Source organism: Dermacentor variabilis, chromosome 10, assembly GCF_050947875.1.
Source record: "Dermacentor variabilis isolate Ectoservices chromosome 10, ASM5094787v1, whole genome shotgun sequence".
Taxonomy (NCBI): Eukaryota; Metazoa; Arthropoda; class Arachnida; order Ixodida; family Ixodidae; genus Dermacentor; species Dermacentor variabilis.
In genome coordinates this window covers 15,055,000-15,116,446 of record NC_134577.1, presented here as the reverse complement: position 1 = coordinate 15,116,446, position 61,447 = coordinate 15,055,000, and the positions used below count along the sequence as shown (strand labels likewise).

Here is a 61,447-nt window from a genome sequence, read left to right as displayed (position 1 = left end):
AGGGCATTTGTCTTGCATAGGCTCCACTTCGTAACGTCGGGAAATTTCCAAAAATATGTTCCACTTAGTGGAACCTATGTCGAACGAGATTAATAGTCTGTGTGCAACTTCCACGGGGTATTGTTATGGCATGCGTGACAGCAGTCCCTACATCATTTTCATCTGCCGACCTGCGAAGCTAATGAGTCCACATTGCCGGTGAAACGGCACGCGCGCATTTTCAAAACACCCGTGAACGTTAACGCTTTTCTATATTCGTTCGAGGGAGGAACGCTAGATGGCAGCACGCACGCCACTATTCCCTAAGCATCAAGATTGAAGATCCCGGTGGGCAGCCGCGCAACACCTCTGTAAATAGAGCCAAATAAAGTTTTATAACAACAACTACTAAGGAGAAAAATATATACAGCAGTAAACATTCCCAGTTAGATGAGGCATGTGTAAGCTGCAGAAAAAATCCGGAGACAACTGGGCACATCTTAATGGAATGCGAAGGGATTCACCTGCAGCGAGACCAGCACGCAACGTACGCCTTCCAGAAGCACTTGGATTTAATGTGGACAGAAGCTTCAACCGATCAGCAGTCGAGATAAGCAAGAGACGCTTAGAGTATTGGTGGGGAAAGGAAGGCACGGAAGAGATTGATGCGGCCGGATCATGTGCCGGCATAGGTAGCAGTACAAGGTAGACTGAGAAGTTCTGAGAAAAGAGAGAGAGAGAATAAGGGAGATGCATACAAAAATTCTAGGATGAAAAGCATGTGTAGCATACCTGATTAAATCAGGCAGGCTAGTAGAGTATTGATCAACGCCCCGATTCAAATAGGATGCCTATGAATCATCATCGTCATCATCATCAGTCCCTATTGAATGACTGCGGTTTGACAAAACCACTTTATTAAAAGTGTGTCGCGATGGCCGGAAGAAATTTGTATGAACTCGGCCATGTTATCATATTACTTGATGTTGTATGGTAGTGGGCTTCGCATGTTACCTTAGCAGAAATTTGCCTCTACGAATGTGTCTTTGCAGGGGTAATGCCACGGGCTCGATGACAAAAGACTAGGTCACACAGGCACCGTGCGCTTCTATTTAAATCGTCTCACCGTACAAGATGTAAACGCCCACAGCTTTTTGTGGTTTAGACGCCACGAGTCTTTCGTTATGTGATTGTGCTTGATGAGTTCAGCACGGCTGGCTCAAGGGAACTTGCCGGTTATAGAGCCCTGGTACTACTAGCACAGTGCGAAAAAAATATGTGATAAAGAAAACACGGGATATTTTTACTACATAAAATTTCTTACAACAGAAAAAAAATATATTCCTTGATTTTGAAAATTATTTTTTTTCTTCTTGTATATGCTGCAAGTTTCTCTTGAGTTTAACGGAGGTTGTTCCTATACTGCAAAGCGAAAAAATTATGCAGCTCCACCAGCGATTCACTAAAGCGCCGGCGAGTCAATCTCATTTGCGCGAGCTAATTGATCCTAATTTCTGGAAAAAGATGCAGCTGCTCTCCGGACGAGTCATGCCCCTCACAGCGTGGCTATATAATTATACTAATAGCTAGGGTTGATGGTTGGAAGAGTTTCGTAGTGCCGGGTGTCCTGTTGCCGGGCGTCTTAATTGCCGCATCTCATATGTTCTACGTAGCGTTGTTACCTGTACTTGTATGATCTGTTACAACCGCGTCGCTGCATTTTACTATTTCGTACTCCATGAAAGACTCAGTCATCAGGGGAGTAAAAGTTAGTCCCATCAGCAAGCAAACTACGTAAAAATATTTGTTTGATGTTAGACCACGGATAAATCCGTCACAGAAAATGCTAGCGAAACTAAAGAAAGCGTGAGAAACGGAAAATAGAAAACAAAGAAAGATATGACATTAAAATTTCCATACTTCTTTTTCTGGTTTTCGCAGAAAAAAACAATTACGACGTAACACAGTCGACCTGCGCTGAAGCACTACATTTTGGCTTGAGATTCTCAGGAAGGCTCGAAGAGAGTTCATTCCGTATACGAATAGCCTGAAACCGTGAGATGTAGATCCATCCTTCTAAAGTCCGTCCAGTAGGTCTGAAAAATGGCTGGGGGTGCACGACTTTGGTGACCAGCGTATGCCCAGGACGTCTCGCAAGGCTTTGGCGAGTCCAGTGCTGATATATATATATATATATATATATATATATATATATATATATATATATATATATATATATATATATATATATATATATATATATATATGTGTGTGTGTGTGTGTGTGTGTGTGTGTGTGTGTGTGTGTGTGTGTGTGTGTGTGTGTGTGTGTGTGTGTGTGTGTGTGTGTGTGTGTGTGTTCTTTTTTTAGCATATCGGTAAACTGAGGCAAGTAAGTTGCTATATTTTCACTTAATATCGCTCCAAAGTCGCTAAAATTGTCGCTAAAACTATGGAGTGATTGTAATGCAATGTAAGCTTCCTAGAACACTTAGAATATAGAATATGGGCTAACATCGCACTTGGAATATAGGAATCTAGGAATATAGGCTAAACTCATCTAAAAAAACGCACCAACATTCGTCTAGCATCTGTGCAGGTGAGGAATAGAGACTGAATTTATTAGGAAGTTGTAGAGGACTTCATTTATTGTTGAATTTAGAAAACTGTGCATGATGACAGCTGAAATCCGGCTTTTACTTTCAGATTATAAGATAAAAAACTCGACACGCTTCGAAAGATAATTGGTAATCCGATTCCCCCATCAGAACGGTGCAGTTAGCCGGTATACGTAATGCCCGCAAACTTTATAGCTTTAGGCGCTCGTAAATGGAGAAATAGATCACGCGACACGGTCTTAATTGATCGTGTTAACATGGCGATAAAAATTACGCGAACTTGTATAGGTCAGACACTACGTTGCCGTTACTTGATCCACTTGAATGCTTCGTGCAGCAGTGACTTCTCTAGTAGCCTTGAGAAACGGAGGTAGTGCATTGATTCGCGTGAATCAAGCCCAGCCGCTCCGATGTGTGTACGTATTTCTGCAGTTCACATGTCCTTATTATTCACCTGCTGCGCTCCACATACCACTCCAAAATATAAATTTATTGGGATACGTCTTGATTATTTAATTTGCTTCTAAGCACGTGCGCATTCGCTAATCGAACTTATTTGGTGAAACTGGCCCTAGCGTCGTTAAGACCCTTGCTAATAGATATTCTAAAGAATAAAAAACACATGTATTATAGTAGCACAGTTTGAAGCTCTCAATTCCCGGGTGCAATTATCCACAACCTACAGTCTCCGTGAGCTCAGACCACCGTTGCTTCACCATTGTCACGTAGTCCACGTGCAGTACAGACAATTTTGGTGGCCTTTTTCTGGCGTTTTAATAATAATTAAGCGTTAGCATGTTAATTTTTAAGGATTTTCCTTAACTTCAACGTCGATAATATATCACAAATTGTTCAGTCACGTCACTAAATAAAGATCGGTGGTCGCTAAAGAGAAATATTCGTCGCTAAACAGACCAGGAAGTCGCTAAATTTAGCGACAAGATCGCTAAAATGGCAACACTGTCGGCGACCAGTTGTAATAAAATGCTGTTTCGGCAAGAAAGGATGCTGAATCTACCTCGCAACTTGCCCAGTCAACAGTGCAGCACGCGAGCACCATGCGCCCTGACACCAGACCAGCTAGAATGGAACTGGGTCGTATTGAACGCGTTATACATCGAATTGCGTCATATATGCTTGCTCTTGAGTTTTGATTGCCATAGCGGTACCTCTAACTTTCTGTGCTATATATATATATATATATATATATATATATATATATATATATATATATATATATATATAGCCATGACCTTTTAAGCCATGGCTGAAGGGCGGATGATGTGCTGCTCGCCGCTTTTGTATACGTTGTATACTACATTATTTCAACTGCTATTTCGTTACCATGCCTAAACTAATGGCTGGGCACCATCGGAAATGCACTCTCATCTCCGCACATTTCTGCTCCATACAAGAACAAATATACCAAGGTGATTCAGGCACGCCTTGTAGAAAAGCTGTGCGGACCATTGAATCAATTGTTGAAGCGTCACAGCACCTATCCAGACGTATGTAAACTGTATGACCAGGCTTGCAGCGGCTCTTAATTGGCTGTCCAAGGATTGTAGCGCGAAAGCAAACTCTGCGATAGTGGGTGGTGAACAGCCCTCTTGGGGGTGAAGGACATTGGGAGTATGGGTGTCGCTCGCTACGCTCCCCGATGTAGGAGCATAGCAGAGGATGTTCTCCTCTCACGTCACCACCATCTGCGTCATGCAGCTCCTGGAGAACGAAGCTTAAAGTGGTTCACAGAATAGCAATCACAGTAAATTATTTAGGGCACTCTGAGGCTTGACAATATATTAAGATTTCAAGGTCGAATACCTTCATTTAAAGAACAAAAAATAAGTTTTAAGGAATTTATGTCAGCCCTCCTTTGAATGTAACTATATTTATAAAATACTGGGCTAACATTTGAACCAAAATAGCCATACGATTGAGTCAGCGCGCTGCGAAGGAGATCGCACCCTGATACCGGCGCCCATTCGTGCTCGCCCGACGGTGATGCGGGAGCACTGACGTCACTCGTGGGCGTCTCTTACAGGCACGTCACAAGCGCACACTTACTGTTTTGCGGGTGAAGCTCACTGGAATTCATTACTCCGTGAAAATTTGCAGCGTTATATTTTTGAAAGTCTGCAAGGTTATGAACTCTTAGGACGACGGACTCTGAAGTCCCGCATTAGGATAGATCATCTGACTTTTTCTTTTTAAGTAAATTGCTCTAGCTTTGCGATCACCCGCCCGATTACTACCTCTAACCATGTTAAGGTGTCTGTTGCTGCTGCAAAATATATATATATATACTGACGAAATGAAACCATTCATCTTTCCTATTCGTAAGGAATTTCGAACGCATTTCTTGAGGCACCCTGTACATCGCCTAGTACGCAAGGGTTCTTTCTAACGAAACCCCACTAGTTTCAGGCTACGCAACGGCGAGGTCGAGCGCCGCAGTGAAAGGCGAGCAGCTGCCACGCGAGGTTATTTGTCAAAAAGAAACAAAATGCGCGCAGGACTGCTTTTGTGATGAGAAAGAAGCATCACACACGTCAAGCCACGCAAGACGGAGCCATGACTGCAGCAGTGGATTCACTGTCCCTTTTTTTGATAGTGCATCCACGGTGGAAGGCTTTGTTATGCGCATTTGCAACTGCGATGCCGTAATGCGAGTGGTCTGCTGACTGACTGCATGCCCTCTGGGTTGCAGAGAAGCGAACTCTCTCGTTAGCAGTGAGCTAAAATGTAATAATAATAATAATAATAATAATAATAATAATAATAATAATAATAATAATAATAATAATAATAATAATAATAATAATAATAATAATAATAATTAAAATAAATGAAGGAACACCGCAGGTTGTGTGTGTGTGTGTGTGTGTGTGTGTGTGTGTGTGTGTGTGTGTGTGTGTGTGTGTGTGTGTGTGTGTGTGTGTGTGTGTGTGTGTGTGCGTGTGTGCGTGCGTGCGTGCGTGCGTGCGTGCGTGCGTGCGTGCGTGCGTGCGTGCGTGCGTGCGTGCGTGCGTGCGCGCGATTTCAACAGCTCGTTCAGGATGTCCAAAAAGCGCAATGAGAAAGTAAACAAAAGTATTGTGGTAATTGTGAATGACGGGACAGGGAGAGTCACCACCTCCCTGTCCCGTCGTGGGCGGAGCCACCAACTTGATTGAGAAGCCTTCGGTACCCCCCAATCAAGTTCCTCAGGACACTCTAATAAAGTTCTTGTCGCTGTCACTGTGAATGACATCGCAGTTTCACGTGCGCTGTGATAGCGCAAGACCTGTAGTTAGTCTGATAACATCTGTGGGGTGCACTCAGAGAACGGGTGTACGAGAACAATCCTCGCCCACTGCAGGAAACGCAGGCACAGCCGTTACTCACAGCACATTGCACAGATAACTGTAGCAACCCTCCGGAAATGTTTAACAATACGCAGCGTCGTGTGCAGACATGTATTCAAGCGGGTGACGCAGTCATCACTGCACTTTCGTCAGTAATACTTCAGAATTTAAGACCACCATTTCCACAGCGCAGTTTACTCACCCAGATAGGACACCGCCAAAGACAGCTCATCGCTTGTGGAAAGCTTCAGGCTGAGTTATGATAGCAAACAATGCCGCGTGATTGCGAGCTCATTTAGTCGACATACGGAATTCACGACGAGTGCAAACAGCAACCCGACTTTAGGTTGGATGTCAACCTTCGCAAATTGTCAGCGATACAGCGCACACCATGACAGGCTCTTCGGAGCAGTGAGTCAGCCGGAGGCAACGCACTCGCAGGGCGTGGTGAATCTCCAAGAATACTCCTTTCAATAGAATAATTCGGCTTTAATACTAGACCGGTTATGTCTACCTTCGCTCGTCTTCGCTCGCCCAGAACGACATTTCTCGTTTCAAGAATGTTATTGAAAAAATTATGGGGTTTTACGTGCCAAAACCACTTTCCGATTATGAGGCACGCCGTAGCGCAGGACTCCGGAAATTTCTACCACGTGGGATTCTTTAACGTGCACCTAAATCTAAGTACACGGGTGTTTTCGCATTTCGCCCCCATCGAAATGCGGCCGCCGTGGCCGGGATACGAGCCCGCGACCTCGTGCTCAGCAGCCCAACGCCATAGCCACTGAGCAATCACGGCGAGTAAGAGTGCTATTGAAGAACACCATCTGGTCAAATCACGCCACCTAAGCTTTCCTGCCACCTCTTTTGTGCGCGACCCTCATTTAATGTCCAGATGCTGGGGACCTTTGACGCGTTACGAATAAATCAATAAATAAACTGTGCGTGGTACAGCCGTCACTGCTTCGAACTTCCTTCCGCAACAGCCGGAACACAAACAATGGCGGCAACCAATAGCAGCAACAGCGCGTTCTTGAAGTCGCACGCATCTGCCGCGCATTCCTTCAGTGGCGTCGCTCGCTGGTACACCAGCCGCAGTGGAGAAAAAGAAGCGCCTTTCGCGCGAGGCACGCGCCGCGAGCGAGACGACGACAGGCGTCGCGCCGAGGGCGTGCGAAGCCAGGGTTTCGAAAGCAAGCGAGGCCAACGTGTGTGTGTGTTTGTTTGTTTTTTTTCCAGCCGCTCGCCGGCCACCTCTCGTGCCCTTCGCCCACAGGTAAAAAAAAGGCCCGCCCCACGCGACGCTCGCTCGCTCGCGCAGCCTGCCTGCCGGCACCACGCCTGCAGCTCCGCGACACCTCTGCCCCTGACGTCTGTGGACGGTTTCAACACCCACGCTGCAGTCTGCGGGGCATACCTCCACACCAAACACGCGCGCAGGCACACTGAACACACATACCCAAGAGCCGGAGTGAGAAGGCGTGTGCGTGTTTTCTCGTCTGCGCGTCCCTCCCCAACCGTATACACACCTGTCGTCAACTCCTACCGCCGAGATGGCTGACTCAGGCCACCGGCTCGAACGACCACAGGTACGTCGCGGACTCCATCGGAACAGCGCTAAACAGAGGCCATGGACTGAGGGCTCGGACATTACAGAACCCTACCTTTCGGAGCGTCTCCTCCCTCTCGCTTTCGTACACGCGGTCGTCTCCGCACTGATGCATGATTCTTCCGTAATTTCCACGATATTTCGAACTAGAATCGATGAGTTCTCGCCAGTATACGCGAAGGAGCCGACTGCTTAAAATATTGAAAAGCCAAATGAAATTATATATGGTCTAACATCGCACAGCAATATGAAAGTCACGACACGCGCTATACAGTGCATCTAGACCTAAGTACACGAGCGTTTTAGCATCCAGCCTACCCACCTCCTTTCCGTTATGCAGCCGCTACGGATAGCCTCGCGAATCATCAAACTTGCGGCCCAGTACCCAGCAGCAACGCCATAACCACCGAGTCGCCGCGGCGGGTTGCCTGTTCTGTATACGCCTGCCGTTTCGTCGACATGAGGTTTTATGCCAATCGAAGGCATACTGCTACTTTTTGCGCAGTGTCAACACCCCACCCTTTGAGATACGTCTTCCGTGGACTAGCGTTTCAACCTTTTTTGCGCGCTCGTTCTAGATTACACTTTATAGCTTGCTCCGATCAGTGGACTCGCCTTCGTCGGGGCGCGACACTCTCTCCAATCCCTGTAAACATCCTTCAGTCTTTAGTTCCTCTTCTCCCTGTATCAAGTGCTTCATTCGGAAAGTGGAAGGCAAAAGCACGCGACGACATTCTTTAAATTTACTCTTGTTTGTCTTTCGTTACAAGGACGCGGAGTGACAGCACTATGCAAAAGTCAGCTGGCACGCATCCTTTGCATCCAACGCCCTCGTGGCCCACATACCGCTCGCCTCTCCGCTTCGCGTTCGCAACGGACACGCTAAAACCGCGGCCGTCGTGTGAAAAGCGCGCGCCATTGCCATTCTTCGTGTCAACTTATCGCAGCGTACCGCCATCACCACCAAGTCGACTTATCATCAGACTAATTTATGTTCACTGCAGGGCAAATGCCTCTCGCGGTGATCTCCAAATGCACAGGGCTGTGTCGCGTCAAACGATTGCATTCTGTGCCAGCAAATTTCATCGCACCAGCTAAATCTCTCCCATCCTCGACTGGGTTTACGTTTCCTCATCACCAATTGTGTTACAACCAATGGCGCAGGCAGAATTTTTTTTCGCGGGGGCGCGCAACCACCTAACTAGGGACGGGCAGGGGAGCTGCGAAATCAAATCGCATACTAACACAGAAATTTCGCGGCGGGGGAGGGGGGGGGGCGGCACGTGCTTGGTGTTTCACTCCCTGGCTACGCCACTGGTTACCACATGCTCTCTGTTGTACGCATTACACAGCGTGCACAACTTTTTCTTTTTCTCATTGGTACCCAGACCGCTGTATACCTGTCTCTTAACGTTACGCCTATTTGCTTTCGTTCCATCGCTCGTTGTAAGGTCCTTAGCTTCTTCTGCGGGTTCTTTGTCACTCTCCAAATTTTCGTTCCATAAGGTATTATTGGTAGAATGCAATCATTGTAACTTTACTTTTCAAAAGTCATGGTAAGCTGCCGATGACTTGGAAATGTCTGCCAAATGCACTCGAGACCATTTGTATGATCCTGAAAAAGTTTTTCTCGTGTTCCAGGTCCCCTGTTACAGACCTTTCTTCCTTTCTTTTACCTTCCACATCCTACCGAATCAGTGCGGCTGAGGTATCCTCAGGAAGAGAGTTGCTGCAGTGCACAGATCCTATTTCATCACCCTGCTAAACAAAAATCTCTCTGTACAAGACCTGCTTGGGGCTGTTGTCTACCCGACGTTCTCTGACGCTTTCCCTTCTCCTCATCATCATCTATCCCACTAGTTTTACTACCCTTCCCTCTTCCCAAGTGCAGAGAAGCAGGCTAAATAGCACCAGTTCAGGCCAATCTCGCTGTCTTCTGTTGCGTTTTCGCACACTGGCGCATACCCACTACAGGGGATTGGCCAAGAAGCAGGCGGTTTCAAGTATGTGTAGAATTAAAACAAAACTAAATTTCAATAGCAGAGCGTAGGCTAATGAAATGCGATTTAGAAATTAGAAGAATATTGTTAAGAATTTTATAATAATATAATTTAACGTAAACAAGTGGAGTAATTGAAATAATTGATAATTTTAGAAATTCAGCAAGGTACTATTTTTGTCTCTCTAAACAAAGTCTCTCTCTCTCTCTCTCTCTCTTGACATCGTCCTCTTCCTCATCGTTGCTGTTTTCTGTTTTCATCTACATCTACATCTGCATAATGTCGTACAGGTTGTTATGAAAGTAGCAGCATGCAAATAAGCAGGCGAGCCAGAGCTCTGTGGGAAACTCGGGCGGTAACAAGTGTACTCGCACAATGAGCGCTCGCGTCGCCGCTGTTCGCGCACACAATCGGCGGCAGGTCTTCACCGCGCCGCCGTGCGCCATTGATGCGTGGCGTGCGAACATGCCGTCTCGTGAAGGACGAACCTAGATGACCGCCCTGAAAGCACCTCGGGAATCTCCAGACAAAAACATTTGGACCTTTTGTTATTGGTCGGAGAAACGAAGTTAGAAGTTTTAGTTTGGATTTGGGCTAGATCTACGATAAACTGCAATCAATTGATCACATTTTTCTTTAATTTAGGCGCCCCCCCCCCCCGTCTTCTACAAAAAAAAATCTACAGTACACATCGACGATGATTGCCAATGTAAGCGAACAGCTTAAAAAAACAGATGGAGGTTTTCGTTTCCCCCAGCACGACCATGGACGAACCACGAAAATGGGCGAAAGAGGCACTTTAAAAACAAATTTCTCAGATTCCACTTCCTGATCTTCAGCTGAAATTATGTATAGTGCTGGAACAGTTTATTGTAACGCTCCATTTAATTTTTTCCTTTCCTTCTTTATCACGCGGCGCGCCGATGGGTCGACCTCAGCGTTAATATCGGAGTGGAGCGCTATAGACAACGACGAAGGGCGAAAAGAATGGAAAACACAATGGAACGTTAGAAAATACGAGCCTTGTTATACTCTTTATTGTAACATCGCTACTAGGTCACAGCCATAAGAACGTTTGCTGCTGAAGAAGCTGCTAAATGTTGTTATTCTTGTGGCCTGATTTTGACCATGTTGCGATGGAGCGTATACGGACAATGTAAGTATACTGCCCCATGATGAAATGCGGTCATTAATTCAGCTGTGAACGAATGCGTATTAAATGGTCTTGATGACGTCTGTAGTAAAAAACGAACATTTATGAAAACACACCATTTGGGCCACATCTTGTTGTTACTAGTCCATATAGACCAGTGTTTTTTACTGCGTTGTACAAACCCTACACGTCGATCACATCGCTTTTTTATCGTTCTTCAAATATAGCTTTCTGCCAACAACCTGCTGTTTTCAGGTCTGTTCAAGTTTGTGTTCGAAGCACACAACGCGTTTCTATTAGCAATTTCAGTCTGTCACGTCACACAGCCCACCGTTGTCGGATGACGTTATTTTAGGCCCTTGGCGTGACGTTAAATCAAGTTTTCCGGCCATCCACGCCTTACTTGACTTTTTAGAAAGTACGGATCCGGACTCTAGGCTTTGAGTAGACCTATAATTGCTTGTTATATGTATTGCATCCTTCTTCTGTCATCAACCATCATGCTCCTCTTTCTTTCCCTCTTCCCCCAGCGCAGGCTAGCTGAACGTACTTCAGGCCGGCCTCTGCATTTCGTATCATTAAACCTCTCTCTCTCTACACTGAGTGCGGTGCATCAGAGGCGGCAAGTTACATGGGGCTAAAATGTGAATGTGATTGTCCATTTAGCTCAGCCACTAAAGAGCTAGACGCTAAACAAGACTATGAAGTTAAGCCGCACTGTTAAATAGGTGTCGTCTAAAACATTGCAGTCACCCGCCGTGGTTGCTCAGTGGCTATGGTGTTGGGCTGTTGAGCACGAGGTCGCGGGATCGAATCCCGGCCACGGCGACCGCATTTCGATGGGGGCGAAATGCAAAAACACCCGTGTACTTAGATTTAGGTGCACGTTAAAGAACTCCAGGTGGTCGAAATTTCCGGAGTACTCCACTACGGCGTGCCTCATAATCAGAAAGTGGTTTTGGCACGTAAAACCCCATAATTTAATTTTTTAAATATGGCAGTCACGACGTGTTCTCGGCTCCGCAATCACTTACGGCGCGTGCAGGCCACGACAGCGTAGCCTTCGAGATCTGTTGCTGTTAGAAACAACCCTCGCTGGGCTGCGAATTTGGAGACCACCTTATACGCTTCTCGAATGTCGAAAAGCTCGCTGTTTCTGTGAGTGGAGGCTTGGTACACAGACAGAAGAACCGTGAGAACAAAAGACTGTTTTTCTCGTAACGTCAATGATTCACACCGCGTATCATCCGGTTTAGTTATTTACCTGTCGATAAAGGATAATTAAACAGTATTCAAAATAAACCAAAGACTCAACCTAGGAATTCATCCGCGATAAATCGGCACAAATGCGAGAAGACACTCTTGAAGTGCGTTGCGGCACGCTTACGCACGTGCCTGGGAAGCGGTATGGGCGCGAGATTAAATAAAGTTACGCTCAAGCCCGCTTTTCCCGCTCACTATCAATTATTTTACGTCAAATATATGCGAGCGGAGTCCCGAAATAACTTTATCAATCCGAATCTATTTAGTGTTGCTTATGCGTGCTTTTACGATGCGATATGCCACACATTGCGCGGTATGTTGACCAGCACTCTCCGCCGACAACGATGGCGGAGCAGTTTTTCTCAGCACAAAAAACGCGATTGGAAGGTCTTTGCGAGGGGTCCACAGTCAGGGGCCGGTTGCATGCCGCGGGATACGGTGCGCGCGTCTGCGCAACAGTTCGCGCCGTATCTCACCGGCGCATCGTATAAGGCCGCCACAGACGTCCCCGTCGCACGCTTTCCCACAGTAGCTTTTCGAAGTCGCGGGCTCATTAGAGATCACGATTAGGGGGCCCCGTGAGCCCGAAGATTCTTCGGCCCCGCTCTCTCTCTCAGCGACTGGCCTTGCCACGGTTCCTTGCTCTTCGCCTGCGCCGGCCCTGATTGGCCCTAACTCGGTCCGTTCGCGGGGCCATTAAATCCCGCGGTCTTATCTTTGGCATACCGCGAAGCACGCGACGAGAATCCGCGAGCTTCTGCAGCTGAAAAGTTGGGGGACCGCGAGCGGAGCCCATCAACCTCGTCCGGTGCGCACGAGTGGCCGGCAGGTGGGGAGAAAAAAGAAGCAACAGAAAAGCAAAATTTGACTTTTAAGATATGATGCTCGGCCATCAAGGGCAAACGCACGAATTATGAGCTTTTCTTCTTTTTATTTAATTCTGGGGTTTTTCGTGGCAAAACGACGATCTGATTATGAGGCACGCCTTAGTCGGGGGACTTCGAATAAATTTTTGCCACCTGGGTATTTCTTTAACGTGCACCTAAATCCAAGCACACGGGCGTTTTCGCATTTCGCGCGAATCTAAACGTGGCCGCCATGGCCGGGAATCGAACCCGCGACCTAGTCCTCGGAAGAAGAGCGCCATAGTCAACTGCGGCTGGTTCACTCGAACAAATGCACGTAGCATACTTGAGTGTAGAGCTTCATCGTGCCCTTCAGCATTTTGTTTGGTAAAACGAACTCCGTTTTTATATAAAATCTGTCAAAGATATTGTTGCATTTTTATGTTCACGTTTGAACGGACTCTTTCTTAGTCATGCTTTGGTTTAATATGTCGAAGACAGATACCCAGACCTTCTTTTGTTTTAACTAAATAAAAGAGCCTGGAGTGCTCGTTTCAGAGATTGACTCTGAAAGTTTGTTATGTCTGCGTCGTGACTCCAGCTTCGCACTACAATATATTCCCAACCGATGAATAACTACTGCCTAGGCGGTGCCCGCAGCTAAAGTTTCTTGCCTTTCGTAAGAATACCGGATCTTAAGAATACCGGATCGTAAGAGTACCTTTCGTAAGATGTACCGGATCCGATGAAGCTTAATGTAGAGATTTGAGAGCGCAGCGTTTGTGCCCGTTGCGCGTGCATTCGTATGATACGGTTGTATATTTTGTCGCATCATCATTCACCGTTTATCAACGGTGACATCTTTTTCACTGCGCGCCCTCCTTACTGGCTCTCTGAAGGCAGAACACGTGTAAACCAGACGCACCCCTTATCCATGATTCGAGCGTTGGGATGCACAGCTTTGTCGGGGAAGCCATCTGAAAACTACCAAAAAAGACAGCCGGTGTATTTGAAGGCGCGTGAAACCCTCCGCGTACGCAAATGTTGGAACCAGAACCTCATTTAAATTCAAGTATATAATATTAGTAGAAACAGAACCCACTACACGACTTTGGGAAATGCACGGGTGGCAGTATTTAACAGATAAAACAGGTCATCCGCCGTACGCTTTCAAGGACAGACGAACGAACGCTGTCGCAAACACGATGGAACGCACGCAGTGTAAGCTGTATGTGGCTCCGCTATGCGGCAACGGTCGGTTTGAACCACGCGACTCGACATAGCAGTGTTTCTGTTTATCGGTTCCAATCTAACGCAGAGAGATAAGTACGCGTACGTCCCCTCGCGGGGCTTACAGCCGAATATACGTTCGTCAAGGACGTCGCTGAATGTGCGGCTGCAGTGAATACGCGCGATCTGTTAAGGCGTCGTAAGTACGTGAAGAATGCGAGAGGATGTTCGGACTACGCCACTTGAAGCCTGACGCCTCGACGTTGTTTCAGTAATAGACACGAGGTTCGCGCTAAACCATTCGCTTACATGCAGCACTGAACCATTGTGATTCGTGCAGAAAAAAAAAAGCTTTCAGCAGGTTTCAGTCAAGATTTTGCCAAATACTGGCGTCCGCACCATGAGATCACACAGTCTCGCAAAATAAAGCTGTCATCGATCATGTCGATAACAGATCCAAACAATTGAATCGAATTCTGTGGTTTTACATACCAAAACTACGATATGATTATGAGGCACGCCGTAGTGGTGGACACAGGATTAATTTTTGACCAACAGTGGAACTTTGACGTGCCCCCAACGCACAGGACACGGGCGTCCTTGCATTTCGCCCCAATCGAAATGCCGCCGCCGCGGCCGGGATTTGATCTCGTGACCTCTTGCTTAGCGGCGCACCTATAGCCGCTAAGCCACCGCGGCGGGTGTTCTTTGGGGCCGCAGGTGGCATACGAACTCACGTCTTCGCATTACGCGTGGGCTCGAAACAATTCCATACTAGCTAAATTATAGCGAACACAAAGTTAAGAGACAAGACACAGCTCCGGCTGTGGACGGTTTTACTTACGCTAAATTAAATTATATTATAGGGTTTCACGTGCCAAAACCACTTTCTGATTATGAGGCACGCCGTAGTGGAGAATTCCGGAAATTTCGACCACCTGGGGTTCTTTAACGTGCACCTAACTCTAAGTACACGGGTGTTTTCGCATTTCGCCCCCATCGAAATGCGGCCGCCGCGGCCGGGTTTACTTACGCTACAAGGGAACAGATCGCAGAGGTGACCGCTACTGTGACGCGCATAGGCTTCTGGAAACAGTCTCGCACATTCTCTGGAATTGCCCTTATCATGCTCCAGAACGCCGGACACTCGATGCCACGTTGCCTCGTTCTGATTACCGGCCTCTTTCGGAGCGAATCATTCTGATGCCGAAATGTGACTTTCAATGTGCACAGTCATATAAGGCCAACAGGCAATGAAGCCAAGGAAAGCACAGGGGAAATTAGCTGTGGTTAAAATTGAAATGTAGGGAATATTGACGAAAAGGGCAACGAAAGTGGACGAAAAGATAACTTGCCGCAGGTTGGAGCCGAACCCACAACCTCCGCGTAAGGCGGAGATAGTGGTGTGTTTGCTGTGACGTGTACGGCAGAGCGCCGGACACCGCATTCAAATCAAACCTGTACATAGTAAAGTGCGCTCTATAGTTAATCAACACAGAATTTTGTCCCTCTTTTTTTCCCGTCGCCCCTCTCAGGGAAGGAGAAGCACCTCTCCGCGCAATCTGGTAACTTCTGGACCCGCTGAAGCGGATGACATCCGAGTTCCCTAGACAGTCTCGCATTAGCCGCCTCTCTCCCGCACTTCGGCTGCTTGCAGATTTCCAGATGCAGTTAGAAGTGTGGCCTCTTGAATACACATTTCAGGAGTGCTGCCAAGAAACTGTATCATGGTAGCCACGAGAACCGCGTCGTCGCGACGAAATTAAGCTATAGAAGCTCGCCAACGCTTCGCTAATCTGCGCTTTGTGAATGCGGTCTCTCGAAGCAGTAAAGCTGAAATGGGGGAGGTTTCGGCTGTATAGATTGTTTCGGATAAACGCCCCTGTCTATAAGCACAAAAGTAGCGCAGGAGAGCTGTTAGTTCGCGCTGTGTGTGGTGCGTAATGCGTCTCTTTATGAAGTCGTTCCGGTGTTGGTACCGTGCACGACAGCGCGTTTATGCGGAGATGCTGTAGCAGTTTCTTGAAAATGGTGGCCCCGGCACAGGCATTTGCATACCGCTAAGAATGGCGTCTAGAACACCATTATTAATCGTATTCAACTTTATGGTCCACAGCTGACTGTTTTCTACGAACATTACTAGAGGGAACTCCGGCGCTGGTGTCTATGTAAGCTGTAAGCGTGGCTGTTCAGTCCACATGGGAATGATGGTTAGCACATGGTTGTGCCCAAACTTTCTCCGACTTCAAACAGATTTGTTAATGCAAGTTGATAATTTTCAAGACAACACTGTGCTAAAAATGTCGCCATAATCATGCATCCATGCAGAGTCTTATTGCTTTCTGCGTTCACAAAAAGTGGTATTGTTTCCCAACTTTAGACCAATAAAGGCACACAAAGCGTAGCAGGTAGAGCCACTAGAACGTACGAAGCCACAAGCAAGAAGATCAGACAAATCGATGCATTAACCGCCGTTCCCATGGCCACTGAACGAAAGCAGCGCCAGAGTTCCGTCTAGCAATTCCGCTAGGAAGATCTATGGTTCATGCATTGCCCAAATCAATTTTGGCCGCTGATTGAGCACCTTCGAGATCGCCCTTCTTGACGTGTGCGACGGCGACGCCCGCAAGTTCTACAGGGGGGAGCGCGCGGTCTTGGTCAACGCCGCCGATTCCTCGGGACCTGCGGTGCAGAACCACGCGCACGGAAGTCATTGACGCCGGGCACCGCCACCAGGTGCCAGCTTGATTAAACAATCGGGCCTCCAGGGAGCATCCCGTGGACGGCCGCGGAATCCGGAAGGACGACGCCACCGCAGCGGTTTCGATTTGGGTCAAGGAGGACATCGGCACGGCACCGTCACGATGCTTCGTGATGGGACACAAGAACAATCTGGCGCCGATATCGCTCCACCACCCCATTAGTAATCATGGGCAGTACGTCATCCCTAATCGGCACGACAAGAGAACGTGCTCATCACTTTTATTGCCATTTGTCGGTTAAACACTCTCTATCGTTTTCCATCTCGGCGTTCCTCCGTGGCGATGAGAGGTCTAGTCTTGAGAACTGCTCAATTACTCAGGCCTTTTTCATTGTGTTAAATAAACCGCTGTTGCTTACAAAATTTTGGCTTTAGCCCGAGTCCGCGTAACATTTTAGCAGCAGTAGTAAGCATAATTAATCAATGAGATCATGGAACTGATGCAAGCGCTAGTCGATTTGCGGTGCACACGTACTTGCATTTGTGAGTTGGATGCGTTTCCCCCATGCTCTCAGTTTCTAAAAACGTTGAATATGCAGGTACTTTTTTTTTCCTACTTTCTTTAACGACAGAGCACGGAGGTGCCACTGTATCTTCGCTCAACGTCTAGACAGCATAACCGACTACTGACAATGTCACCTGCCTATAGTATCGTAAAAGCTTTACTAATGTCACATAACTCGCACTGATATCGTTAGAAGAGTTGTTTATGAATGGCGTCATCACGTCTCATAACCACAATGAATATAGAGATGGAGTGTCGCGAAGCTCGAGCTCATCGTTAAACCACCAAGACGTTAGAAGCAGAGTGACGTCATGTAACGCGTCCTTCGAACGTTCAGGCTGTTGATTACGGCAAGACGTCACATGGAAATAGCAGTTTGCTAGTGCGGTAATGATTCGAAAAACGAAACGCTGTAGCCTCGAATCGAGGCCAAACCCGCTCACGTGGTAAGCTTGCAATCCGACAAAATGTACTGCCACCATTCTAGGAGTCGCATGTAGGAGTTAAGTGGTAGTATCACTACCAACGTCATTAAATTGAATCATCATCATCATTATCAGCCTCGTTTTTTTACATATCACACAAGTTGGTCTAAGAGGTTGAACACTCACCTTTACCATTTCACGCAAGCAAGTCCACCTGAGCCACGACTGCCTGTCAGATCGACACCATTTTATGCATATAGATTTACTGACTTCAGCACTCCATGTGATCCTTTGCCTCCATGAACTGCGCTTTCCTTCCTTTGGCCCATAATATATAAATAATGCAATTAGCATTCTTAGGATACTTCTCGCACTTAGAGGTATCTATGTACAGAGATAACCATTTTCTTTTCTCGCCTACTCGGGTGGCTGGGTATGTCACAATCGTCATAACACATTACGCACATCATTACCAATTAAACCCTCATCATAAGATATATTCCTAACCGCATTAACGTTGCCAATCATCTCCAAGGGATCGATGCGCCGCCGGCTTTTTTCCAAGAGACCACGGGTTATTTGTTCTACGCATTACATGACAAGCCCAACAAAGCTTCCTCGTCTTAATCTCAACTATATCCTCCTCAAACAGCTCAGGGACAAAATCGCTTTTCAAACGGGTTTTTACCGGCTGCTATGTTACGAACGCGAAAACTCTTACTTATTTATTTATTTATTTATTTATTTATTTATTTATTTATTTATTTATTTATTTATTTATTTTAGTCACGGTTAGATGTGGAAGACAAAAACGAAGAGATCTTCGTTTTTGTTGTCGTAAAATCTACTTTTCTTTCCTCAAATACAGACGCGAAAGTGTAACATCGCAAGAAGCAATCGCGCCGAGCAAAATAAACGCCTTTCCCGAGCGCGACTGTCGTTCGCACTTATAATAGAGCGTATACCACGAGTACACAGACGCCCGCGGTGGCAGGCGGAAGCGGGCGCGCGATGCGCCGCAATTCCTTTCTCGCCTCGGCAACCCAGAAATAAGTGAGCCTCTTCTCCACCGGACGCACGAACTCGCCGATCGTTTCGAGAGCGACCGCCTAGTCGACGCCGTCGAAAGCTGCACGATCTCATTAGCATACGCGCCGCACGCGCGCTCCCACGGCATCTCTGGCGGCAAGAAGCGAATGCGCCAGTCAATACTAAACGCGCGCACGAATGCATGCCTGCAGGTAAAAGCGAGGCACGCAAAATGCCCCGACCGCTTCTATAGCCTCTGCCTGCCTAACAGCAGGCAGCGTTATACACTCGGTCTCACTAAATCCGTGCACTGGAGTCAAAACTAGGGATGACGCGAGCCAACCGAAAACTAGAACCAAGAGAAGAGCTCGTTCACTCTGCACCGCTAATCCTCTCGTGAGCAGCAACTGAACGGATGGATCACGGATGGATTAGCGGGTGGGCTCAGTGGGGCAGCGGCCGAAACCACTTCCTAGTTCTCGTTGCTCCCCCAAAAGGCGACGCAAATTCACGCGTTTCAGCGATGTGTGCCGGTGTAGCTGACCATACTTAGCGCGCAACAACAAGAAGTACCGTGCATTGAACGTGCTAAAAGTGGATCCGTTAAGTCGTGCCGCTTCAGGAAAGCCCCTGATGGAGAAGGGTTGAAGACTGCGTGACATACGCCTTGTCAAAGGTTTTGTAGCCAATCCGCGAGTAACAAGACCTGTCGCCAAGCCATTTAAGTATTGTTCTAGGATCCTGCATGTCTATCTGATGCACAAAAAGTGAGAACATCCCTGCCCCTCTGAACCTGTGGTGCTTTGGCACTATACTACTTTGTTCAATACGGAGACCTGCCTTTTTTCCCTGCACATTGTAAAACAAAAAAATGTTTTTTGCGCGCACCTCTGCTCGTTTCTTGCTGAAACTTCGAAGCAATATCCCGTTTTACGGTCTGTAACATGCAATAAAGAGTGAACTTACCTTCGTCTGCGCCCTTTGAATTAGTAATGTTCAAAACGTGTCAGCCAGGTCACTTCCGGCGCTCGTAGTACAGCAAAGCATGACCTTCGAGGTTGCCTTCCAATAGTCGCGGATGGTGTGATGTAAACGCCAAAAGGAGCGTGGGCTAAAGTAATTCAACATTTTTTTGTTCTTTTTTTAAACTAGGAAAGTAAAAGTGCCAAATAGTGACATTAAACTATATAGAGTCTGAGCCATTAAATATGATCTTGCTGCGAAATTTGAGAAAGAACAGACAAGCAATAAGCTCAAAACCTTCTTTTTTTTTTCTTGTGTGCAGGGATAAACGTAGGTCTCTGTAGAAGCGCAGCAAAGTCAGGTACGGCCACGTGCACAGTTGTTGAAGACTACTTGTCACGAAGACTGTACGAAAGCTATACGAACGCTGAGTCATCTCAGCCAAAGGCTACACACAGCAGAAAGAGAGACCTCTGAACTGAATTGATTCGCTTACAAGATGCATGCAACGCAGACGGGAGGCAGTCAAAACACAAACACGTGACGTCATACAGCGTGGTGTGTGGAATGGGTGGTAGGGGGACAATGACCTTAGCGTCAACACATCTACGTATATAGGCAACGCTATAAAAAGAGCCTTACAGGTGATGCTGTAAGATGTACGGAAAAATAGAGAGTTCGAATGATGCGACAACGCTACAACCACCCACGCACGTCACGCCTGCGTGCTTTACAGCAGAACGCCGCCGGCAAAAAAGGATCCTCGTTAGGCCTACAAGCGTGTCTAATACGGGGAAGCCGGCGCGTTGCGTTTTTGTTTTCCCGGAGTCGCTCAGGGTAATCCGTCCGCCGCGGGGCCACCTAGAAACTTCGTGCGCCGCCTCGCTTTCGTCTTCAAAAATAACCGCCGCTCTTCACAAACTCGACGGAAAGCGAAAGGGGGGTCGTGTACAGAATGAACAGACGGCGCAGGAACGATTGTGCGTGAGGTTAAGCTCGTCCACCGCGTATGTACGAGCGTTTCTTTTCTCGTTATTCGTTATTCACTCTGGCCAACCGGATTCGTGCCTTCTTGTACGCGTGCTCGCACTTCCAGGTCAAACGTTCGCGGCAGCACGTACCTAACCATAACCGGAAGCCAGAAGAAGCGTGGTGATGTTCGTTGCTGTCGTTGAAGCCCTTTTGAACTGGCCGTGTCGTCTGCTGCGCGCGCTTAGTCTGTTTTGCACGCTTCGTCTGCTGGGACTGCCTTCTCCGGTGTGCGGCACATTTATGTAGCGCAGAGCGGGTGGATTGACGTGCTGTCCGTGTTTGGATAGCTGGCATGCAGCGCCAGAGTGGCCGGTTTCGGAGTATAGGGCGGACACGGGCTGTCGAAAGCGAAGCAGCAGTGCGGAATTCGAACATCTTACCGCACGCCACTAAAGAAAAGGCACGGAGCTATCACTCAGCCGTCAGGAAACGGCAGGCCACCCGCGCGCTGGAAATTCTAGTTCTTCCGTACCTTGTAGGAAGGGAGAAAGAAAGGAAGAGGAAAGGTTCTTGTTAATCTCTGCAGACTTTGCGCAGTGACTCCTGAATATGCGGAGTTGAGTATTGATATCGTACGTATAAAGCACGCAGCTTTAATATCCAGAAAGATAGCGCCGATAACGCCATGAGGTGCGCATGAGTGAAGTCATCGCTGCGACCTCACAGCGTATTTGATACGCGAACATTCCAATTACCGGGTTTAACGTCCAAAGAGAGGACATTTTAATTTGAGAAAAGCCGAGAGGTCGGAGGGAGAAGCTTTGTATGTGACCTGCTACTCCACGTATACGGAAAGGGAGAAGGGGATGAAGAAAGAGAGTGCGGATGGACGATGAGAGTGTACACACTCTTAACGTAATGTAGATTTGACTATCACGTGTACCAACAAGCCCACGTTCGTGCTCACTGCACTCCACAATGCGCAGGTGCCTCTCACGTAGTTCTAGAGCCCGGGAGGGGCGACCGCTCTCTGTTAAAAATGTCAACAGCGCTCTTGTTGCTCGCAGTGCACATTGACTGCTCTTCCATGGCCATAATTTTCTACGCTTCGAATGAGGTATGTCGTGCGAACCAACCAATCAGACGTTAAGTGTCTGACGTTCTGTGCGGCAACCAGCGCAGTCGCAAAGGATGCTCGCGATCGTCTCCGTAGTATTACATCACTGACAGTTGTCATTTTCGCCGCCCACCTCTCGAATACAAGGCCATGTGAACGCCACGCCGAGCCTCAGCCGTCGTTGTGTGAGGCTGCAAATCAATTTCCACTACCAATGGATATTTCAGGTGTACCTAAATCTAAGTGCGCCAACGTTGTTGCATTGTGCCTTCGTTGGAATTATGTTGGCGCGACCGGGAGTCGGACAAGCGACCTCGCGCGCAGCAGCAGAACGCGATATAACCACGGCCTCGGGTACGAACAGACTCTCGGGTACGTAACATGTCGCGGTTTGTGGTGTTCGTCGTACCGACACCACTATTGTCGTCGTCGCGGTTGTGGTAGCGGTGTGCCTTTGCGGAGTGTTTTCATCCATTATGTACAACATTAGTCGGTCGGCGCTTATTGTCCTGAGCGCGTGAGTGTGTTCTGGTGTCTCTTGCATATATTACTTGTTTTACGCAGGCTAAGAATAGCAACTCATTTCGTATACCGTAGTTAAGACACGCCCCACTGTAAGTACTATACTGTGGACTATCGATCATACCCGTATTTCAAATGAAATGACATACAAAACACCAGGTCGTTCGTCTATCACGCTATTTCTCTGAACTAGTATTCACCGATTCAAAATTTTACCTGAATTTCTTAAGACTGTCTTTATGTTCTGCGTCAGTGGGGTTTCCTAATGAAATGAGCGAATAATGAAGCTTAATTCGGAGGAAACGAACTTAAATATGCTTCCCTTTGTGATCTCGATACGCATGATATCTCTCGGCACAGCACTCGCCAAGTGGCCACTGTGTCAATAAACGTCAAGTGACCCTAATACGTACCTTTCTACACAGTGTAGGTAAAATCTTAATGAGGTAAACTAGAATTTCATAATTTCATACTCCGTCCGCCATTATTGTCGTTGTAATTGTTGTAAACTGACACATAAATGATGAATAAAACGCGAAACCAACACAATGTACGCTCAGAAAACTCGGCATTAGCATAAGAAAGAATCCGTTGAGACTGGTAGACTGGAGTCGTAAATTTAGAACAAGAAAAACTATAGGGGACGAGTGGTGATGGATACAATAAAGTAGCGCCGTCTATCATTCAATGGGCGCCTTCCGGTTTGTTCTCCTTGGGAACTTTCTGAGTGACCTTGGTCTCGAAGATGGTCGGGTTGTAGGCGAGCAAGAAGTTGACCAGCAGGCCGATGCAGAAGCAGATGGACACCGTGGCCGACACGATTAACTCCCGCGTCGAGGAGTGGATGCGCGTCTCCTTGATGAACACAGCCGTCGCTGGGATCATTACCACGCACAGAGACAGGTACAGCAGCCGGTAGAGAAGCGAGAAGGGAACCTGTTGGAGGTAAGCGCAGTCTCGCTGAGAATATTGCTGCGATGTATTTCGGAAACCAAGAGCACGATAAATCGAAACACAGTGAAAGTGATTCCGGTGCGTAGGACTCATCTATCGATTGTTGTTGATGTCACTGCAAGAGCACGTGAATGAAGAGTCGTCTGAACACTCATCATCGTCAGTACAATCATGGCATTGTCATCGTTTTCGTGATCCTCACCAGCTTCACCAGCATGGACATCAAGCAGAGCGCCATCCTGATATTTCGCTGCTCCGACCCAATGTGTGCGCGTCAGGACGCCTTCTAGCGCCCTGCAAGAAGCCCTGACATACCTGAGGGCCAAAAACTGAAGTACAGCGAAGTGTTTAGGAGTGGAATAAGAAATACCCTTTCGTTTGATGGAAATGAACAAGATAAAGTGGATCAGATGGTGCTGATCAACGCTGTGACAGTGAAACTATGTCAAAGGCGGCCTTTTCACCCTTAGCGTGTCGTATGTGGCCAGTGGAGCGTCATCGCGTGGTGCCGTTAGCGGCGGCAGATATGAGCAACCGGAAATGCTGAAAATGCAAATGAAAAGCCCTCGTAGTAACGCCCCCAACACGCCGCCTCTTCGATAGTGCGTTCCTTTGATATACTGGCATTCAGTCGTTCGAAACCTTCGCGTGCCGCTGTCTGCTCACTGACGCGTGATGGCGGCAGTAAATGAGTTTTACAGTCCCGCATTGTATACACACAAAAAAGTGATTCACGACCACAGACCTTGACCGGGAATGCGCTGACAAACACAGCCGTAAGTTCATGAGGAGGCAGACGTTTTGCAGCTTGTTGGCTTCTTTCGTATTAAAACTCGCGTGGGCTTTGTAAGAAAGGGCTGAAGGTTTAGTGCAACGTTATAAATGAGTAGTAGCGTTAGTGTGTACAGAAGTACAAGTGCGGCGGATAAGCCAGCATTGCAGAGATGGGTGTAGTACATTTATTTGCCTAAAGTCAGTCTTTCCTACTTCGAACTAATTTCTGACTTTGCAGATTATCATTCTGAACAAAACTATGTGTTGTAAACGCAACGGTTCGCAATGGTTAAGCGCTTGGGCAGCCAATGATTGCCTTTCAAGCGCTTAAGAAATTATTTCTTCATCTATAAAGATAAAGAATGATAAATAACGCAACAAGAACGCATGAAGCCCCAAACACAATTACACATATCAATGTGATATACATACACTACTCCCATGGTTGTTGAACAACTTCAGCGTCAGGAAGCTCTCTATAGTAAGTTTTGTAGAAAACTATGTCATCAACCATCGACAGGTTATTTGACCAGAGATTGTCACGTGACAACAAAAATAGACGTAGACCTGCAGGGGACGCTAGCGAAGGTATTCACCCAGTGAGACCCGTACGTAACGTGCACCTTCCATAAGCGTGCTTGTATTTAAAGTAGATGGGAGCATCAACCGGTCAGTAGAGATAAACAAGAGACGTTTAGAATATTGGTGGATAAAAATCAGGGAAGAGATTGATACAATTGGACCCATTACAGGCACAGGTAGCGGTAAGAGGTAGGTAAAGAAGTTTTGAGGAAGAAAAGAATGATTAAGGAAATGTATACAAAAATGCTACAACGAAAAGCATGTATAGCATACCTGATTAACTTAAGCAGGCTAGGTGACTATTTGTCACCAACTTGTTTCAAAGGGGCCGGATGCCAATAAATCATCTCCGTCATGATGATCATCACGATGATCATCAATAGGGTTACAAGATAAAAGTTTGCAGGCAGCGCCATTCTTTTATCTAGCCGACGTCCTGCTTATCCTCGCTTTCCGCTGCCATTGTCCATGAGTGATTGACTTGTGCGGTCACGTGGCCGTTCCAAAATATCGCACTGGTCTCAAAGGTTCTCACAGGTTCTCAAAGGTCTCAAAGGTTCTCACATAGCATGGTTGACGCCAACACACGCATGAATGAGGACATAACAAATAAGCTAAGTATGAATTTTAGCGTACTTATAATATAATATTTAGGCCGATTTACCTTAGTATAACATTCCGGCCGATCAATACTACTGAACGAAGTAGTGTAGTTATTAAATATAGAAACAATATAATAAAACAAGTTACCAATCACAAGTTTCTAAGTGTTTGGTTTAATGAAAACCTTTCATGGAATGTTCATGTATATAATTTACGAAAAGACTTGAGTAAAACTATAGGATGTCCTTATAAAATTACTAATTTAATGCCCACGTGGCTCAAAATTTCTATATACTATGCTCTTATTCCAAAATATCATATTGTATTCTTGTGTGGGGAACCACTTCATCTGGAAACTTATATCTTAGGTAGGTTGCTTGTTCTGCAAAAAGAAAAAAGAAAAAGAAAGCCCTTAGAACCATTGAAGGTTATCATGGTAGACCGCGGGATTTGCCTACAGAACCCTTATTCAGGAAACATACTATTCTACCTGCACATCAAATTTATTGCTATCTTCTACTGCAATATATTCACCAAACAAACTTTATACACCCCTCTACCTGACAGGCCTGCCATAACGTAGAACACGTAGAGCATTAGTACCTATCACTCGGACTAACTATACGAGAAACAGAAATTAACCTTTCAGGTATCATTTGTCATCAACCAAACTTCACTATATGTGCAATTCGCGACTTCAGCAAAGGTGCTTAAAAATAATACGAAGCAATATTTGAATGAATACCCTATATAGTTGCACTCGCTGTAGTATTGTACACGGTGTATGACAAGCTTTTTAATATATTTTCTACGCACATAAATATTCAGTTGTATTGATGCCTCGTCATAGTTGTTTTCTATGTACAAAACCAATATATTTTCTCTTGTTTTATATCAAGTTGTGAATTTGGTTTACAAGCATATTTTGTAGTTATATATGCAGTGTATGTGTGTACTGCTGTCTGTAACAGGGAGCCAAGGCCCAGTCAGGCCTTCCGCCTTTTGCCTTAGGTTCCCCTTTCATTTGATAGAAATAAACATCAAATGCAGTATCAGAACGAGTATTGATAATAAATGTAGCACGACACAAGCTATAAGTAAGATGGCTTGTACGTGACGGCTCGGATGCAGCTTCTCAGCGTGATGGCTCTCCAATACGGCTCCTAGGATGGCGTCGGTGCATCATATTCACTACCACGGGTAACCTGCTTCCAGGAAGGAACGAACGCTTAAGAGAGACCCCCTGCCTTACCGGATCTGTTGGAGTGTGTTGGAGGCGCGCACGAGACACCAACGGACGCAAATGCTCCACCAACATGGCGCCTGAGATGACGACAGTGCAAGTCACCTAACGCACGCATGTTGAGAGGCATGGAACCCTTCTGGGGCGCTTGCGGCACTCCATGTAGGAATAGGATTCGAGGAGAAGGGAGCGGGAAAGAAAGAACGATGCTGCCTGGAAACTTATCTAGGGACCTCTCCTCCTCTCTATTCATTAGAATCCTCGTAATATCAGGGACCTTAGCAAACAAAGGTATATAGGAACTGATACTTAAGCCAGTTGTTTGAAATGCATGTGATCATGCAGTGCTTTCGTTCCTTCTTTTCTGACATTGATTGCGTATGTATGATTGCTTTTAGGTGCGTATTTATTAGTTCAATTATTTCCAATAAAGTCTTGTTGTGAGTTCAGCGCCTTGTTTTCCTGGTCCTTCTTTGTATACGTCTTGTAGTTTGCGCTTCCCTTCAGGTTACGTATGCACCCACCTCTGTGGAGCCGAGCAGCACGGTGAGCAGGAGGAACGATGCGGCGAAGACGGCGGTGAACGTGCCCATTAGCATGATGAGCAAGTCCATGCGCAGCACGTACCAGTCGTGGTTGCGGTCGTAGTTGACGGCCATCAGGTAGAAGAGCTGCACCAGGCCCACGATCACCTCGAACATCTTGAGCTGGCCGCCCGAGGTGCGCAGGTAGCCGAGGTAGTAGCCATGCATCTTCGTCGCCTTGTTCGCGGCGGAGGGAGACTCACCAGCACCGGGGCGTACGCGCTGTGGCGAGATCCTTCTTCTTCATCGTTTACGCCCTACACTGTGCGTAGTGATGCCGCCGAGCCAGCCGGCGTGTCGAGCCTGACTGCCGAGAGCCCGGCGTAGGCCCGACGCCACTACCACGATGGAATAGGCCTTCGGCTTGGGAACAACGTATTTGTTGTTCGCTCGATGGTAATCATAGGTATTGTCTATTACATCATACCCAAGGCGCAAATCAGTACTACAATGATGATGATGATTACGACCCCGAGGATGACGACGACTTTTGTGCTGGACCCTTTGAACTGGTGATCCACTGACGCATTTCAAGAATGCCTCTCCAAAGTATCGATAATGATTATGCAGTGTTGCGAGAATGAGTTTGCACAGTTGCGAAAATAAGTATATGCGAAGTTTTGTGACTGAGAGATTGAGTCTGCGAAGTTCCCAGAATTATTGAGAAATTTTGACAATTAGCTTCCCACGTTTCGGAAATGAGTCTTCACAGTTATGAGAATAAGTTTGGAAATTTTAGAGAATAAGTCTGCAGAGTTTTGGGAATGAGCCTGCAATGTTTCTGGAATAAATCTTCAAAACTGCGACAATGAGTCCGCGCAGTTCCAACTATGGGTCGCGTTTTGATTATGACGATGATTTCCATACTGTGGCGCATACCCATAACGAGGGACTGACCAAGAAGCGAGCGGTCACATATAAAATAAATGAGAGGAAATTACAAAAAACAATCTCGTGTACGAGATGTCGCATTGCGTAGCACGAGTGCTGAGTGCGCGCCAGTTTCCTGTCAGCAAAATACGCAGGAATGCAATGGGCAAAGTTACAGCATTCGATTAACCGCTTCACGAATAGCGTTATTTGCCCACTTAAGCTGTTTTTAGCACGGCCGTCCGCCCGCCCGTGCTAAAAACAGCTTAAGTGGGCAAATAACGCTATTCGTGAAGCGGTTAATCGAATGCTGTAACTTTTCCCATTGCATTCCTGCGTATTTTGCTGACAGGAAACTGGCGCGCACTCAGCACCCGGGCTGAGGAAGAAGAAGACGCCGTTCGAAACGGCTGCGCTCACGTCGGGCTACGCATGTTTGGTTTTTCGGGCGGACCACCTTCTGGGACCGGCCCGAAACGATCACCACTGTTATATCGTGCATATTATTCAGTACGACAGAAATGAAGACATCCTCTGTGTTTATTCCATCTTCTTCCTCCCCCTCGGGCGGCTCCAAGCGCGCGCCTGCTCATGGCGCTGCGGTAGGCAGCGACGCCTTATATAACATATCCCCTCGTGAAAGAAAAAAAAAAATTGTCCGTTACTTCCTGATGTAATCATGCAGCTTCTTTGGTGTCTTCTTGTTGCGGGCGCTTCTCCTCACGCGCTCTTCGCAACTTGGCAAATTACCTGAAGCTTTTTGCGTGCGCCCTGCAGCAGGTGGTTCAGGAATCAGGGGTGCCTTATCTGCGCTTGATGTGCCAGGTTGTGATGAATTGCTTACAGCCGCACTAGTTGAGTGATCGGATGCCGGTGACCAGGTCATGACAGCAGTGGTACCTAATTTCATTCTGCTGATAGCTTCAGGGTGAACGGCCGCTAATTTGGAAGCATTGCACACCCGCCCATCCTCCAATAGGTAAGAGGCGGGTCCGCGCTTTCCAATAATTTTCTTGGGCGCAGAAAACTGGGAAGATAACTTCCCATGAACTGCAGGTAATTTAACCCGCACGTAGTCACCCACGGCGAAGTTGGGTTCCTTGGCACCGCGTTTTTGATCGGTGTAGCGCTTCGACGTCAGTTGCTTGTTCTTGATGCGCTCTCTCAACTGCTGTAGTGCTTTTGAAGGGTCATCGGTGAAACATCTGTCAGGAAATCCCACAATGTCAAGTCTGGTGCGAGGTTGGCGTCCATGAAGAAGAATAGCGGGTGCAACACCAGTAGTCGCATGAGGCGTACAGCGATATGTTTGTAGGTAATCGAACATCGCTGTTCTTATCTCACGACGTTCTAACAGGGCTAATTGAATATAGGACTTTAATACCCTGTTAAATCTTTCCACTAAGCCGTTAGCTTGCGGGTAATACACAGAAGTGTAGTAATGGGCGATTCCGCGCTCTGTCAGAAAATCTTCAAAACTCGCTGAAGAAAATTGCGGTCCATGGTCGGATACGACACCACGGTAGGCAGCGACGCCTTATATAACAACCACCATCTCCAAGAAGTTGTCCGGCGCCTGTGGAGACCAACTGCAGGTCAGTCGGACCATATTTCGGCGTTTTACGGCCGATTTTCCACCTTCAGAACGTGCCGAGCAGCTAACCCTAACTTCAGTTAGGAGAGCGGCGCCGGCGGGCGAGCGCACATTTGAACATGGCGGCCTTAAGAACTCCGGCTGCGACATCGAACCCGCGACTTATTACAACGTCGCGACTTGAAGAACAGATGGATTTCACTGCATCTCAGGTGGGTGATGCAACACCGCGCCACGAATGCAATAAGGCAGCCACGATCAACAACAACATGCAAAGCGCTACCGTGGTCAACGAAACGACCGCAGAAGCCGGATGGGAGCGCGTTCTTTCCCTGAAGGAAAAGAAAAATCTCGCTCAGCAGCGCCGCTCCGCGCAAGGAAGCGCACTCCCATCAGGTTCGACTACCAACTCGTCCAAACCCATGGCGCATCGCGGGCACCCACGACTGAAGCGTCTTCCGCCGCTACCGAAGAGTGACCTGAAGGTGGTCATCAGACCACACCAAGGGCTACCACTCAAGAATGTTACCAGTCAGGCACTGGCAAGAGCCGTCATGGAGGCGTGTGAGGACAGAACCACTGACAACAATTTTATTCTAAGAATCAAGTCAGGTTCGAACATTGCAGTGATATCCACCCCGAATCGCGATACGGCCAAGGTCATGCAAGCCATTAAATCCTTGAACATCAACGGACGACAACACCCGGTCAATGCGTACGTTACGGCAGGAGAAGACACGACGCGGGGAGTAATCCACGGGATAGAAGCACACACCCCTTCTGACGTGCTGCGATCGAACCTACGTATCCGAACGCAGGGACTGGAGTTGATCGACGCAAGAATGATGGGCGACTCACAAAGTCCCTTGCTCACCTTCTACGGCAGCCGAGTGCCAAGGTGTGTTTATTAGTTCGGGGGAGAGAAACTCTGCACACCCTACCGAAATGCGGTTCAATTCTGCCGTACCTGTGGCACCGTGGGACACCGCACCGACGTATGTCCACAGCCCGACGTACAGGTGTGCCGCTCGTGCGGGGTGCGGGAGCCTGCCGATGGACACACGTGCACACCCAAATGCGCCATTTGTGGGAGTGATCATCCAACGGGTGACCGCCGATGTCCCAAAAGACTAAAGCCAGTCAGGCAGGTATCAAGACCACGGCCAAAGAAACCAACGAAGACCCAGCTACGGTGGTTCGCCACTGAAGACGAGGACTCCGAGCTGGAATTCCTTCCGGCCATGGATCGTCGCAGCCGCTCCAGAACCCGCTCGCCGTCGCGGGGCCGATCTTGTTCCGGGCAGCCGGGCCAGAGGAGACGGTCGGCATCCCGACCCAAGGTGCCTCAGCAGCAAGATCAGACAAAAAAGAAGGAGGCCCCAAGAAGCAAGTCACCAGGGATCCTACTGGCATGCAGCACCCCACAAAATAATCAGGTGAGCTGGGCGCAAGTCGCATCTCCCACTGCCAATGCTAAGATTATACCTACACCAATCACACAAAACCCAGAGTACAAGAAAATAGTAGAAGAAAACAAAATACTTCGAAACAGTTTAGCCGAGCTACGAGCCGAGTTTGAAGCTTTTAAGCGCACGGCAAACAACAGCACATCACAGCAACCCATACAAATTGCGGACCACACTTCCAAATCACCACCACAAACATCACTGCAACAAAGTACCGCCTCCAGCACTCATTCGTTAACGCTGGAACAGTTAGCACAAAACATGCAACTAATGTTCGCAGAGCTACACAAACTCAAACGAATGGTAGAGGATGTGCAAACAAAAGCCGCAGCCGTACCCCGAAAGAGGGTCAGTCAAAGTCCGGGAGCTCCTACCAGGACACCGAAAGCTATAGAGCACACTGATAGCGACAGTAATATCCATGGATAATATGGCAAACAACACAAAGACCGGACACATTGAAATCTGGCAATGGAATTGCTGCACGCTACGCACTAAATTGGCTAATTTCACGCACTACATAGAATCGGCGCCAATCCCTCCCGACGTTATCTGTATTCAGGAAATAGGGAAACAAAATCAAAAACTCAAAGGGTACGAGCTTTATGCTCACCCTGACTACCCTCAAGTAGCCACCTTTGCCAAGAAGGATGTCGCGATTAGCATAAATTATTTTTTCCGGGAACCTATTCAGCACCAGATAATCACGATTTGGCCGCAGAAAAGGGGCAAACCTAAAACAATTATTGTCAACGTTTATAGTTCTCCCAGAGAAAAACAGGCGGATTTTGAAAACGTGGTGGCCACCGCGGTGCGACTCGCTCAAGGTAGGGACAAATTAATATTGTTAGGCGACTTTAACGCTCAACACTCAAACTGGGGCTACAGTAGAGTCAATCCCAAGGGCATATTGTTAGCAGACGTTGTAGAGCGCTACGGACTTTTCCAGCTAACTCAACCGGATCTCCCAACGCGAATCGGAAACAGCGTGTCCCAGGACACTTCCCCCGACCTCATGTTCACCAACAACGAAAGTGAGACGCGATGGACGAACCTCGGTGAAAACCTAGTGTTGTGGTCGTACCGCTGGTACGATTTGTTGGGAACTCGGCGCTGACGCCCGTTGTTGCACCTGGGTCGCAAGCCCCAAGGGTAGCGTTGGCCTGGCGGCCTGGGGTACAACTGGAAGCATCCGAAGGTCCCGGCAAAGCATGAGTCGACTGGTAACAACAAAACAACTTGTTTATTCTTACATCGCAAAGAGTTGGCGGTCAGGTTGACCGAAGTAGAGAGACGGGAGTGCACTTTACTCAACAGAAGAAATCGGAGCCCTCCCTTTTGGCGTCCGGGGGCAGCTGTTTTTATACTCTCGCAGTTGAGGGCAAGAAGGAACCCCTCAATAGACGAGCACGTGATTGTACAATGGGATAAGGTGACGCATACTGTCGTAGCGCCGCCGGTCGGGCACAAAGACTGGGAGGAGAAGGTGACTCCTACTGTCGTATCGACTCCGGTCGGGCACAATGGCTGGGAGGAGAAGGTAACTCCTACTGTCGTATCGCCTCCGGTCGGGCACAATGGCTGGGAGGAGAAGGTAACTCCTACTGTCGTATCGCCTCCGGTCGGGCACAATGGCTGGGAGGAGAAGGTGACCCCTGCTGTCGTAGCGCCGCCGGTCGGGCACAATGGCACATACACTCACACACGCACATGAAGACACGTGGCATCGGAACATGCCTGGACGCGCTTGGCGGGGAGCGTAGCGGCGACGCCGAACGGGCCAAAATGTCTGCCGCTTTATTGCAGTCGCGCCGGCTAAACCGCGCGTCGTTGGCGAAGCGTAACAGACCGCCCCGCCGGGGGAAGGAGATCCCGATGGACAGGGGACTGCATCCGCTGTCCGGAGGGATGTCGCTCGATGATGCTCATAACCGAAGTCGGGCGTCCCTCGACGTTTCCTGAGCGCAGCGCACAGAGAAGGCCTCGTTCTCTCGTTCAGGTTCGCACAGGACACTGCAAAGTGACTTCGGGAGAGTTCACATTCTTGTTCTCGTTCCCGGCAAGCGTTAGAACTACGCTGAAACTCAACCGTTCAGTCAGCAAGCACGGCACAACCCTCACTAAGCCCTGCCAGGCTCTTTCCCCTTTTATACCACTGCCTAGTTCCTTACAGTAGTCTAGCATCACTCAGAACGCGTCCACAAATTGGAAAATTGCACTAGAAAGCATATCATCACTTTGAAACACTAAACAAAAGCAATATGTTAAAAAATCCTGCCTCAGGAAGAAAAACATCAGTAACAAACAATTTTGAGGCTGATTCCTACGTTAGGGGCTTCGACTTAAGCCATCGGCGTTACCGTTGAGACTCCCCTTTTTGTAACGCACCTCAAAGGAATATTGTTGCAAAGCGAGGCTCCAGCGCAGGAGGCGGCCATTTTTGGGAGAGATGGTCTGCAGCCATTGGAGAGGGCAGTGATCCGTCTCAATGATAAACCTCGAGCCGGCTAGATAGCATGACAATTTCTGAACGGCCCACACGAGACATGCACACTCTTTCTCGGTGGCGCTATACGCCTGCTCACGACTGGTCAGCTTACGACTAGCATACAGGACGGGGTGTTCTACTTCTCCATTTTCCCGTTGGCACAGTACAACGCCCATGCCTCGCTCACTAGCATCGCACTGAACAACGAACCCTTTTGTATAGTCTGGCGATCGTAGCACAGGCTGGCTTGTTAGGGCACTCTTTAGGGCGCTAAAAGCTCTTTCCTTTGTCTCGTCCCAGACGACTGTTTGAGGCTCTGTTTTTCTTAGAGCATCCGTCAGGGGAGCCGCGATATCAGAGTACCTGGGGATGTACCTCTGATAGTAGCCGGCGACACCTAAGAACGACCGAATATCGGTCTTCGTGCGTGGTTGCGGGAAGTCTCGCACAGCGGCCACCTTTATTTCAGAGGGGCGGCGACGACCCTGACCAATCACGTGACCGAGGTAGACAACCTCATCATCATCATCATCATCAGCCTGGTTACGCCCACTGCAGGGCAAAGGCCTCTCCCATGCTTCTCCAACAACCCCGGTCATGTACTAATTGTGGCCATGCCGTCCCTGCAAACTTCTTAATCTCATCCGCCCACCTAACTTTCTGCCGCCCCCTGCTACGCTTCCCTTCCCTTGGGATCCAGTCCGTAACCCTTAATGACCATCGGTTATCTTCCCTCCTCATTACATGTCCTGCCCATGCCCATTTCTTTTTCTTGATTTCAACTAAGATGTCATTAACTCGCGTTTGTTCCCTCACCCAATCTGCTCTTTTCTTATCCCTTAACGTTACACCTATCATTCTTCTTTCCATAGCTCGTTGTGTCGTCCTCAATTTGAGTAGAACCCTTTTAGTAAGCCTCCAGGTTTCTGCCCCGTAGGTGAGTACTGGTAAGACACAGCTATTATATACTTTTCTCTTGAGAGATAATGGCAACCTGCTGTTCATGATTTGGGAATGCCTGCCAAACGCACCCCAGCCCATTCTTATTCTTCTGATTATTTCCGTCTCATGATCCGGATCCGCCGTCACTACCTGCCCTAAGTAGATGTATTCCCTTACGACTTCCAGTGCCTCGCTGCCTATTGTAAATTGCTGTTCTCTCCCGAGACTGTTAAGCATTACTTTAGTTTTCTGCAGATTAATTTTTAGACCCACTCTTCTGCTTTGCCTCTCCAGGTCAGTGAGCATGCATTGCAATTGGTCCCCTGAGTTACTAAGCAAGGCAATATCATCAGCGAATCGCAAGTTACTAAGGTATTCTCCATTAACTTTTATCCCCAATTCTTCCCAATCCAGGCCTCTGAATACCTCCTGTAAACACGCTGTGAATAGCATTGGAGATATCGTATCTCCCTGCCTGACGCCTTTCTGTATTGGGATTTTGTTGCTTGCTTTATGGAGGACTACGGTGGCTGTGGAGCCGCTATAGATATCTTCCAGTATTTTTACATATGGCTCATCTACACCCTGATTCCGTAATGCCTCCATGACTGCTGAGGTTTCGACTGAATCAAACGCTTTCTCGTAATCAATGAAAGCTATATATAAGGGTTGCTTATATTCTGCACATTTCTCTATCACTTGATTGATAGTGTGAATATGGTCTATTGTTGAGTAGCCTTTACGGAATCCTGCCTGGTCCTTTGGTTGACAGAAGTCTAAGGTGTTCCTGATTCTATTTGCAATTACCTTAGTAAATACTTTGTAGGCAACGGACAGTAAGCTGATCGGTCTATAATTTTTCAATTCTTTGGCGTCCCCTTTCTTATGTATTAGGATTATGTTAGCGTTCTTCCAAGATTGCGGTACGCTCGAGGTCATGAGGCATTGCGTATACAGGGTGGCCAGTTTCTCTATAACAATCTGTCCACCATCCTTCAACAAATCTGCTGTTACCTGATCCTCCCCAGCTGCCTTCCCCCTTTGCATATCTCCTAAGGCTTTCTTTACTTCTTCCGGCGTTACCTTTGGGATTTCGAATTCCTCTAGACTATTTTCTCTTCCATTATCGTCGTGGATGCCACTGGTACTGTATAAATCTCTATAGAACTCCTCAGCCACTTGAACTATCTCATCCATATTAGTAATGATATTGCCGGCTTTGTCTCTTAACGCATACATCTGATTCTTGCCAATTCCTAGTTTCTTCTTCACTGTTTTTAGGCTTCCTCCGTTCCTGAGCGCATGTTCAATTCTATCCATATTATACTTCCTTATGTCAGCTGTCTTAAGCTTGTTGATTAACTTCGAAAGTTCTGCAAGTTCTATTCTAGCTGTAGGGTTAGATGCTTTCATACATTGGCGTTTCTTGATCAGATCTTTCGTCTCCTGCGATAGTTTGCTGGTATCCTGTCGAACGGAGTTACCACCGACTTCTATTGCACACTCCTTAATGATGCCCACAAGATTGTCGTTCATTACTTCAACACTAAGGTCCTCTTCCTGAGCTAAAGCCGAATACCTGTTCTGTAGCTTGATCTGGAATTCCTCTATTTTCCCTCTTACCGCTAACTCATTGATCGGCTTCTTATGTACCAGTTTCTTCCGTTCCCTCCTCAGGTCTAGGCTAATTCGAGTTCTTACCATCCTGTGGTCACTGCAGCGCACCTTGCCGAGCACGTCCACATCTTGTATGATGCCAGGGTTAGCGCAGAGTATGAAGTCTATTTCATTTCTAGTCTCGCCGTTCGGGCTCCTCCACGTCCATTTTCGGCTATCTCGCTTGCGGAAGAAGGTATTCATTATCCTCATATTATTCTGTTCCGCAAACTCTACTAATAACTCTCCCCTGCTATTCCTAGTGCCTATGCCATATTCACCCACTGCCTTGTCTCCAGCCTGCTTCTTGCCTACCTTGGCATTAAAGTCGCCCATTAGTATAGTGTATTTAGTTTTTACTCTGCCCATCGCCGATTCCACGTCTTCATAGAAGCTTTCGACTTCCTGGTCATCATGACTGGATGTAGGGGCGTAGACCTGTACAATCTTCATTTTGTACCTCTTATTAAGTTTCACAACAAGACCTGCCACCCTCTCCTTAATGCTATAGAATTCCTGTATGTTACCAGCTATATTCTTATTAACCAGGAATCCGACTCCTAGTTCTCTTCTCTCCGCTAAGCCCCGGTAGCACAGTACGTGCCCGCTATTTAGCACTGTATATGCTTCTTTTGGCCTCCTAACTTCACTGAGCCCTATTATATCCCATTTACTGCCCTCTAATTCCTCCAATAGCACTGCTAGACTCGCCTCACTAGATAACGTTCTAGCGTTAAACGTTGCCAGGTTCATATTCCAATGGCGGCCTGTCCGGAGCCAGTGATTCTTAGCACCCTCTGCTGCGTCGCAGGTCTGACCGCCGCCGTGGTCAGTTGCTTCGCAGCTGCTGGGGACTGAGGGCCGGGGTTTGATTGTTGTGTTCATAGGAGGTTGTGGCCAAGTACTGCACCAGGGTGGCCAATCCTGCTCTGGTGAGGGAGTGCGTTACCGGTTCTGGTCACCGGGATCAGGCCACACTCCAGGCCTGTTTGTGCAATTTTATCAACACGCGGATTTTTTTTTTTTTAAATCCGGAGGAAAATTGCCGGCACCGGGATTCGAACCACGGACCTCTTGCACGCGAGGCGGGTGTTCTACCTCTACGCCACCGCGGCTAATCACCGCGACAACCTCGGCCTGTGCTAACTGGCACTTAGGAGCCTTGACTGTCAAGCCCGCTTCGCGCAGGCGGGTTAGCACTGCCCGCAAGTGTGCCATATGCTCAGACCAGGATGCGGAGAATATCGCTACGTCGTCTAGATACGGTAAAGCGAATTCTTGCTGTCCCCGCAACACTTTATCCATGAGGCTTGAAAAACAGTATGGCGCGTTCTTCAAATCAAAACTCAACACTTTAGGACGGAATGTTCCCATTGGTGAAATGAACGCCGCATACCTACTAGCCTCTTCTGTAAGTGGAACCTGCCAATAACCCCTGACAAGATCTAGGGTGGAAATAAACTGAGCGCTACTAACTTTCTCAAGGCGCTCCTCGATGCTAGGGATCGGATAAATTTGATCCTTAGTGATGGAATTAAGCCTGCGGTAGTCGACGCAAGGACGAGGTTCCTTGCCCGGTACCTCAACTAAAATCAAAGGGGAGGTATAATCACTCTCACCTGCCTCAATAACACCGAGCTGTAGCATTTTCTTTACCTCAGCCTCCATAATATCGTTCTGGCGGGGTGACACCCGATACGCCTTGGATCGTACTGGCTCTGGGGAGGTAAGTTCTATATCATGAGTAAGTACAGAAGTCCTACCAGGCCTCTCAGAGAACAGACCTTGAAACTCTTGTAATAGCTGGTGTAGTTCGGTTTTCTGCTCACGCGACAGCGATGCTCCACTGACTAAGTCACTAATGACTTGACCGGTGTCTTCCCTGTTCGTCACTGAGCCTAGTCCCGGAAGCTAGACCGGAAGCTCTTCAGGAACGTTTACCATCATGCACACCACTGCTTCCCTTTGTCTATAAGGTTTGAGCAGATTACAGTGGTAAACTTGCTGTGCTTTCCGCTTTCCTGGCAGACTTACCACGTAGTTAACGTCCGACAGTTTCTGAACAATTCGTGCTGGGCCCTCCCACTGCACGTCAAGTTTGTTGTTTAGCGATGTGCGCAATATCATGACCTCATCGCCCACCTCAAAACGACGGGCCCTGGCTGTCCGATCATAATAAACCTTGGCCCTCTGCTGGGCCTTTGCCATTGCTTCAGCTGACAACTCCTGTGCCCTTCTTAAGCGTTCGAGGAGCTTAAGCACGTACTCCACCACGACTGGATCGTCGCCCCTGCCTTCCCACGATTCTCTGGACAGAGGACGGCGTCCTTCCAAAAGAATGGAAGGAAGCAAAAATTATTCTTATTCCAAAACCAGGTAAGCCTCGTAACATCAACAACCTTCGACCCATCTCCCTAACGTCGTGCGCGGGGAAACTCTTTGAAAAGGTTGTGCAGGTCCGGCTCTCGAACCACATAGAGCTAAACAACATGTTCCCCTCCAACATGTTCGGTTTCCGACCCCACGTGTCAGCGCAGGACGTTTTTCTACTACTAAAGCACGAGGTCCTGCACCCCAACAGAGGGTCGGAAGATAAATTTGTACTGGCATTGGACATCAAAAAGGCCTTCGACAGCATCTCCCACCACGCTATTCTGGAGGGACTGGAAGCGGTGCACTGCGGAACGCGAATTTATAACTACGTGCGCTCGTTCCTCAGCCACCGCACGGCCACAATCGGATTAGGCTCCACGAGGTCCGACACCTTCAACTGTCCCGACAGAGGTACCCCTCAGGGAGCTATACTCTCTCCACTGCTATTCAATGTAGGGATGAGAAAGCTAGCCCTGGAGCTAGATAAACACCCGAATCTCGGTTGTGCGATATATGCCGATGATATCACGTTCTGGGCTCACCAGGGGTCCTACGGGGACAAGCAAGAAACCCTTCAAAAGGCCATAGACGCAGTCGTGGAATACGCGAGGGCGGCGGACATGGCATGCGCACCTGAAAAATCGGAACTCATTCGGGTGCGTGCGAAGTACGCAAGAAAGAAGGACTGGGTGCCGCTCACTCTGACTCTCGACGGGGTGCCAATTCGTGAAGTGGAGACACTCAGAATATTGGGGATGTGGATACAGCAGAATGCTGGAACATCTCACACCCTACAAAAACTAAAGGCGGTCACAGGAAACGTGGCCAGAATGATAAGGAGAGTGGCAAGAAGCAGACACGGCCTAACTGAGGGAGAGACCATCAGCCTGGTTCACGCATTCGTAATTAGCCGACTCACATACGCCCTTCCGTATCAGGCCTTGACAAACCAAGAGATTAAACAGGCAAACGCAATAATAAGAAAAGCCTTCAAAGCCGCCCTTGGTCTTCCCGAATGCACTAGCACAGAGAGATTCGAGGGACTGGGCCTGCACAATACTTTTGACGAGTACGCAGTCGCGACGTTATATTCCCAGAAAGAACGACTTTGTTCTTCAACTCAGGGCAGGGAAGTATTGGCGAGGTTAGGCTTTCCCCTGAGACCCCAGTATTGCGGAGAGGAAACGGCACAGATAGACCGCAATGTTCGATCGCACATCGCGGTGGCCCCAATTCCCAAAAACATGCACCCCAAGTACCATCCCGGACGACGCAGAGCAAGGGCAAAGACCCTTCACAAACGTTTCGGCATGGGACCGGGGGTGTATTATACGGATGCCAGTCGAGCCAGCTCAGACACTTTCACCATAGTCTCTACATGCAACAACAACGTAACAACGGCATCCTTCAAAACCGCCTCGGCATGCGTGGCAGAGGCTGCAGCCATTGCCTTGGCCATTCAGGACGCCGAGCGCCAAACCAATTCGGCTGTCATATTATCCGACTCACAAGCGGCTTGCCGCCTGTTTTTACAAGGAACGGCACCCAAATCAATAATCAAAATTTTAGGCACTCAACTAGAGGGGCACCACACTATCGTCTGGTGTCCGGCACACGAGCGACTGGCAGGAAACGCTAGGGCAGACCGTATTGCTCGAGGTTTGAACGTCCGAGCAACGGCATGGCCTAGCGACGTCCTTCCACCGAATTCTCGTGACATCCTCCTACAGCAAAGGCAGGAGCGGAGACGTTTTGGACATCCTCACTCCGATTTAAACAGCGAACAGGAGAGGGACTGGCGTCGTATTCAGATGAATACATACCCCAACCTGCACCACCTACACAGAATACACCCCACGAGGTTCTCTGACGAGTGCCCGTGGTGCACAGACACACCCACACTAAAACACATCACATGGGAGTGCCCCAGGAGGCCTCCGCACATAGACAGTCCCATATTACACCAACATCCACTAATGAGGAATAGGCAGTGGGAGGCATGGCTTGCGGACGAGGGTCGGGAGAGCCAGTTGGCTCTTCTGGACCAAGCCCAGCGAGCCGCTCGTGCCAGTGGGGCCCTGGAATAGGGGCTCCAACCATCGTGCCTTATTTTATTTCCATTGAATAAAGTTTTACTCTCTCTCTCTCTCCGCCCGCCCGTCCGTCTACCTTCTTTCGCCGACTCAGTGGTCCATGTTACCTGCCTGCTTGAGCCACTAGGTAGATATATGCATATAAGAATTACCATTGCAAGTGTTAAATAAACGTGACTTCAGGAATGTCGCTACATACTTCGACTGCTATTCGCATTACCGTCGACGGTCACCGCGAGATGAGTTATGCCGTAATCTCTTTATTCCAAGTTTCTGCGAATTACTGCTAATAAAAAGCGTTCCCCTAACCGCATATGTGGCCATAACTGGGCTAAGCGAATCGCTGTAAAGACAGGAAATGAGCATTAATGACAGGAAGAGTGGAGACGCCACCCATAATTAGAGGAAGCGCCCGACTTCAGCGGACCCCAAAACCGACCGATTCAGGTCCACGTGGGCGCGCTAATTGCTCCTTCGCCACGTTATCGCACCCACTTGTCCTGCATGCCTCGCAGAAGCCACCCGGAAGCCACAAAACTTTCTCGCAGCCTGCGGATGAAAGCTGCTAGTGCTGGTGGTGGTGGGTCGTAGCAACAGGCGGGTTCAACTGCTCCGCCCGAGCGTCTCTTACAATGTTAGTGTGGTGTTTCACCACATGTCCATCACGCTATAATCTATTTTAAGGGGGTAGGCCACATTAAATTTTTTCACTTTCCTTTCTATTTCGAACATTACTTCCTTAATATTTATCACATTGCATTTATCCTAATTCATTGCACAGGTCCCCGCTTAGCTACATAAAAGAAAAAGTATTACTGAATTCAGCGATTCATTAGTTACTTATCACTGCTGGTGCGACTAGCACTTTTATCACATTTTATGGCTAAAATTACCTGCGGAAAAATATAATTGACCATTTTCTGCCCTTTAAATAGTTGAATAAGGTAAATAAGACATGCTTATTCAGGAAAAAAAGTTGTTTAGATCCTGACTTTCGATATTATTAAAAAAAAGTTTTAGTGTGGCCTACGACCTTAGGAATGCGATAGGGAAACGGCGTTTCTTTTCGGGCTACATATAACTGATCCTTCGGGAAACACACGCCTTCGGAAGGCCTTTTTTTTTTTCAGGTTCTCCAGAAAGCTGTTCAAGTGTTAGGGACACTCATTCTATACTCAGTCTCGCCAATAACGTGCAGTGAAGCGAAGACTGTGGGGCTCCTCTCGGCCGATCATTAACGAGAGCTCGTTGCGAATGTTGAAGGTGCGTTCCAACTTCTGGAGAGCGTTGAAGCCTGTTTAGAAGGATGGCTAAAACAACTTCGAGCTTAAGTATTAGCATGCATTCAGAACGCGTATCTGTGACTTGACGCCACCTCACATCGGCAAAAGAAAGAAAGAAAAGAAAGAAAGACAGAGAAAACAGGGCAGGAAGAATTTTACTTGTACAAAGGCACAATGGGAAGGAAAGAAGGGAAAGAGATGGGTACGGATGATGGTTACAAGATAAGATGGGTGATCAACATAGCAGTATACTCCATTCAAACACAAAATAATGGCAAGAAAATCAACTATACACGCTGTTCATAGTGAAATATTTAGCGCGCACAATCGACAAGGAGACAGTGAATGGGGACACACGAGCGCTTCACTGTGTCCTTGTCGATTGTGCGCGCTAAATATTTCACTATGAATTCGTACCAACTCGCCCAACTATCAGTTCTATACACGCTGTGTTTGAAAACCTTGCGACCCCAAGAAAAACACGAAGTGGCTAACTTAAAGTGCATGACGAAGTCAGACTACGCTTTCGCAGGCGGAGTTTCCGTCGCTTCCAGGCAGGCTGCTCAACCGCCATCTTTTATTGGACAGAGAATTAGCTTGCCTTAATAAATCAATCGAGCAATTTTTTATTGTTTCCGATACATATAATGACATGTAATTTTTATACAAGTAGGACTACAGAACCCTTTCAAGGGTTGTGGCAGTGGTCCGTTTTTTAGCGTAAGGGATTACAAGTGAATGACAAGGCAAAAAAATGCAAATATTACAATTGCTTTGTTACAAATGCGTGCAAAACGCTTCCTTTTTCTTAGTTAACATGGTTACCATTGCAAGTTAAGCAGATGAACGCGAACAAGTTGCTTATATAAATAAAATGATGTGGATGATGTGATAATGTACGGTAAGGTGTTCCTCAGTTTCGCGGCAATATAAGAAAATGAATGTAATTCATGTTAGTCCTTATTTAGGGTATCCATAACGGTACAGTTGAGGTAATACGCAGTGAATATGTAGATTTTTTATGTGTTAACGTTATTGACGGGCATAGAACAGCATTATGTAAAAGTTTGTTAGTAAGTAGTAAAACACGATAATTGATATAAACTGTTTTTGGTTGTGTTTGGTAATTCATAAGCGTATGAAACTGAGTGTGTTTTTTGTATAAAACGAACAGCACCTAATGCTGTGTTCTGTGTTCTAATACAGCACCTAATGCTGTGTTCAAGGGGCTTCAGCGTCAATTGTCTGGTCGGTTAATCCGTAAATTGCTATGGCATATGTAATGTGTGAATGTATCAAAGAATAACATAATATTAACAATGTCCTTAAAGAGAAAATGTAACGTAACCTGTAAAGAAGAGGTATTTGCGTGTAAATCTGAAGTGTTGTTTAATGAACATATGTGTGCCATGAAAGCCGTGGGTCCAAGTGTACAACGAAAAATTTTGTATTACTGGCTCTCTTTAATGCCGTGTTATTCATCACAAGCTAGTTATTAGATGTAAAATGAGTGTTTTTACGGACAAATCTAGCAGAGTTACTTTTAGGGGTGTTAGCATGAAATTTAGTTGCATGAAGCCAGAATGATAATATCTTTAAGGCTGTTGTAGCTTTTCTGTATGGTTGATTTCGTTTATCGCTGTTATAAATATGTTAGTATCGTCTGCGTAAAGAATACATTCAAATATAACGGATGGCTGATCATTATTGCAAGTTAAGAAAAAATATGGCCGTAGAATTGATCCTTGTGGGACACTATTATTCATTGTACGTCGTGATGCTGACTCACCGTTTACGTGTAAATACTACGTGTAATATAGTTAGACAAGAGCGTTAGCCCCCTCCTGCGTATGCTGTAGCGTTCTCATTTGGTTAGCAATATGTCATGGTTAATCCCATGGAATGCTTTCGTGAGGTCAACGAAAACGCCTGTTATTGTAACTTATGTTCTATATTTAATTTTGTTTTTGTTTTTCAACAAAAGTAAGTAGGGGGTGTTGTGTTGATTTTCCCATCCTATAGGCGTGTTCTTCAAAATAATTTACAGAGCCTACGAAAGAACGCCCTCTCGACAACTTTGGATAATGCTGAAAGAATGGCGATCGATCGGCAATTCACGAGTTTCATCTTGCTAGCTTTTTTTAAAGACTAGAATTATTTTGGCGACCTTTAATTTAGAAGGAAACTAACCAGTTTCAAAAATGTAATTCATAACATGTGTGGATGGTTGAGCTAGAAGTGTAGGCGAGTTCTTTGTAACTTCAACCGATGTGCCGTCGTCACCTTGTCACTTTGTTTTTCAATAATTTTTTTTTCGTCGTCGGTTGCAGGTTAAAGGAAAAATGAATTAACATTTTTGTTAATAACAGTGTTGTTGCTACTACCTACGTTGGCAAAGTGATCGTTAAAAGTTTATATCGTTTATATCGTTGATCGTTTATAGCGGTATCTTAAGCTATCATCATCACGAGTTCCTGGCACATAGCCATCCGTTCTTTTTTACTTCGATGCTGCTTTCGCGAACTGTCTTTCTTGTCGGTTTCGCGGGCAATGGAACGATGCTTAACGTGGCCGCTGTCCGCTTTGCTGTCCGTGCAGCCGTCTACGCGGCCGAGTATTGGGTCACACCCCTCATCAACAGCGCCTGCGAGGCCGGCGCGAGCACACGCGAGAACACAGTTCGAGCGCTGAACACAGTTCATTAGAGACGTTGAAATCTCTCTCTCTCTCTCTCTCTCTCTCTCTCTCTCTCTCTCTCTCTCTCTCTCTCTCTCTCTCTCTCTCTCTCTCTCTCTCTCTCTCTCTCTCTCTCTCCCAGAGGGCACTCGAATTAGAAGACGACAAGTAGTTGTCCCCCTGCTGTCTTTCGAGCCCAGTGCGGAGCACGGAGACGGAAAACACGACTCATCCCTGCCGCCCCCCTCTCCCCTGCCTCCTTCGTACCTTTTCATTTTTTTTTTCTGAAGTCCTTTTCCGTCTCCGTACGCCGTCGACAGCCCGGAGCAACAGAAAGGGGCCAATTACATGCCGAGGCACGCGCGCGCGCTCTCGCGACGCGACCCGCGACATGCAAATGCGAAGAAACGACGCCGCAGCGTCTCGAGACGGATCGCCCGGCGAGGCGAAACCGAGAGTGCGGCGGCGGCGCTGCATCGCGCACACGCTTCAAGCGACGCACGACGCTTACTAGAGCGCGGCAGGCCCGCGCGCGCCGACGGGACGTGGGAGCGACCGGCGCGTTTAGCCGAGAAATGCGGGACGCGTGGTCTCTTCTCCGTCTTGTCTTTTCTGCTTGTCACAGGGCGCGCGGCGCGTTCCCGGCGTACTAAGTGACACACGTCGACGCGCAGTTCACATAGCAAACGCCGCGGCGCGCGCTTTCAGCGTGCTTCGGAGCGGTTGGAGCGCTTTAGCTTTGCGGAGGCTCGCACGAATCAGCATACACGAGGCGCATCTTGGTAGTGAATCGGAGCGCGGTTGTGGATTCTTATATGCAAATTAAGGACGAGGTTGGGATTCTTGGAGAACGTTTAAAAGGCGAACTCTTGCTCTTCGCACGCACAATCGGCGCTGAGGTTCTCACGTGCGCGCGCGCATTATAAATGCTCATCTCGAGACGGCCGCAGCGGGGGAGTGCTGTTTCGCTGCTGTGAGTGTATTTTAAAGAAAACTCGTTTTCGAGCGCGTCAGCTTGAGCATGTGGGTTTTGATAGGCGAAAGAGCGATGAAAACAACTTTTATTTTTTTACTAATTCTTTTTCGTGTAGAATCAACGGAGATTCACCCAAGAACATTACACGGTACGCTGCACATTTTAGGCCGTACTCTAACTCTGTTGTTACCGAGAGCTTTAATATGCAAAAAGTAAAAAAAAAAGCTACAAGAAATAAAGAAAGTAAGTGCGAGAAAAGACTTTCGTAGGTCAAATTTTGGCTCTTCTTGCACTTTCAGCAAAAAGCCACGTGTGCTTTCAAGCGCATTTTAGAGGTTGGACGGTGGGAAACATTCGTGTCAAATTTGAATAGAAACAAGGAAATATTACAATATTTGATATTACAATGAGATGCTGCAGTCAGAAAGATGAAATCACTTTATTTCGCGCTGGTTAAAGCTTCAGGCACGCAGCCGCGACCTGCGCTTTCACACTTTGAGATGTCAAGAGTGAACCCCACATGTGCTGAGAGAAATAAAAAACAAGTAGAGGCTGACTACTGCATTTATTATACAAGTTCAAACCTAAAACGTTAAATGTTCCAGAACCGTACAGCCCCGTGGAGCTACGAAATGATAAATAAGGTTCTTTTGTGAACGAACATCAATTAGGACGCAAAACGTAGCAGACGTTCCTTTTTTTTTTTTTCGTCCATGTAATATGTGAAAGTTGGTCGGCGGTCGAAGACGACAGGCTAAGGGCACCAGTTCCCTGCGATGAGCTGTACAATATAAGTGGTAACTAATTCTTCGGACTATGCCAGACTTCACGCATAACGCACCAGAGGCATAGTTGTAAATGAGATTAACTGCACGGAGTGCATATAGTATATAAGCTCAAATCACTGCCCTCCCAGTTGCGCAAAGCCAACTTTTGTTAACTGAAATTTTGACTTTATAACTTGGCACACTTGTACGGCCAGATGGAACAGAGCAAAGCTTCGACAGCGTCTCGCGCTTAGCGTATATGTGAAGTCTGCAGGTACAAGAGGTCACGCTTATGGAGTGGACTCTGGCTCTTGTGCCATTTCTCTGTTCTTTTTGCGTGCCCTGCAAATGTACGAGCTCTAACTAAGCCTTCAGCTGCGGTACAAAGCAATAATTACATTATCGGCACCCTGCCGTGCTCGACTTTCGGCCGAACACGCTTATATTTCCTTTTCTTATCTTTGCCTAATCGAAAATTCGCTCGCTGTGGCGGCCGACTTGGCGCATATCGAATTCTGTGTGGTCTTTTTCAAAATGTGTCCCCATCTCGCAGTCCATCTAAAACCGGGCAAACTATGCCGCGATGATCCCACGATGATCCTACAGATTGCAGGAAAATGAAAGGAATACATTTTCTCCTGGCAGGGAATCGATTGCCCCATTTCTCTGTAGGCGCAGGAAGGGGTCTACCGGACCAGAGGTCAGCGTAGCGTGCCCAGAAACTTGACCAGGCAGAAACCCAATGCGGCAAATCGATTACGTAAGTCGGCAGGAAAGAGAGCGTACGACAAGCTCGATTTTTTTTTTTTTACCATTCTTGAATTGCCATTTGGTGTGCTAACTCAAGAATGGCTAGAACTAGCAGTTCAAGCGGTTCTTGTTGTAGCACGCTGCCTAAGATTGCGGACCAGATCGACGGATGCGTCCGCCTGCCTCCTGTTTGTACTGGCCGCAGTCTGAAGCTGCGCGAAACCATTATTATGCACCAACTATAGTTCAGATGAAAAACCATTGTTGAGATGAAGCTATTCTATTCGTTTTGCGTGCAGTGCTGTCGATATTGCCAATCCGTCAAGCACAAACCTTTGCACGTTTATTACTGAGTATACGTTCAACCAACTTTGAACTGAATTGTGTGTTTGTGCTCTGCCTATGCCCGATTATGTTTGAGGATAGGTCGGCCGTATAACCTTATAACCATTAGGCACGCTCGCTATAAAAAAGTTTACGGAGCGCTGTATCTGCAAAAAATAACAAAAAGATCTCGTTTCAATCGGCGTAACATTTCAAGATTTCAAGCATGCATGTTATAATATACTTCACCATGTGATTACCACATGTCCTCCGAAATAACGGGCAGAGTGCCGCAGCCATGAGGAACATTTTCTTTTATTTGTTTGTGAGTGCCGTGCTATGAAAACTTTTGCGTTTGACTGTACAGCCTTTGACCATAAGCGTGCACCAGCAACAAAGTTGGGCAAAACTACGATGTTCAAAATCTCTCAAGGCCCACCTTAATTTCTATTTGACCTCCACCTCACCAACTGAGGTGAAGTTGACTACACGTTGGCAACTGCTAGAAATGCTGCGAGTGAGGTCAAAATGATACATCATGGAGTAGATACATAGAGACATACAAGAAAAAAGAGACAAACGAGTGATAGCTAGCAACGAAGGCTTATATTCAGCGACCTATATTTCTACCCAAACTTGTCGCGACCTCATTCCCAGAAACGCTAGCATGCTTATCTGAAAGGTGAAGGGATGGGTACCCACATAACCAGCGATGTGCTTAGACGAAAAACAATTCCCCAACGACTACGATACTCCCTAATGCGAAATTTGAGAGCAGCTGTACGTGTGTTTTCATTTCGCGATATATTGGCTGGCGCTGACAATCTGTGTCGTGCAGCACATTGAAAACGAAGCTCACTGCGGCGCGACTCCCTCACTAATCGGGAGATCGCTTGAGGAAACACGTGGCTGGCGCATGGGCGCGATTCACAGCAGCCACCGCAGACAACCTGCGCTCGTTCAGCGCTTTGTTTCCATACAGACGACGCAGGCTGCTCTGGCGCCATCTGTCAGCCATCGTCGCCGTAAAACCCCTCGTGCACGGCATTACGCTTTTCTTCTCACGCTTTCGCCCTAACCTCCTCCACCGCTTTCCTCCTCGCCCTCTCTTTTCTCTCGCCGCATTCTTTCATCCCCCCGCTGCGCTCCGCGTTCGCTCTCATCTTTCGCTGTGCTCGTTCGCTTGGTTACGAGGTAAGACGCCGTCACTCATCGCAGGAACGGGCGCATAAGAGCTGCGCTCAAAAGATGTAGAAGCAGAAATAATATCGCAGTTGCGTTCTGGTTGTATGCAGCTTTCAGGTAAATAGCAAACTTATCTAAGAAAGTGAATCGCGTATGCGAAATGGCGATGAGTTTCAGTACAAACACGGGTTCCTGAAAATCGATTTCTGTTTATATCTAGCGCTCGTCTGTCATCTATATTTCTGTCCGTCTGTGTGTCTCTGCGCTATGATGTGTAACGACCTCAAATCAAAAGCCCAAACATCCGAAATTCTGAGGTAAAAGGTCTGACTGGATCTCAAGTGTGACTTTGAAACATAGTGTGGCCTATTGGATGAGCTGAACTTGTCAAATCAAAGGTTTTGCTGCTGTTTATCTGCACATCTACTCCTCCTGAACGAATGAGATGGTAGTATATTTAGCAGGCTTTTTCCGGGTGTACTTTCTTTATATGTTTAGGCACATGCCTCCGTTTAAGTGCAGTTTAATATAACAGACAAAACAGGTGTAGTTTACGTAACCTATAAGGCGACTTGACAAAGCCTCTTTAGCTGAAGTCTACAGATTAAGTGTTTTTGTGAAGCGTTATGGTAAGCTATTGTATCATGGCTTTGAGAAATCTGTATCAGAGGCTACGCAGTGCGTTTACGTGAATTTATGGATGTCATACGTAAATAACTACGTACGTTTACTACTAAAAACCCGGCGTCGAACACACGAGATGAGTTTTCAGATGTGGAGCAGACTAGCACCACAAAATGAGGCTGAGATGTCGTTGAGTTCTGTAAATTCCTCAAATCTGACCTTTAGGTGAGTTCAAGCCATGCGAGGTCATTTTCCCACGCCTGATCAGCACCGTATCGTCCTTTTCGTCGTCATTCTTATCTTTTCTTGCACAAATTTCGTAGATAAGGAACTGAGTCCTTCGTCGGGACAGAGCTTTCCCTTCCGGTGACTTCCTTCAATAAATCATGATGACGATACTTTGTCAAAGATGCGACGAAACTTAATTTGACAGATCTTAATACTTCCTGCCGAAAAACCCATACGCCCCACATCCAATACTCTCATATGAACGTATGGGGGTCCCACATACAAACCCGCCGGCATATTCCCAATATAATCCTCATATATAATGTATAAGAACACACAGATCTTTATATGGGACCGCGATATGTTCATATGGAATTATTAGATACCGGGCCCATGCATTAGGGTCGTCTTTGTAAAAATTAGTGCGAGGTGAAGCATTCCTAGGTCATCGTTTCAAGGGCCGTCAAAGTATAAAAACGAAATTCGGAGCTCGACGCCAGGTGTCTCCAAGTCTGCCTGGCGTCAGAGCTCAGCCAGGGAGACCAGTCATTCACTTTCAACCCAAGTGCCGTGGTCGAGCTTTCACATATTCGTGCAGTTCGTGGCGTTCCGCGGTATCTGCAGACTCTCTGCATTCAAGCAGGATGTTTTCAGCAGTCAGCTGCTTCGCTTTGTGTATGCACAAAGCATCTTGCGCAAGCACATGATTGCCTCACGTGGAGAACGAACCCGGCAGAAGTCAGTGCACGTGGTCAAACTGTTGAACGACAACTGTTCTGACGAATTCGCGTGGCACTGTTCTCAACCACACAGGCGGCTACGAAAGCTCTTAATAAAAAGAACGATTAAGAACCGATTCCACGGTGCTGGAGTTGCCGCAAGGCGAACTTGTGTTCTGGTCATTGTGGTGTAGGGATGGCTGCCCGTGTACGAGACGTTTTGACGCAACCGGTGACACAGAAGGGCTCCAAATGGCGCAGCGATTGTGTGGATAGGCAGGGTCTGGGTGGGTCCAGGTGCATTTCTTCATACAAATTTCGGAAAACACAAAAAAGAAGCTATGACAAACTCTCTTTTTGTGGTGTGCAGGGTAATCTCTACGCAATCCCGCACTGAGATTACTGCGTCTCAAAGTTCAGTCAAGTTCTAAGTTCAAAGAAAAACTGCTTCATGTCGAAAAAGGCCGCACACGCCCGTCGGTATGAATGGGGGAAACGGGAAATTTCGCAGTGGTGGCTGGAGTCCCGCGGCAGGCCGTCCGCGTAGCTAACTAGCACATGCAGCGAAATGCCTTTGACATCTTCCGTGTTGTTTTGTTACGTTTGGTTAGATTCATTCCGCCTGTTGAAAGAGACAAAGAAAGTCCTAGATGTGGCAACGTCTGCCAGTTGTGTCGTGTAAAAACAAAACGAAAAGAACCACGACACGCAGGTGACAATTATAATAAAAAAATCACTGTATTATTTTTTGATACTCTGACTTTGATGTCCAAGAAATGCGAATGGGCTAAAAATATTAACACATAGTAGCGTTTCTGACATGCTTGAGCGGAGCTATAGTTGTGGGTAGCTCTGCTTACAAATTAGTATAACCAATTTAATCATTGCTGTAATCATTCCTTTTACTCCAACGACCTTTGATAGCTTTTTACGGAGGGGCTGAATGCACTCTCCATGGCCAGAAATAAAGGTGATCTAGTTTTCCTAATTTTCTTTGATGTGGAAGGATCTTTTTGCGACTTCCGTAAATAAAAGCAACTGAAAAGGACGCGATGTAATATGGTGCCATCCTCGCCTCATCTATGCGGAAGCGAGAAGGAGTACTGCATAGGAGTGTACGAGTAGCCGCACTGTGTCATTATTTTGTACGGTCTCACTTCTAATTTCCTTCTTCTTCTTTTTCTTTTTGTGACCAAACGTGAAATAAAGGACAGACGAAAAAAAAGTAGACGAGAGAAGCATTGACTCTCACCTGAAGTGTTTATTTAATGTAATTATACTTTTGATGGGGAGACTTTTAACACAATTGCTTTAAATAGAGAGAGAAACGATTTATTTACAAGATGCTAATAATAATTTTTCACGGAAATTCGCCAGTGGAGTGAGAAGCACAGCTCGCGTCAGCCAATCAAGAGTGTGATTCCGACAATGCACGTGTCATTTAAGTCACGTGTCCCTCCACGTCAGAGTGTAGCCTGCTCAGTATGGTCAGCGCACCTCCAGTGCACACAAAATACTGCGAAAAAAACAAACAGCGTGAAAGCAGTTAATGAAAGAAAAGACAAGGAAGAAAGAGGAAGGAAAAAAACTTGTTTGTAGCTATCGCACGCTCAGACTGCAATTTATTTCTGTATCTGTTGTTCCGCGCTACCGATTTTTTTTTTGAAAAAAATATTGCTGATGGTGTAGGAGCACGTTGCTAACTCCATACGAGACATAACCTTGCAAATGTACGTCGGCAATTATTTCGCTTGAAAACCCCGTCTTTAGAGAGTGAAATGACGATTGCATCACCATTATTAAGGCTCGTAAAACCCGTGCATAAAAACCATCCGACCTGTTGAACGACTAGGATATTTCCCGCAGCCGTGTCGACCGCCACCTATTTTTTTTTTTTCAGTAAACTCTTGTATAGTCCACTAATGAGGCATTTATTGACTTAGCGAGTACGTTTGCACATCCACGCCGCGTGCTGACAGCCGTTTTAGACAGTTTTTAGAGAATCCAAGGAAACTATGCAAGCCTTCTACGTTGATTGCGACTCGGCGTGGACGTTACTGGACACTGTCGTCATCCTACTGGCCGTGCGGACAGCCGGAGGGACGCGAGACTACAAATCGCGTGCGTTAAGCGTTCCCTTTTTCGTTGCGAGAAAGAGAGAGAGAGAGAGAGAGAGAGAGAGAGAGAGAAAATCAATGGTCGGACCTCTGTCACGCACCGACAACAGGCCACTTTCTGAAAGTCACCCTTTGGGTCCAAGACCAAAATACTGTGACTGTCAGGTCACGAAGGTGACCTGACAGTCACAGTAGTAGGTGTATATATATATATATATATATATATATATATATATATATATATATATATATATATATATATATATATATATATATATGTTTAACGTACTGGATATGCCGCTATAGTAAGTTTTCTAACTTTGTCTTCTTTCTTTTTCTAATTCCTGCGCATTTACTTTTCTTTTATATCCTCCACTTTCTCCCTCTCCTTTTCCTACCCTTACGTCAACGTTAAGTAGCCGGCTAAACACAGCAGTTCAGGCCGACCTCCCAGCTTTATTTTTGTAACAGGCAGATAAATCTATCTGGAACAAAGAACAAAACGCAGTTGACTTACAGGCCCCACCCGTAGCCTTGACCGACGTTAACCTCGTTTCGAAATGTGGTGCCATACGCGCTCGCTCGCTCCACTTTTATCCCCCGAGAACGTCACTACTTCTCAGCTCGCGTTTCGCCTTCTCTGCAGACCCGCGCGCAGTGAAAACGGCGATCCGTGCGCATAAAGCGGAGATCGACGACCCCGCTTGTTATTGCGAGTGTCGTGCGGCGCTAGGCCGTGGCTCCCTTTGCGCGTGCTCCGCTTTTTGCCTTGCTTTTCTTCCCACAGCCCAAGACGACGAGGGAGACGACGCCGCTGGAGACAAGAGACGGTTCCCGGTGGCTTGAGTCACCTTCCCAGCCGTCTGCGACCCAGAGCAACTCACTCGTGGCGAATGACCACTGGTGGGATTCCACGTAACGCGTCTGCCAGACGCACCGCCCCGCCCAGTTCCTTGTCGAGAGTTGTACAAGATACTCGTTTCTTCTCCCTGGATAACACACGGCCCCTGACTTCGACAGAAGGAGGCGCCTTTTTTTGCTTACATCAACATCTGTTATTGGCCCTTGAAGTCGACTCTCTGCGCATCACGAGCAGCTCGCGGCGTGATTTATCTAAACATCGGTTCGCTTTCTTTAATATCCCAAAATGAATAATTACACGTGCTAGGTAGTGCTTGGAAGACGAGCACATAGTATCATGAGAAGCCAACAATTATTATTATTATTATTATTATTATTATTATTATTATTATTATTATTATTATTATTATTATTATTATTATTATTATTATTATTATTATTATTATTATTATTATAAAATTGGGCCCTTCGGTTAACCCCTCTTCTCGTAAGGACAGAGTGAGGCACACGAATGACGTGCATACAGAAGTGCTCTAGCAACTGACATTTATTGAAAATTTCACGTGTTCACATGTAAACATCATTGTAGAGCCACGTGACGAGCCCTATCTATCCCACTGAGTCTTTCAGTCCTTCATTTGTCCCAGACATGCGCTACGCCACATGGCTGAGGAAATGGGAAACGAGCCACTGTATCGCGGCTTGTACAATGCACTGTTGAGTTTAAGAAGCAAATTTCGTTTGCCGACAACAAAACTGATGGTATGCTGACACATTTGGCAGCTTCGCTGATTATGGCTTTTGCCTCTATAATTTCACGCGTACGTTTATCTTTGTGGAAGCCGATTATGCTGGAGTCTGGGGAAAAAAAGGGGAAGCAGCCACAGTCACGACCGTTTGAAAGTGTTGTGATGACAATGCGTCCACATCCCAGCACAGCATGAATTACCAAATCCCACAAGAAGCAGCACCTTTATATTTATCTGCTTAAATATTATTTCGACTGTTTCGCCCTATCCATATTCTTACTTGCCTTTATTACATTAATATGTTTTTATCACGCGGTATGCAACACGACACATCATTATCAAGTAAATGCGTGCAGTCCTTCGTCAAGAAGCTGCATAAGTGGTATATGGAACTTGATGTCCATAGTCTGTAGGATGGTGTATATGCTCCCGCATACACCTCGCCTAATGTGACATAAGGGCGAAACTAAATGAAACACCTCGTACAGTCCGTTGTTTTTTTTCGGTCTGAGGTTTTCAGAGAGACCCACTAGACAATTGGTATATTGGCGACCCTTGGAGTGCGGAAAGTTCGGCTTGTCGACGAATAATGATTAGACATACAGCGCAGGAACACGAAATTCCACACGTTCTTCGCGAAATCATTCATTTCAGCCTTGTCGAGCGCTCTAACGGTTAGCGTCGAATGAGAGCTGGAATTGGAGTGGGGATCGCGAGTGACATGAAACCCCGAGTTGGGATAGAATTACAGAACAGAACTATAGGCTCGACCAGGAGTCAACTGCACGAACGCATGCAGCGCCTAAACCGGTAAAATACTGGAGCGCTGCGCTGAATGCGACCCGGATCGCCGAGTTCGCCACAGTGGTTTGCCGAGGTCATATATACGGAAGGACCCCGGCGGAAAACGTCTCTACTGACTAGTAACGGAGGCCTCCAGACACGGCAAGCGCACCAGCTCAATTATCACCACCGCAGCATGATCAAACGAACCCGCTTCCTCGCATCTGAGAGCAGTGCCGTGGGATAGATAAATTTGTGACCGACACGTTCTTCCTTTCTTATTTTTCTTTTTTTACATGCTGACGACCTCAAATGAAGCAAGAGACACACGATTCCATCTCGACGTATACGGCTGGTTCCAAACACAACGACTAACAAGTTCGCAAACAAGTTGTGTTAAGTTCCGTCATGTTCCAACAGATTCCACCAGGCACCTATCAGGTACCGTCAGGTCTCTGCAGCCGACTTGACCATCTTTCAGACGTGCCGCACGATATATCTGCGGCCATATCGCGCCATTTGTCTTGGGAAACTTATGTGCATCAAAGTTAGAAACGCGTTGTTCGAGGTCGGGCTGCTGATGAAAAGGTGATGGAAAGTTGTTTGATGTGGTGTTAGTACTACTGATTGCAAAATGGACCGTGTGACTTCTAAACACTCTTGTTCTGCGCATCAGCAGTCTGACCCGTCCGATGATATGTCGGCAAGATGGCTACTCGTACTATTGGAACCTGCCTGAACTTGTTGGGAACTCGTTGAAAAATTTGTAAATATCCTGTGTTGGTAACACTATCCGCACGACGAACCGGACGGCACAGGCCGAAACAACGAGTGGGTACTCACTCACACCGACTCCACCAACTCAATCACATCTACTCACTCATCGGCACTCACTCACGCATCCACACACCCACTCGCTTTTGTTGACGCTTACCGGCATCCATAGACTCATGTCCGCTCACTCACCGACACGTTCATAATGAAGTCTACTCAAACTCCGGGTGAATGATTTTCGCCGACATTCCCGTTCGCCGGCACTCATGTCCGTTCACACTCGCATTCAACCACACGTTTCGTGACTTCCTCCCATGTATTTTAAATCAATGTGTGACGGGCATGCCCGCTCGTGAGTGAGTATGCCGACCTGTGCCGAATGGTTTTCACGTATCCGTGCTTGGCGCTTCACACCGATCACCTGGGATATGGTTTCCCGTCCATTAATAAATACAGCATAAGACAGAGAGGTAAGGGTTTCTTCTCCCTGTGCCTGCACCCAGGTGCTGCCTCCTAAACACGCACAGCTACTGCACGAGACAACAAACTGATCAACACCTGCTCGAACTCCTCCGTTTTCACCTCAAGACAGAACAATTTCCGGGCTAGTTCACAACTATCAACCTCGGAGGTGCCGGTATAAAAAACTTCCAACTAAATCCTGGGGTTTCACGTGCCATAACCACCATCTCATTACAGCTCCGGATTAAACTTGACTACCTAGGGTTTTTTAACGTTCACCCAGCGTGCGGTACACGAGCGTTTTTGCACTCCATTCCCATCGGAATGCGGCTGCCGCTGTCGCGACCGCGGCCGCGGTCCCAATGAAGCAGGCTAGGTGACTGTCACCGCCCCATTTCAAAGGGATGCCATCAAATGGTCATCATAATCATCGTTGTCTATGGTACCATGCGTCCCTCGCTTAAAGAGACTGCAATACGATACGCCTCGATATGCTGCCCTTCTTCGTGTTGCTTCGTTCGTGCTCAACATGATCCATTTTTCACAAATTAGTCTAACCGTCGTGTCGCACTTGACTACAGCCCTTCTACGAAATCGCTTAGCCTGCAGGCGTGGTAGAGACAAACAAACCCTTCCCGGCCCTGACAACAACACAGTTTGGACAGCAGAAGCGCATAATAGTCACGCTTCAACAAGGCAGGCGGCTCGTACGCCATTGCCAAGCGAAATAAGCGAGAAATAAATACCCGCGAAAGCGTGATTAGAAAAAAAGACTTACGCGGGGGTCAGAGGCAGAGTTAGTGAAAATGCGCAAAGCGTCGAGTTCACGCACGGCCACAAAATGCGTGATAACGGAAGCGACTCTGCATTCTCCGGCGCTTTGTCATTTTTCTTTCACTTTACTTTCATTTCTACATTTCTTCACCCCCTACTCACGACCCCCCTCCTTTTTCCCTCTTTCCTTTTCTTTTTCTGTCTCTTAGCTACAGAGAATCAGAGAGAGTGAGTGAAAGGGTAAACTGCGCATCACATGAGGCCACGCGAAACGAGCAAATAAAGGGAAGCACCTCTTGCCACACTCCTGCCGTGATCGTATCGTTCCTGTCTTTCTTTCCTTTCAGTTCCCGCTTTCTCTCCCCTTTGCTTCGTCTTTTCTTTTACTTTTCTTTAAGAGAGTGAGTCGGAAAGAGAGAAGGCGACGCATCACGTGGGGCCCACACAAAAAACGAGCAATAACGGAAGCACCTCTTTGCACTCTCTCCTATCCCGTTGTGCTCCCTTCTTAATTTCTTTGTTATTTAGCTCGCCTCCTTCTCCCTTTTATTCTTTTCCGCGTTTATTTCATTCTCGCAGACGCCTCCTTGTCGACCTGCTGCACGGCGCCGTAACAGCGGCAGCGTGCTCGGCGGACGACGTGGAAGAAGACCGACACACACGCGCTCTGCATAGCGATGCCAACCGTGACTTCCGGTAGAGCGGGCGGCCGCCGTCGAAAGCGTAACCACAAGCAGGCGAGCAAGCACGCGAGCCAAGGGGGGCGGGGGGGACCACAGGAAGGGGGGGGGGGGGGATGCCGTTTCACATCGCCGGCGTGTTGCGTGTGTCGTGGCCGCCGATCGGTCCCGGCTGCGGACGATGTGACATGTTCCGCGTCTCCGCACGTCGCGTCGACAGAGAACGTCGCCGCGAGGAATGCCATCGTCGGAGCGACGCGGACGACAGAGACGCGAGCGTCGATTTCGGCCACTGATTTCGGCGAAGTAGCATTTTGATGACGCGGAAATCCCGTGCAGCTCACTGGACTACGTGGCACGAGCTGCGTGCTTGGATTTGTTATTCCGTGCGTGTGCGTGTGTTCTTTTTTCAGTTTTTTTTTCTTGTCCCGTGTGTGTGTGTGTGTGTGTATGTGTGTGTGTGTGTGTGTGTGTGTGTGTGTGTGTGTGTGTGTGTGTGTGTGTGTGTGTGTGTGTGTGTGTGTGTGTGTGTGTGTGTGTGTGTGTGTGTGTGTGTGTGTGCGTGCGTGCGTGCGTGCGTGCGCGTGCGCGCGTGTGACATAAGCTCCCACTGAAGTGCGCATTTCGTTCGTTCGCGTACAGCCACTTATCGGGGTTCTTATCGGCAAATTAAGAGTCATACTGTCCCGCAGTGAAAACGTAGTGTGAAATTCTGCCAGCAGCGACCGGGACTGGACGAAATAACACGTTCAAACACGCGAATTCCCTCAGTATTATGGGGATGCGAAACGGTATAAACGCAGGTGAAATGCCTCCGATACGATGGACGACGTTCGGAAAGGCAAACTCTTGAAACGTCGGCCTCTTATTTTATTTTTTCCCGAGGGAAGCACCTCGTAGAAGCATTGATTTCCACTTGACCGGGGCTCATCGCCTTTTTATACAGAGTATACAAAGCGATGACAGGAAGGTTTAAGCTTGGGTTGATCGACAACAGCCGAGCAAGAGAAACCTCAGCTTAGAGCCTGGGTAGTTTAGGCAAGAGAAAACGTGTCGAAACGTTGGCTCTAGGCTGAAGCTTCCCGTGTTTGCGACAACTGTTAACTGTATACATGGTGTGTTCCAGTTGTCGACCTGCAGAGTTTCGTGCGCATACCTACAGAGTCAGATTCAATCCTGCATATGCAGGCTCTAACAATAGCAGCTGTCCTCTATATTCGGCTGTATAATCGAATAGTGTCACTTTGTAATGACGGTGGGGAACGAAAACGCTGCCAAAAACGCCAGTTAGGAATTCATCACCATTATTATTATTATTATTATTATTATTATTATTATTATTATTATTATTATTATTATTATTATTATTATTATTATTATTATTATTATTATTATTCAAGCTTGCGCCTCGAAAGACAGGCAATACTTGAATTCGAAACAATAGCGGGCGAGCCCAGTCTTCGGATCTAATCTCACGGGTCGAGTTCATGCGCTTTCTATACATGTCTAATGCCATCGTACATTCCAAATCAAACGATATAATGCGCGCATAGCTTAGATAATGTGGTTGTGGACCAATTTGGGCCACGCCCACGGAGAAAACACTGAATTTTTTCATGGCCGCAACTTTCCAACTGGGAAGGAACAACTAAATTTGCTCAAGCATTTTAGCGCGCCACTATTTCTGATTATGCAGTCGACAAAGTTCCGGTGTTCTCGCGTCACGCGCCTTCCACGACCTTTCGTCCCCGACAGCAGAACACTATTCACAACGCGCTCGCAATCTGATCAGACATATGCCTCCTCGGCTATGGAATTGGCGACAACGTAAAAGAAAATTTGCATATAAATGTTGGCGGGCGTCGCGTCCATCGACAGCTCGATAACAGCGATAACCCAATTAAAGATAATACCGGCAAAGCGTAGGACAGCGACCCCTGTCAATATCAACTCCTCCATTCGAATATATACTTCGATCAAAAAGAAGCATTCAATTCGTATTCGAATTTTTTTTTACTTCTCCCGCCGCCCACATCCTGAAGCGACGTGAAACTAAACAAACACGGAATCATCAATTCAGCGTTTTCGTTCCCCACCGTCATTACAAAGTGACACTATTCGATTATACAGCCGAATATAGAGGACAGCTGCTATTGTTAGAGCCTGCATATGCAGGATTGAATCTGACTCTGTAGGTATGCGCACGAAACTCTGCAGGTCTGCTAGGGCAACCAAAAGGGCTTGATGCGCAAGGATGCGTTTTGTTAAAAGCCACCTTCGGGCAATTACACAAGGCCCTGGAGTATAACAAGGGCGACCCCAAGTACGACGCTGCGAGGTCCACGCCGAAGCGAAACCGCAAACTGAGGCGGCGCACACACGCACACACAAGCGCCACTGGGGCAATTATGCGGATGCGCGCGTTCCTGCCGGCGCCATTAATATTTATCAAAGCTGCGCGAGCGGTGATCGAGTTTACCTCGGCGAGCCGGTAGTCCGCACAGCAGCGGATGTAAGCAAACACGAGCTCGCGGTATGCGGCCGCGATGTGCGCGCGGAAGATACGATCGTCGGCTCGGGGTGCGGTAGCATACGAACAGAGGTCGGGTGCACTTTCTCTCTTTTTTTAATTTTATCTACTTTGTTTCTTTAGAGGAGGCAGGTTGCCCGTAAGATATTGAATGGGGCGGTTAGGTGGCTCGGAAGACACCAATCACGCTGCCTCATTCCCTCACACGACGTCAGAAAAGAAAAGGGCACGGATAGAGGGAGAGAGAGAGAGAACGTATTGCCGATAGGCGCTCTCGCTCCTGGAGTAGCTTATGCTGCTCGAGATGTTTCTCACGCCTGACCGCTGGCGGGATACGCCGTGGTTACAGGGACGAGAGCTGCGCGTCGTTAAACGGAGGCAACGCACCGCGCTTCATCGCTCGGTTGCGTAATCGTGGGAAGAGACGGGGATCGTCGGCGGGACGGCTCGTACGGTGGAGGAGATGCGAGGGAAGGGGGGCGCTGGGCAAAATGCCGGGCCATTTAACGGCGAATACCGTCATTTCAGCGATACACTCGACAGCAGTACGTAGGATGTCCGTTCTGTGTAAAATATACAATTTTTTTTCTTATGTAGGTAGGCTCAAACTGGAGGTATGTATAAGATGGAGAGGTTGGAATCGAGATACGTTCTGCTTTAAAAAAAAGAGATTATGAGGTTTTACTTGCCAAAACCACGTTCTGATTATGAGGCATGCCGTAGTAGTGGACTCCGGAAATTTGGACCACCTGGAGGATCTTTATTGTGCACCTAAATCCAAGTACACGGGTGTTTTCGCATTTCGTCCCCATCGAAATACGGCCGCCGTGGCCCGGATTCGATCTCGCGACCTCGTGCTCGGCAGCCTAACACCCACTTAACACTTACGGCGGGTAAGACGCATTCCGCTACTTGATTTCAGTTTTCCTTTTAAGAAAATGCTATAAATAGTTATCATGTGCCAGTGTAATAATGAACACATGTTAGCCAGGCAATTATAAATTAACGTACGCGCAATCTGCGTTTGAGCACGTGTCCCATACTTAATCGAAAAGTATTTCTCAGCAATGAATGCAATCTTTTCCAGGCCAGATATATAAAGGTCGTGGTTCAAGTTCAAGGCTATAGATTAAACGTTGCAGAGTTCAGTTGATGCTTAGCATGCCAGTCCTATTCCGTAAGGCATGTTTCTACACTGAAAAAAAAAATAATAGTAATAATAAGGCATGTATACACCCCGCGAACTGTATTCCGGGAAACGCGGTACGTGAATCAAAACAACACGCAGCAGATAGGAACAAGCCAGGCACGAGTATACCGCCGTCGTCGTTCCGACCTCGTGCGCGTCGTGGTCCACCTTCGGGCCAGACGGAACAAAGGTTTTGGCACAGGCAGGGCCAGCAGCGTCCGTTGAAAGCATGTTGCTCGAGGAGGTGCTCCGTTATCGGCAGCCCGTGGGACGACTCTCCGCCACAGTTGTTTTCCGATCGCAGAAGACGTGAACGCGTGCTGCCGGTTCCAGAGAGCAGCGCACAATGGCAGAGCCTTCTTCCCCTCCTGTCTCGTCCTTTGTTTTCGCGCTACCAATTTACGACGGCAGAGTTGTGTATGGTTCTTGCCTTTTGT

The 61,447-nt window shown here is 47.4% G+C and overlaps 1 protein-coding gene across 1 annotated transcript; it reads right to left on the bottom strand.

The window, feature by feature from the left end:
- Window positions 1-22,909: 22,909 nt before the first annotated feature.
- On the bottom strand, window positions 22,910-27,635 carry LOC142559439 (uncharacterized). The gene is made up of 2 exons (XM_075671029.1): window positions 27,018-27,635; window positions 22,910-23,273 (listed from the first exon to the last, which is right to left on the bottom strand). The coding sequence occupies exons 1-2, from the start codon at window positions 27,243-27,245 to the stop codon at window positions 23,022-23,024; spliced, it is 480 nt and encodes a 159-aa protein (XP_075527144.1). The 5' UTR covers window positions 27,246-27,635; the 3' UTR covers window positions 22,910-23,021.
- Window positions 27,636-61,447: the final 33,812 nt, after the last annotated feature.

What these genes read in the sequence shown, in the direction of transcription:
- LOC142559439 (XM_075671029.1), bottom strand. Translation starts at nt 27,245, where the DNA reads ATGCATGGCTACTACCTCGGCTACCTGCGCACCTCGGGCGGCCAGCTC. An exon ending in TGCTGCTCGGCTCCACAGAG is followed by an intron (nt 23,274 to 27,017) that starts GTGGGTGCATAC and finishes TACCTCCAACAG; the next exon opens with GTTCCCTTCTCGCTTCTCTA.